At 37.4% G+C, this 72,089-nt stretch overlaps 2 long non-coding RNA genes across 2 annotated transcripts in view; both read right to left on the reverse strand.

Moving 5' to 3' along the window:
- Nucleotides 1-25,396: 25,396 nt before the first annotated feature.
- On the reverse strand, nucleotides 25,397-49,757 carry LOC311617072. Its single transcript, XR_014794049.1, has 3 exons — nucleotides 49,581-49,757; nucleotides 29,854-30,032; nucleotides 25,397-25,934 (listed from the first exon to the last, which is right to left on the reverse strand). It is a non-coding gene; the product is annotated as an uncharacterized lncRNA (long non-coding RNA).
- A 17,122-nt stretch (nucleotides 49,758-66,879) lies between these two features.
- LOC311617050 overlaps nucleotides 66,880-72,089 on the reverse strand; it is a 5,581-nt gene continuing 371 nt past the window's right edge. Inside the window, exons 1-3 of the long non-coding RNA XR_014794041.1 lie at nucleotides 69,408-72,089; nucleotides 67,683-69,311; nucleotides 66,880-67,440 (exon numbers count right to left, since the gene is read on the reverse strand). The exon at nucleotides 69,408-72,089 is cut by the window's right edge and continues 371 nt beyond it. This is a non-coding gene — a long non-coding RNA (uncharacterized lncRNA). The remainder of the gene's footprint in view (nucleotides 67,441-67,682; nucleotides 69,312-69,407) is intronic.

Genomic DNA, 72,089 nt, shown 5'->3' on the forward strand with positions numbered 1-72,089 from the left:
GACATCTACCTATGCAGGTACAAATTGAATACTTTTAAAACTAGATGCATTTATCTCCCCAAATCAGTGCTACCCCTAATTTAGAAACCTCAAACACACCCTTGACTCTTTCCACTCTACACTGCTAACCAAGCATGAAGTCAATCTGACTCAGTGAGATCTCGAAGAGTCACCAGTCCAACCATTGTCTCTAAATGGTCCCTCATTTGGAAAATACCCAGGTCACTTCCCCGCCTAAAACCCCAATGGCTCCCATGGCCTTCACAGCATGAAGGGTAGTCCTCTGCAACCTCTCTCACCTCCTCTCTCCAAGATATATTTCACTCACGGGTTGATCCAGTTTTCGTGGGGCCTGAGGCACCTCTAATTTGGAGAGATCACACTCTCTGAGACAAAGGATCCAAAGTAAATATAAAAGTAAACATTAATTTTGAAAGAAGAAAGAAGTCACAGCAAATGTTAAAACCTGAAAATATAGGTCGTTTTCTTTGAACTTTTCTTTAGGCAATGAAGCAAAAGTGGATTTTTATTTTTTTATTTTTTTTACACAGAGATGATTCCAGATTGCAACCTAGCCTCTACTTCCCATCCAAAGCTTCCATCCCTCCCAGCGACCCCCAGAGCTCACCAGAGACTGACAGCTCAAAGTAGAAAACCCAAGAGCTGAAGCTCACTAGCTTCCAGGCAAATTCTGCTCTACTTTGCATGTGAAGATCCAACAAGCCAAACCGTATTCCAACCACACTCCATGGAGTTTGCTGCCTCTTTGCCTTTGCTCAGCCATGGAATGTGCTTGTCCGTTCTGTGCTCTGCTCTGTACTGCACTGCCTTCCCCTCTCAGCTTCCACTCACCCACCTTGCTTAGATAAGTTCCAGGTGTTGTTCAACATCCAGTGCAAGAGTTACCTGGTTCACTCCCGCTGCACGACTCCTTTTCTCGGGGCTCTCTTCACTCCCAGGGCAGCTCTCCCCTAACATCCGCAAGGCCAAGGGCAACCATACAAGTGGAAGCCCACCTGCGATATACCCAAATACTTAGGAGTTATAAATCAAGCCGAAACTGGTTTGGCTCAGTGGATAGAGCGTCGGTCTGCGGACTGAAGGGCCCCAGGTTCAATTCCAGTCAAGGGCATGTACCTTGGTTGCAGGCACATCCCCGGTAGGGGGTGTGCAGGAGGCAGCTGGTCAATGTTTCTCTTTCATCGATTATTCTAGTTCTCTATCCGTCTCTCTTCCTTTCTGTGGAAAATCAATAAAATATATATTTTTTAAAAAATTATAAATCAAGCTGACAAATTGTGAAATAAATTATATGCTCTTCTTAATGTATATTCTCTTTTAGAATTATCGAACTCCTTGTCGCTCTGAGCCAGAAGTTGGCTGCACTGGGAGAGCTGACGCCAGCCCCACGCATCAACTTCTCTTCTTAACCAACTCCCTCCGAGGCTTCCCTCCACCCGGCAATAGCTCCAGTCCTTTCTGAGCTCCATCAGTGAGCCCTGCAAACAGCTCCCCCACGGTCATGCCTTCGGCTGAGGTGTGCGCACACCTGTGGTGCAGTTCGGGGAACAGACTCGGGAAAGAGGACGGTGCCCAGAACTCCAGGTCCAGGGCATAATCTGGAAGGGGCGGCAAACTCCGTATGATCCGCTTGGCTCTCCATACTTCCCACCCACGGAAGAAGCAAGTCAGAGGAGAGACCGGAGTGGGGCTTTCTAATGTACAGAGGCCAGGAAGGAGCCCCGTTGTCTGGGCCTAAGGGTCATGCTGTGCACATGAGTGACAGGGAGGTCACCCCATTCGACTGTAAGGTCTTTACAAGCAATGACTGCTTCTTACTGACAGCAAACCATAAATGCCTGAAAACAAACGAGTGAATAAAAAAAGCATAACTCTGGACCTGGAAAGCCTACGGAATCATAACTCCTGGGAAGCTTCTATCCCACTAACTAGCACACCAGCTCCCTGTTGCTCTCAAGATTCTGCCCACCCAGGAAAAGCAGCTTTTCCCATCTAGAGACAAGGCTTCTTTAGATGCAGGTCACTGTGACGCGAATGAAAAACACAGTGATTTAAAAGATCTAGACGGTAGCTAGGAACATGCTTTTTTACAAGTCTGCCAATGATGCTGATGTACTATGACCAGGGATTTAAAATTACAAACTCTGTTAAAGTGACACTAAGAAGCATCTTCAAAATGAAGTCTCTTAGCAGAGAAACACAATTGCCTGGTAGCAGATTACTCTTCCCTGGTTCGGAGGTCAGAGAGTGACTTGGCCTGATACAGAGTTGGAAGAGAGAAGGGTGGGGGGGGATAAAAACCAGTAAAGACAGAGGACACGATAAGCTAAACTACTTTTTTAAATAGTTTGCACGGTACCTACCACACTAGGTGACACGATGGGACCCCTCGATCTGTGGCCAATTCCAATGGGAAAATGCCTTTCCAAAGGCTCCCAGCCCCAGTCACAGTTGGCCCTGTTTCTCTTCTGGGCAAAGACAAACAGAAACCATGCCGCGAGGAATTTCTGTCACACACAGCTGCAATTTCTGCTATCGCACTTCCAAAAAGCAGAGGAGGGTTTTCAAAAACATGTTATTGTTATGAAAGGATTTTGTTGCCAGAGAAGGCATTAATCAAAGTATCACTGAAAGGACCTTACTACCAGCAGTGTGTAGATGGGCTGAGTTCTGGGTGAAGTCTGACGCCTCCTTCATTAAGTTAAGGGAGTGAGTTGCAACAACTGTATGAGACAATAGAAGCAAAAGGAACAGGGAATCAAAAGCCTTTTTTTTTTTTTTTTTTTTTGTAATACAATCTTAGAATCTTGGAAACTTGATTAACTTTCTTTGCTGTAATTTTCTCAACTCTAAATGTAATTAATAATAAAAGTTTCTGCTTCACAGGGCTGTTCATTGAAGTTTGACTATGCCAGGGTACCATCACCCCAATTTCCACCATGGATGTTTGGTCCACGTAAATCCCTTCACTTATTTATCTAAAACACAATAGTCACGTGACTAGCACAGCACACAAAACTAATATGCACCAAAAGCAGCCATTGTCAACTTGACTTTCTAGTAAATGGTCAACTAGGTTTCCAGGTATTGGAGTCAATGTTCCTCATACAACATATACTTATTTTAGTCATGATGTATTTCTTATTTTAAGTCTTACTTTGATTGTCTGCACAACTCTAAATTTCTCACATTAAATTGAATACATTTATCAGAGGTTCATATGTCAGGTCTCTTCAAATAATTGACATAAATTATCACATTTAATTGTACTTACCAAAAGCAATTTGAATAAATGCTTATTCAAATTGGACTGAATTTGTGTTCTTTTATTTGCTTCACAATTTTAGCATTGTTTACTAGGCTCCAATTAAATCTAGAATGATACTATTCTTTTGAATTTAGATTTTGCATGAAGAATATTAAATCCATTAGCTTGAATAAAAATCCATTACCTGAATTTTCCTGTTCTTTTAAGATAAATCTCACACCAAAAACTAAAAGGGTCAGACACGGGAAATGTCACACAATAGTATTTTCAAAAATTGCCTGAAATTTTCTGACAGCTGTCCTCACACATAAAAGCAAGGTTTATAATGCCAATGTCGCTATTAAGGACAATGAGGATTAATTAATGGCCTCAATGAATTTAGCATCAGAGCCCTTGATTAACTTTTTTTAATTCTTATATATATCCTTATTCACATGACATATAGTCTCCTCATTTTCTTCAGACTCCATACCTGGAAGTGCCTTCCTTTCTGTATATGTGTTATAAAATGCACCTAAACCTAGAACTTACTGAGGAGGATAATAAACTAAAATCTAGAGGCACAGTCTGGCTCTTAGATTTACCACTAACCCCAAGTGAATCATTGAACCCTATCTGAGAATATTTTAAAATATATTAAAAATTACAATCATCCACACTTGTAAAACAACATTTTGCATTTTGTAGTATTTTAAAAATTAACACCTCTAATTTGGCAAATAAAAAATGATTAAAGCAGTGAGAATTTCTGCCCATGTTTCAAGAAAGACATCAAGTCACTCCTAACAGGACACACAGCCTTTGATTTATGTCTTCTACCCCATTTCTTAGATTCCTGGGTGGTTAAATCTTTACTTCCGTGAGAAAAGTCTATTTTGTAGCTTTCACCTCCACGGTAGTCAGGCTTGGTGATATTTCTCAGAAAGGTGGTATCAAACTGTTGGAAACCATTATATTAAATAATGCTTTTATACCTTCAAATTATTTAGACAATCAGTACAAATATGAGGTATTATCAATTCTTATCTTCTTGAGACAGCCCCTGTGGGTGAAAATAAGAGGAGAGATATTTTTTACTCCAATCTCCTCACAGGTTAGAGTCACTGCAGCTGTAACTGTCTCATAATTCCCTCCACTTGTAATAATGTAAAAGTGTCAAGAACAAAGGCTAAGGCGAGCGGCTCCTTTGATGTGCATAACTGTGTCTGTTAAAGGGCTATACTTTGTGCTCTTTCAAGCAAGAGGTTGTTTTTTGTTTGTTTGTTTTTTCCTTTTTTGTGTGTGTGTTGTTGAGGCATCCAAATATATTTCTGTAAGCAACATAGAGTACAGTATTTCTGTGAAATTGGTCAAGAAATCTTGACTACAGAGTTCTGGAAATGTTGGGTTAAAGTGTCGTGGTCCATTGGTCAGCATGCCATAGGGTCACACCATAGTAAGTGTGATAATGTGGTAAAAGCAGCATTGCTCTTGAGCCCATTACCCCACTTACTGTTGTGTGACCCTTATTTCTGTACTTTCTTAGCTCACATCCATATTTCTTCCTCCATGAAATGAGAAGACTGGCCTGCAATATATTTAAAACTAAAATCCAGTGATTGATTCTTTCTGGGGGAAAAAATAATAAGTTGATATCTGGGTTTTATTAGCTCTACTGGTTAGCCCTCATTTGCTTGAAATCTCATCTTACAACACACAGCCTCTGGTTTCAAGTTTTCACAAGATGTATGTTATGCTTAATGTCAGCCATCCAACTTAAACTTGTAAATTAATCTAGCATTTCTCTGAACAGGTGAGAAACCAAACAGATATTCAAGTAATGTAGAAATTAACTGCTTTTGTCTAGACTATGGTGCTATGCTGGTGGCACAGAATATGAAAGAATTTTTGTAGTACATAAAAGGAATTTATAAAGAAAGAATAAAAATCACACTTCAATAATTCTTAACTTTTATTTTACAAAGTGTTTATTATTGATATAGAGTTCTCACTTACATAGTTCTGATTTTTAAAATACTGCATATTTCAAAGTATTGAATTATAATTTACTTCTAAATTTTAAAACCAATTCTTTCTAAAAATAAATAAATAAATAAATAAAAACAATTCTTTCATTATTCTATTAGCAAATACAGACAGATGCATGTTATTTTGAGTACCAAATATGTCATGCTGGAGATTCAAGAAAAATAGTATCTTTGCCTCTACACAGTTTCTTAAACAAAGCCACAAGTTGCAAGAATTAAGTTGAGTAATAACTGCATCTCCTCCCATTTAATATAAATGATCTTTAAATACACACATCAAAAGAATATCCAATTCTAAAAGAAGCTGACAACACATGATGAAATGATAGTATTGTGACATGAAGCTATAGTTATGGAACTTTAACTTTTACACTTTCATGTACTTCAGTATAACATTGTATTAATTACATGGATGAAAATAAATGGACTTCATATGGTTGTTTTGTTGAGACTAGTAATTTTTTTAAGTTCTAAAATAAAATGTTAAAGCTATCGCTTCTGTTTTGTTCCCATTCATTTATGTGGGGGTTTGGGTGGGGGGTGTTTTTTTTTTTAAGATTTGGTAATGTGAACCTTACCATAGCCCTTCATTTAACGTTTTGAAAAACTCTGGATTCTTTCTTTATCAGCAAATAAAGATAAGAATAGCATGCTAAAAATGCCAATTTTGCTTCTTGTCTTGAAAGATAATAATGTGCTTTCCAAAGCAAATTTTCTTTCCTAAACCCAAAGACTCTGTAATATCTACCTTAATAATCTTTTCATCTTGAACAGCATGATTCTTTGAAAATATTAATTACTGAACCATTCAGGATATCATTTTGAAATTATGTTAGACCACTTGGAACACTTAAGCAAATTCAAAATGTTGTACAAAGAGAAATCAATATTATTAGAGGGCTATTGACCAAGAAAGATTTCTCAGAAACACTGCTATTCTAGGCATAAGTGCATACAACAAGCTCAAATGCCAATTAGGTACTGAAAACAACAAGCTTTATTTGGTTGGAGAAACCTGTTATTAGTCATAGGGCCTATGAGTGGAAGAATTTTAAGATGCGTAAATCATGATATTTAAAAATAAATGCAGCTACCTATAATAAGTTTATTCTAATAAGTTTTTTGGTACTCTTAATTGATGCAATTCTTGTAGCAAATAGCTATGTAATGGAAAGAGATTAAAAATGAGTAACATGTTTATTTTAAAACCAAACCACTTCTATTGATGTAATACGAATAACAAATCTTAAATCATAGAAGCGCTGTCTTATAAATAACATAAGGTTTTTGACTTTTCATTTAGGCTTTAGAACCCTAACCACATTGTCTCACTTATTTGTAATCCATCAACCCAGGTGACAAATAGTCTTCTATATTTACCCCCTCAGAATATACAAGAAGCATACTGTATTAGCAGCTGAAACTACAAACGCTGCTGTCAATCAAACAATCTGGCAGAGTACCATATTTCTTGTCACCAAGAGGCTTAAAGCAAAGAATCTGTGCCTAATTCTTTTAAACCTTATAGGTCAAAAGGTTTTAAAATTATTTTTGACACCATTTCTTTGCTTTGTCAACAGGCTTGAGTACTTTTTAGCTTGTAAAGGATATCAAAAACGACTCATTCTAATGTCACAAATTTATGGGTTTTAAGACATCACTTTTCACAGTAACATAATTCTGCAGCCAGATTAGATGATTGCTATGCCTCAGAAAAAGATGTTGGTGTGATTTTGAAAACTGTTCTATAATAAAAGCTTGGCTTCATAGTCCCTAGAACTGGGCCAATGGCTAGTGGGCCTTCAAATGGGGTTTGGCTACAAGAAACATTATGGCCCTGGGGTAGGGAGTCCTTACTCCATTAAGTGAATAACAGCTTTCACAGGTATTATCAATTCTCTGTGGCCTGTACTAAATCTTGAGGAAAACATTTTAGTTGTTCCTTTGAATTAACTCCTCAAAGTCCAAGTCACAAGACTTCATACACCTTCTGACAAAAAATACAGTCATCCTCTCCTTGCATAGGGAGCAGTTGAATTTCCATCTTTCCTCCCTTGACCTTTGGCTTTTCAGGACTCTGGCCACTTCAGTGCACCTTCTGGTCTTTTCTAAAGCCTTCCACATCTTTATTCACATTTCAAATGTCTCCTCCTTTCAATCCTATGAGCCGGAATACGTAAACGGAGTACCTCTCAGCCAGGTACACTTCTGTCTGTCTGATTCTTGACACCCTCGTGAATTTATTTTTCTGCTGAGCATTTTCTTTTGCTCAGAATAGCTCAGAAAGAAGTCTTATCATTCTATTGGCATGCTACTCTTAGGGAGCAAGTCTAATCTTCTTACTCTAATATCAATAAGCCATCTTCATGATGACATACCTTCCCCCTGATGCACACTCTCTGCAACCTCAGTGACTCCACTCACTTCTTAGAAGTCTGTCTTTTCATGAAGCTCTTCTTGACACATTGAAAGGCAATGACAAGCTCTTTCTGGCCTCACCCTGACTAAACATGAAATGTTTTTCACGGTCTCTCAGTTACCACCCAAGAGTGACACGCAATGCTATTATGTAGGATTTTATTTCATTTTTCATGGTGTCCATATGTCTTTATATATGTCCTTCTACTGCAGGGTGTGTGCTCTTTGTGTCAGTCTGTGGGGATGTGGTTGGTAAGTAACTATAGAGTTCTCAAAGTTATACATGAAGCAGCAATGCTTCCCATGCGATAACTGCACAATGAACATGTGAGTGATGATGTTGATGATACTAGAACTATAATTCTTCAAATTACACCTAGCTTTTCCTACCTATTAGGATGCCTGAGGTACCATCCAGTTAATAAAAAAGAAGTAATTCAGAAAATAGTTTTTAATATTCACTCATGTGCATAAACATGAGAAAGGGGAATTAAGTATATATAGTTATACTATAATTAAAATATATATATATATCACAATAAATATGAACTAAAAAATTACACAATTAAACTTCCTCTCTATATAGGAGGAATCATCTTATAGATGTCTTCAAATTCTCTCTCTTGGCCCAAGCTTTCAACACTTAGATAAACAATCACTATTATAGTAGTGGTTGCTTTACAATGAATGTTTCATTTAAAAAAATGCCAACTTTAATAAAAATTGAATCTATTGCATAAAATTTAATCGATTGCATAATACAAGATTCCCAAAAATCTTGTATTTTTTTATGTGTAGGTGACAGTGGTATATACTAAGCCATAGCTTAGGTTTGTAGTTATTGTGAATGTGTTGTAAAGCAAAGGATTTTGTGCTTTTTAAAATTCACTATATTATATCCAAATGGCATTTTGCAAGCTACACATTTATAAAATTGGGCTGTAATTGCTATTGTAAATGAATAAGTTATAAACATTTTGTTCTGAAATGCTTTTCTATTAGACTAACTCTCCAATGTGTTTATTTTCCATCTGAGAAATTAAATTATAATTACCAATATGTAACTATCAATACAATGACATAGCATACTGTGGGGTGGTAAATCTTAGCTGAGTTTTCCAATAAGCTATTTTTAATAATTTTGTTTCTACAATTTTATTTCAACAGCCTGAAATCTTAAGTGATTTTTGTTTCCCAGGCATTTGTCTCATTTCCTTTCCTTATTTTTTTAAGGAAAAAAAAGCACTCTATGCCTAAAAAACTTAAAGTAAGCTCTCTTCCACAATATCTGGTAAAATTCTGATTTCCACACATGCAAATACAGTTGACCCTTGAATAGCACTTGAATATATGCAGGTTTGTTTCTTTTTCCCCCCAAGAAACATACTGTGCAGTTGGTTCTCCATACCTGGCATTTCACATCCAGGGAGGGATTCCAAAGTATTTTCAACCCGCATTGGGAATGCATGGAGGCAGAAGGCCATTTGTATGCACTGTTATATACCATTTTTCCATAAAGAACTTGATCATTTATGAATTTCATATTCACAGAGGAGGGTGGAGGCTGGAACCAACTCCCAGCAGATACCAAGGGACATTATCGTTAAGTTTCTGGGATTCTGGATCCCCATCCCCTTATTCAAAGTTCAACTGCAATTTTACTACACACCCTCTGTCACATTACTTAAAACTAAGCAAAGCAGGGTCTTTACAGAGAAGGTCTATAGACACGTTACACAAAGACAGAAGGCCATTGTCTTACAAAAATTAATCTGCTTTTAAGAAATTTCCTGAGTAGAAATGTTTCACATGTAATGTACAGACTGCTTAATCGATTGCATAATACAAGATTCCCAAAAATCTTGTGGTGTTTTTTTTTATGTGTAGGTGACAGTGGTATACACCAAGCCATAGCTTAGGTTTGTAGTTATTGTGAATGTGTTGTAAAGCTTAGGTTGTAAAGCTTAATGATATGCATATTTGTACTAAAAACTTTTTTCAACCTACATTTAGAACAATTCTGTGGAAGGTTAAGTTGACCCTTCTTTGCCCTTGGGGGGTGTTTCATGTCTGGGGGATTTCATGTCCAGTGACATTTTGATACAGTTTTAATGTGAATCTTTAGAACACATGTGTCAAACACAAGGCCCGCGGGCCAAATCCAGCCAGCCAGGCCTTGCAATGTGGCCCGCACCGCGCTGTCATCACTGCACTCCTCTGTCAGTTTATGACATTGTCAGTTTATGACTGTTCAGTAAACCATTCGGCCCGCGATTTAGGCTGGATTTTAGATTTTGGCCCCTTCTCTGATTGAGTTCGACACCCCTACTTTAGAAGGTCATGCCTTCTACTATTTTGTACCCTAAAAAGAAGAATATTTTGATGAGGTTCTATGGTGCAATTTGCCCTTTTACATGGAAATATCAAATCAAACCAATATAAACCAGTAGAACTTAGTGACCTGATAAGGTTGGACTGTGTTGGCAACTTTCCCCTTTCCCACATGACATTCAACCTCCATGTGACCTGCTTTAAATAGTAACAGGAGAAAAGAAATTAAAAGGGGTGCAAAAACAGATAAAAAACTACCATGACCAGAATATTCAGAGAAAGGGGGAGGAGGGATGAGAGAGAGGAGCATATGATTCATAGACATGGACTTGGCTTTCAAGACATTATTTATATTACAGATGCAGGATTTCCCTTTTTTTAAATTATAATATTGCATTTGTATCTTTCACAATAAAGTAACTAAGATTATTGTTCATTTGGAAAAAAAATTCTCATTATGCCTTGGGCATAGAGAAAACTCAATAAAAATGGAGTTTGTTAAAAGAAAATGAGCACATAATTGTGAAATAGTAAGTTAATAAATTAAATTAAATAACTTATCATGTTAAATTAGCCAGAAATATGTATACACTATCAAGCCAATTCTCATGAAAAGGCATGTCCATTTCCCTACACAGCAAATGCATGATTCATTTTATTATCTCGGTACATTTGTGTGATGAAGTCTCATTACAGAGTCTGAGAAATCCAATACTCCACTTATAAAACATCCAGAAGAGAAACTTGGTAAAGTAATGTGTTTCTTTAATAATTATTTTTATTTCTCCAGCTTTATTTTACTTCACTATCATCTAGGTGTAGGCTGACCCAAGGCCAAACACAAAAGTTTCTTCTAAAAACCAGAAATGCCAACTCTCACTATTCCAGAGTACCTCGTTATGGTTGCTTCAATGCACACTTTGCTGAATAGGCCGTCTCAGCCTATGGCTGACGAATGGTGTTCTGCAGTGAGAGTCAGTTTCCTTGCCATAGATTACACTGTGCTGATTCTGTTTTGCTTTTGGTCAAATGCCAAAGCAATACATCTAGCAACAAGAAAGCAGCACCGCTAATTAAAACAACATATTCAATCCCAACATATGCAAAAGGAAATAAATATTTAAATAAACATGATCTGATAAAGACTGTCATGATTAAAACTATACAAAACAAAATGAAGGCCTAAGAATAAAGAATTCCCTCTCCCCATCTTAACTGGGATGAAGAAATACTCAAAATGGAATATTTAAAGATAGATAGAATAATAAATATGAAATAACAAAGTAGATAACATTTTAAGTGATTCATCTTATAAAATAATTTTTGTCTTAAAATAGGTCTCACTGACATATTCTGTAAAATATATTTCCTATAAAATTTAAAGTACAACTTTTAATTTTAATTATACTGAATAATGTTTTAATTAAATTATTAGAGCATACATTTATAAAGTCCTATATTAACTTACTCCACAAATATTTATTGTGTAACTACTAAGTGCCAGACACTGTGCTATGGGATGTAGTTGAAAGGATGAATAATGCAGACATCTCCTTCTTTTAATAGACCTGATAGTTCAATGAAAGCTGATGGTGCACTGAGGACAACAGAAAGACAACAAACAAATAAAGAAAGAAGACAAATACCACATATGATTGAAGAAAGTTAACTGTGCTTGAGGCAGATGCTGTTTGAAGAAACCTGCTTTAGATAGGGGGATCAGGGAAGTCTTCCTAAAGAGGTGACACCAAAACTGAGCCTGAAAGATGAGAGGGCATGGTCACGCAAAGAATGAAGAGAGAGATGCAGTCAGAGGGACTAATAGACACATAGGTTCTGGAAAAGAACTTAAAGTGGCCTAGGACCTACAAAAACATCAAGGGTGATAAATATGAGGAAAATAATCTGATGTGAGCCTGGAGAAGGAAAAGGAGTTGGATGTATAGACTCTGGAAGGAGATGGGACCAGGATGGTATAGTAGAAGAAAGAACCAGTAGATGATTTAAAAATATATTTTAAAGACAGTATAGGATAGGACTGTACTGTTAAAACTCTAGAGAACTTGGAGACTAAGACCCAGAAAGCTTAAATGCATTAGACAACCATGTGAATAATGACAATGCTGGCACAAAATCCCCCATAACCCAAATCAGAGACCTACATGTCTTGTATTATACCAGTTGTTATAGTTTCTCACATCATGTTCCATATTTACAATATGTTGATCGCAATACCATTCTGAGAATTTAATCAAGGTACACTTATATATGTAAGTGGATTGAGTATAAAATTCTAATCTTAATAAATCATAAACTTTTCCTTATCTAAGTACTCAGTGATAGCTGAATTTTTATTAAAGTTTTTTAGTCACAGGTAATATTTGACAGTACAAGTGTATAACTCATTTTTCTCAACAAGATTTTGATGGGTGGGACTACTAGTTTTCCACCTAAAATTCCTTTTCTTCTTCATCTGTGATGCATAACTGCCCAGATAGATATTTCCCAGGCTCTCTTGCAGTTTATAGGCACATGCTAAGTTCTCACTGATAAAATTAAAGAGACACTTTTGGAACTGGATTGATTGCCCTCCATACTCTTATTCCTCTTGCCATCAGCCTAAACTGTGAGAAACTGGTGACCCAGTGGAGACCATGCAGATAATGACGGTGCCCTTGGAACTGTCAGGAAAATGACTCTGAGAGCTGAGTCTTCAAATGAACATAAGAAGCATAGCTTCCCTGCCATGTTGGAACTCTTTCTTTTTAAAAAATATATTTTATTGATTTTGTACAGAGAAGAAGGGAGAGAGATAGAGAGTTAGAAACATCAATGAGAGTCATCGATCAGCTGTCTCTTACACACCCCCTACTGGGGATGTGCCCGCAACCACCGTACATGCCCTTGCTCGGAATCGAACCCAGGACCTTTCAGTCCGCAGGCCAACGCTCTATCCACTGAGCCAAACCAGTCCCGGCAGAACTCTTATATGAGAAGTAAAATTCCTTGTTATTAAGCCACTATTTTATAGTATCTCTGGATTTCAGCAGCCTGGCTTTATCCTAAACAATAAATAGTCATAAATATCTACCTGTCAATACAATTATATTTTCCATGTTGGAAGCAATCCTGAACCTTAATAAGGGGGGATACAAAGAATCTCAACTGAATAGTTCACTGGCTTTCTATCTAAGTAATATTTTGAGATTTGTTAGAAGTGGAGGGTAATTTTTATACAGTCATTCCTTGCTCCAGCCCCAGGCACATACTGAAACATTAGGATCCATTGTTCTATGTGGCTTACATAGACAAAGGAGGTGGTTTTCAAATGGTACACCATAATCTTCCACCACTACCCCACCCAGGTATTTCCACCACTCACAGATATGAAGGCACAACTGAGGAATCTATTAAGGTAATGTCCATGATAAAGATCATTAAGCTGTGTAGGTGGGATATGGGGTTCATTGCACATAAGTTACTGTGACAAAGGTATAGACGAGCTTTTCAGTTCAGTGACTGAGCCATGACTCGTGAGTATATGAGTGGGATCAGTATCGCAAATAATTATACAACCATATGGTGCTGAAGGTGACCAAGTCATCAATGCCATAATTTTGAATAGATTTCAATCTCTTCAAGGCTAACAAAAACTCTACTATTCAAAAGTATTTCATAGAGATAATAATTCAGAACGATTGATTATGGGTATCAATACCTGATTTAATCAGTCAGTATAGTAAGGTCATATGGTCACTTTTGCAGCACATAACAACTCTGGTTGAATTTCTCAAAAGTGGGAATTGGAGGCAATTAGTAATCCATGCACTATCCCATAGTAGTAGAGGTAGTAGTACAGTAGTCACAATCATAATAATGATATAGCAAACATTTATTGAACACTTATCTAGTTCCAGGTACTGTGCCAAATGCTTTATATACATTAATTCAATCTGTACACAACTTTACCATTATCCCCATTTCACAACTGAAGACATTAGGTGGAGAAACTAGTACTCAGACAAACAACATAATTTGAAAGCCTCACTTTCAACAATTATATAAAACTGTGACCTTTATTGAGCCGAGCCCACTCATACTCATTTGTGTGTTTCCACAGCATCTAGCATATAATTACTTGCATACAGTAACAAATACATACATGTATTTAATTAAAATAGTATGACCAGGTTTTCTACAGTTCAGTCTCACTACTGGAGCAATTCAAAACAATTTGCAAGGTGTAAGTGTCAGCATGGCAAAACTTCAGTACAGCATTCCAGAGATAGTTGTAGATTAGCATCTTGTTTGCTAATTTTGTCAACGGGGTCGGCTTAAGTTGTAAAAAATAAGAATGTAAAGAGCATGAGAGCCTGGCAGGTGCTATTAAAGCTAACATCTCCGCTCTTCTCGATACATTTTAGTTTCAGCTCAGAGAAATAAGACTTCCAACTTCTCTCCACGTGGATAATCACCGAAGAAGATGTTTCTGGCCTCTCTGTCTCTGAACCACACTGAACTATTCATTTCTGTATTCCAAAGGATGAGTTGCTAATCCAATTGACAAGAGCCTTCTATTCACTGGGCTCTTTCACAAATAGGCAGGGTTGCTGTGCCTCAAGAGCAGGAACCCAGCTTTTTTAAGTTCCTGCACACTCAGGATCTTCCCCATTGTCTCCCTTCCTGAGCTCCAACATGGGGCTACCTTGTCCCTCACATCTCTGTGAGTAAGAAGAGCTAATGTTGTGGCACACCTTGGTCTCTCTGGTTTGCTAAGATGAACATGTGGCTTCACCTTCAATCCTTCTCATACAAGTGGTTCAATACCTGGTTTCAGAATCTGTCTTAAAGGTTGTAAGAGCTCTACAAGCAAACCTGAATGCATGGATCCCAAGGTCAAGGCAAGAAATCCCAAATTCAGTATTTCAAGAGAATCCAGGATTGTGAGGTAGAGAATACTTAAATATATACTTAAAAGTAGTGAGGTTTTTTAACATTTGATTCTTTATATATGAGCCCCATGCGTCAGACTTTGGACAGAGACAAGCAAGTACCACCCCAAATCTACAACTTCTATAATCATTAGGGAATAAGGTTTATAAAGTTTATCCAGATGAAAATACAGAAAAATTTCTGTAATCCATTACTCTATTGATTTCAGCCATTGTATCATCCTCAAAATGAATCCACATCATACTGTTTATTTTGGTTGAAATTTCAATTACAAATAAGATGCCTAGTTTAGGTAAACTAATATGGATAATTTTGCCACAAACTAAAAAGTAGAATTAAACAAAATCAGTTCTCTTCATAGGTCAAATGTATAAAAGTGGGATATTGAAAAATAGAGAGATGAAGATTACATTTTCATTTTTTCTAATCCTTAACAAGCTCTCTAAATTGCAACATGGCTAAATACAACAATGCAGCAGGGGGAAGTGATGTTATGGTATGTTTTCTGTTGCTTCCAGAAAACAAATATAAGTTTAAAATAAAAATTCCAAAAAAATTACCAACTTTCATACCATATGTCATTTATTAAAGATATACTAGGGGATATGTGGATATTCAGTTTTAGACTTTCAAGTATGCTTTGCGTTAAAAATGTGTTTGATAAATATTTGCTGAATATTGAAGAAATAAACATCTGATGGTTTTATTCTTAAACTTAATGCTGCATTAAATATTGCTGTCTACAGCTATATGGTGGGATTCTTTTTCACTAAATCTTATCATTGCCTACTTATACAATACTATTACTTACATTTCCAACAACAATAGATGTGTTAATTCCTCTTCAAGCTTGCTCTGACAAAAAATTTTGTTAAAGCAAAGTAAGAAAAATTTGATTAAAAATTTTAAACTCTTATATGCTAACAGCCACAATAACAAAGTTAAAAGTTAACCACAGAACTAAAGGAAGCTATTTGCATTTCTTACAACAAAGAATTAATATTTTACATTTCAGAGAAACAATTCAAATAAAGTACAGGTGTAACATGGAAATATGTAATTCATAGAATATATACATATACCAAAAAACATTTTAAAAAGTCAGTCAACTTCACTAATAGTTTTAAAATACTAATTAAAATCATAATAACTTTTTCACCTATCAGAATGAAGAAGAAAAAAGAAGTTGCTAGAACCCATTAGTGAAAAGTATAGGAATTTTGACTCTTATGTACATAGTTTCACTGAAAATATAAATTGGTGCTTTTTGTTGCAGAACAATGAAAAATTTAAATGTGCAATGGTCCACAATCCAGCAATCTCATTTTTTAAAAACCCCTACTGAAATAATAACATGAAATAGATATAAAAGGGGGTCAGAGAAGGACTTTTTTAATAGTGAAACAAGTCGGGGGAAAGCACTTAAAGTTCTAGCATGGAGAGGAGTTAAATAAATGAGAGGACAACAATATAATGGAATAATATTGGAGAGTCACAAATATAAATGCTTCCTATCAGTAAAAGATATGATAACGAAGAGTTGAGTGCAATTCATAAGAAGCAGGAAGTCTGTAACAAAAATAAATTCAAATTCAATTTTTTTCAAACTCATGATGTGACCCAAACCGAACAAAATTCACCTGCAGGTTATTTTCCCCCACAGATGTCCAGACTTCTACATCTAAAATAGAATTAAATGAACTGACCAGAAAGATAGCCAACAATCTTTGTTTAAAGGGGAAAAGTGTAAGTTGCCAGGCCAATGAACAGCATGATCACCTGCTTGGTAGATATGCACACACAGGAATGTCACTCATAGAAAAAAACTGAAAAACATAGGCTAACAGTGGGCCACTTCTGTGTGTAGAATTAGTGAAGCAGAAGAAGGGGACAAGAATGGCTTTCACTTACAAATTTATTTTGTTTCCTAAATTGTGTAATCCTAGGTAGTTTTTTATTTTTGTGGCTTTAGTACTTTTAGACAAATTTTAAACAAAATCATAATTAATCTATAGAAATTCACAAATAAAATTTCAGAAAAAATAATAAAATTCTGTTTAGGATTAAAGAGATAAATCATTTATTCCTTAAGTGTTGAAAACTTTGGTTATTTATAATTTGGGACATACTTTTTATAATTAGTCCATTACCAACCAAGTATTTTTTTCCAAGGAGAAACTGTAGAAATTGAAACATGAAATTAGCATATATATTTAAACACCAAATAAAGATATCAGATTCAGAGAGGGAGAGAAAGAGGGAATAATTAATAGGAAAGTTTTGGCAATATTTTTCAATATTTAAGAAAAGTTAACTCAATATATTCATCAAAGCTAAAATCTCTTTAGTTAGGTGACCAATTTATAGAGTAGGATAGTGTCAAAGAAATCTGAATATACAAATGAGAAACACTATTAAGTTCTGTTTCTGTCTTCTCTATCCCACTTTAACTTTGGGTAGATAATTTTAAGTGACATTCGGATGTTAAAGAAAAGACGACATTGACAAGGCATTTCAAATTTGAAAGTAAAATTTTTTTTATCATATTACAGCTTTTAGCACATTAGAGGTGTGTGTTTAGAATTCATTGTTTGTAATTCTTACTGTGTGTGTACATGTGTGGACTTTATTTGGTACATCATACTATTCCATCACTTTTTACAGGTAGCTTGAGTTTGAGGAAACTATTACTATAAATAAATATAGGATGTTTTCTCAAGGGGATAAAAGGCAGAATTCATTTTGTTCTAAGAACTCTCAAATCGTTGGTCCAAGCCATGTGTTACCTACTTGTTTGATTATGTTCAGCCCCATCAAGAAGGAGGCTGAGTCACCTAAATGACTCAGCCTTAACATAGTGTCCTCAAGATTCACCCATATTCACCCAGGCTCAAAAGTAGTACTAGCGAGCATCTTTCATGTGACAACTAGAGCACATAAGGATATAATCTCCTTAATTAATCTTCTAACTGACATTAAAACACTTAGTTTTTACAGCTTAGTGGTTTAGGTTAAGGGAACCTAACAATTAAGTATTAAAGTATAATAAAAGGCAAATATGCAAATTGTCCCCTCGACTGAGAGTTTGGGAGTTCAGCCAGGGGGTGGGGCCAGCCAACCACCCACATCCCCTCCCCCTCAGCCAGTCTTGCCCCTGATCACCCCCGACCCTAGTGCATGAATTTGAACACCAAGCCTTTAGCTGAAACATAAAATATAAGCCCAGTAATTTTATGTAAAACTCTTTATGAGCCCTAGTAGTTTTGGCTCCATGGATAGAGACAGCCTGTGGACTGAAGGGTCCTAGGTTTGTTACCCGTCAAGGGCACATGCCCGGGTTGCAGGCTCAATCCCCAGTAGGGGGCATGCAGGAGGCAGCCAATCAATGATTCTCTCTCATCATTGATGTTTTTCTATCTATCTCTCCCTCTCCCTTCCTCTCTGAAATCAATAAATATATATATATTAAAAGAAAAGCAATGAGTTTGAGAACTCACTTAAAAAAAAACAAAACTCTTTAAGGAAACTTCTTATTCAGAAAAATAAATCTCAGAAGTTTTATACATTACAGGAAAAAACTGTGCATAGGAGATGCGGGGATGCTAAGATCTACCTCTGGGACAGTCACTGCAGACCCTTTGGGTACAGAAATAGTCTGGCCTCACCCAGAACTCAGTAAATGAAGGTTGATTTACTGACATCAATAAATAAGTTAACACTACAGAGTATTACCGGTAGAGACTCTCTTACTTTTTGTTATTTAGAGATTTCTCAAGCATGCTTAAGCGTGAAAAAGAAATGAAGTTATTTTTCCTCTGTAGCTGTGCCTTAGGTTTTGGTCCCATGATATTCCCCCAGATAAAGGTAAGATCTGTGAGTGCCTTGTGTGGGGCCTGGATGAGGTTGGTTGATCTATTTGGAAATGTCTTTTGTGTGAAGTGTATCCCTGGGCATGTGGAGGTATTATTGATTTGAGAAAATGCTAAGTAACTATTTACTATCTGAAAAATTTAAAGTTCTGAAAGTTTAAGGTCTCTTGCCAAAAAGAGGTTTTAAAGCTATCACCTTAATTTTAATGGAGAAAGGGAATGACAAGCCCTTCCCACCCAGAACAGGTAATCCAATTCCAACCAGCAGCTATGTTTAAACAATGTGTCCATTTACACTTGAATGGCTACACCTTTTGATAGCCTAAGGGCAAAGTTTACACGTAAATAAGTTTGCTCTCAACTCCCAGGGCAGAAAAAAAAAAAAAAAAAAAAAAAAGGTTTAAAATTATTAGATTTTAAAATTTATTCTTAGAAGTGTAAAGTTTATTAATTAAAAAAAAAAAACAACAAAAAAAAAAAGGAGATTGAAAAACCTGATGAACAATAATAGCTGTTCATTGTAGTAGAGTCGGTGATATGGGAGGGGAGTGGACTGACTGTTGGGGGGGGGGGGCGTGGGAGGGGAAGGGGGGGGAAGGGAGGGAGGAAGAGACGGAACATAAACTGCGCACCTATTGAAAAGGACAATGGTGGGTGGGGAGGGGGCGGAGGGTGGGGTGGGAACCTGGTGGAGGGGGGAGGAAATGAGGAACCTTTGTAATAATATGAACAATAAAGATTGATTTAAAAAAAAAAAAAAAGTAAGCTTGCACCCTCCTCTGAAATTTCAATTCTGCATTTCTATTTCATCTCACTCAGTACAGTTTATGTACATTTAAACACACATGATACTCTCCTGCTCAGAACCCTAAGGTATTCCAATCACCCCACTCCCACCCCGTTAGCCCACAGAGGAGAAGCCCAAGTCCCTGGTTCAAGCTCTGACTTCATCTTAAATATGCTCCTCCGGCTCCTCTTTCCTTGGTTATTCATCAAAAAACCCAGGCCTTTGCTCTAACTCTGTTATTCTGCAGAATTTATGTATAGAGTTACCCCTAAAAAGTCTCTGTTTTAAGAAGAGGCACCCCAATAGCAGTATAACTTGGGCATTTGATGCCACTTCTATATCAACAGAGGAAACCAAATCTGATTGATGCCTTCTCTGTGGATGTTAGAGCAGCTGAACAATTCTCAACAAATTGTGTTGATTCTGTAACACTACTTTAATAAGAGTAGCAAGCACTGCTTTAATTAGCAAGCCTAGTCACAGAAGAAAAAACAAATCAATTTTGTACATTTTATTTTTTTTCAATTGTGGTAAACTACATATAACACAAAATTCACCATCTTAATCATTTTTAAGTGTGCACTTCAGTGGCATGAAGTACATTCACATTTTTGTACAGCCATCACACCATCAACACCGTCCACATCCAGACCTTTTTCATCTTCCCAAATTGATTCCCAAATTGAAGGTTTGTACTAAAAAAAAAATGATAATTCCTCATTCTACTGTCCGTTTCTGTGACTTTGACTACTTTAGATACCTCATGTAAGTAAAATTATACAGTAATTGTCCTTTTGTGATTGACCTATTTCACTTACCATAGTGTCCTTAAGATTCACCCATATTGTAGCACGTGTCAGAATTTTCTTCCTCTATAAGGCTGAATAATATTTTTATGTGTATATATCCCATTTTGTTGTCCTTCAACAGATAGACATACGTGTTTTGGCTATTGGGAATAATGCTGTTATGAATGTACAGAAATCCCTTCAAGACCTTGATTTCAACCTTTTTGGTAGATATATATTGATAGAAGTGGACTTACTGAGGCATATGGTAATCCTGCTTTTACTTTTTTTAGGAACTCCCATGCTGTTTTCCACTGAGACTACATCTTTTTTATTTTATTTTACTTTTTGGTTAATCCTCACCTGAGGATATTTTTTTTCCCGTTGATTTTTAGAGAAAGTGGAAGGAAGGAAGGAGGAGAAATAGAAAAAGAAAGAGGGAGAGAGAGAGAGAGAGAGAGAGAGAGAGAGAGAGAGAGAGACATCAATGTGAGAGAGACACATCAATTGTTTGCCTCTGGAACAACTGACTCAGCTGGGGCTGGGGATCAAACCTGTAACCCTTGTACATGCCCTTGATTGGGAATTGAACCTATGACCCTTCAGTGTGTGGGCCAACACTCTAACCATTGAACCGCATGAGTCAGGGTGAGACTATGCCATTTTGTATTCCCACCAACAGTGCAAGGGGTTCCAATTTCTCCACAACCTCGCCAACATCTGCTATGGTCTGTTTGTATTATAGTAGGCGTCCTAATGGGTTTGAGGTGCTGATAACAAATAAATTTTTATAGCATAAAAATATTTGCAAATTGTTAGTTTTTGCTATTACCTAACTCTTCAAGTTGGCCATGTTTCAGCAAACATCAGAACATAATTTATGTTTTATAAAGATTAGATATTTCAGACCTTAGCCTGATATCCAAAAATAATTAGAAAAAAAATGTCTGGAGAAAAATGCCAAGTAAAAGAAAAATGGGAAGGATGATGAAAAAATAAACTTAGAAATCTTCCAGTGGTTTGAGACTGATGAAAAATTTAGTCAAAATTCTAAAGCTTTTAAATCATCTTTTGATGGGCAACAGGCGAAAATTTAGCAACATGTTTTCTTTTATATTTTTATTCTCAGTGACTTGTGTACTACTCAATTGTAATAATTTGAATGTTGCTGCCATTTTGAGGGTTATTTAAATATTTTAGTAGGTGGTTATTTTCCTTTAAACATGTTGCATACTTGAGAGTGATCGTATTACATTCTAGGACCAGCTTTTTTTGTTTTTCCCCAAGAGTAATAGTCAATAATTGTATAATACTACTCAATAGAAAAACAGGATTCCCTTAAGAGAATTTTTTCCGTTAGCTTTGCAGGAACACACTTATTCCAGTGAGAACAGAACACCTGAGCTGACATCCACTCAGAGAACTAATAACTTGCCAAATCCTACTTATCAGCGTGTATCCTTTTCTCAATTAATTCAAGATTCCCAGTTTGTTTACTTTCATCTCCAAAATAGCAACAGCCTCCTTTAATATTTCAGACAGTCTGGCATTTAAGTAACTGATTGGTGAATGTTCAATTGCACTCAGAAGGCAACAGCCTGTCTCATCATCCGTAATTCATTAGCATATAATGAAAATGCCATGCCAATCAAATTAAAGTTGCATGTGATAAGAGCTCTTTATTATTGATCGAAATTCTTTTTCTCAGCAACTGTTGGAACTGCATTCGGTCAAGATTGGTTCTCTGCCCACACCTGAGTTGCTTTTCTCCCTTCTCCCTTCTCTCACACGTCACGTTCTTATTCGGCGTCTGAGCAGCAATGAGCACCAGCTCTCCACCAACCTTGCCTTCAGCTGTTATGGTTCTGTTTTCTTCCTCTTCATCTCTCTGCATTATTCATCGCTGGGCTACAGCAAAATATTGGAATGAGTAGCACATGGCAACAGAAAGAAGAGACACCCCTTCACAGAATTTGTGTTGTATATGTTTAAATGCTTTCAGCTTTAAAAATCTGCCATGCCAAAATTAAAGCTATCACGTATATTCTAACCACCGCATACCATATGGCACGATGCCACTACATGGAGGATAATCACCAAAAATCCATATCCATGTTTTCAGGAAGGCATAAAAATATGATTTATATACATTTTTGTTGTGCTTTTTTAAACAAGGGGTAAGTAACAAAATAAAACATGTCACATTTTGTTTATCCTCTTAGGCCTCACAGCCGAATATGTCTTAAGTCTGCAAACATTTAAGATTTTTAACTTCAACATTTCACCACAGAAGACATCTGAAGGTTATCCTCTTCCCTCCACTCTAATAAATTCTATAACTCAGTGCTTGATCAAAGCCTTTCTCTCCTAGCGCTCACAATGTAAAGAAAGAAAATTTTAAATTGAAGTCATTTAGAATTCCTCAGTAGTTAAAATGTTTTTTCATAGACACAATCAAACCTTCTTTAAAGTTGCAATTAATTCTTCGTTAGGGGAAAAAAAAAATTCCATATGGAATGAAATTCTTTGGAAATCATGTGTTTGCATTCCTGCTGTATGATTATTCTTACCACACCAGAAACTTCTTAATTAATTGCACTCTTCATGGCTACACGAAAACAGATGTAAATAAGTGCTTTTTATAACCATTAACTTTCACAACGGGCTTCCTCGCAGGAACCGGAGGGGCGAATTGCTGAAAGGCAGCTGTGGGTACGGACCGCTGAAGGCAGGCTCACACACAGTGGCTCCTCTTCATTTGCATAGGCAGTTCCTTCTAAACCCAACAAGTGGACAGGAAGACATTTCCAAATGCAAAGGCTCAAGAGTTGCCTGTATTTAAAGACAAATTGCATTACTGTGTTGAGTTCTGAATGGTGATTACATAATTAGGGCTGAGAGTTGGAGGGAAACCCACCCCTGTACTGGCTTGGTTTTATTTTTTAATTTTTTTTTAATTTAGCAAGAAAGCAAGACTACTGAGAGTTTGAACCAATGAAAAAATGCAGCAGTGAGAGAAACTAGAGTGGTAAGAACTAATAAGAGCAAAACACAGGACAAGGCCTTGCACGGAGTCCTAGAGAGTCCACCTGGCCTCATGCCAAGCCTTACTGATCTGAGGGATGGAGTTGGTTAAGGAGGGACCATGCCGTGTCTTCTAGGAGCCCCAGCATGGTGGAAAGGAAGGAAGCGAGCCCATCTGCACACACTCTAATAGCAGAGTATTAATGTCAAGTAGCTTGTTAACATGTTTTTTGAGGCTTCTTGGGGAAAAAATAGCAAAAATGTTACAACTACACAAATGTGAGTCTATCATGTCCAACATTTTATAATAGATATGATATGCCTCTTTGCATCATGTTTTTCATCATAAATGTACTCCTCCCTCCCCCCGTTTTATTGAAGTTAATTAACAAATCAAATTATAAGATATTAAAGATATTTAATATATGTATTATTACATATATTAATATATGTTAAAAGGAAGCCCTGTTGAGTAGATTGACATATCCATCCCTTCACATATTCACGTAGTTCCTTTTCTTAGTGAGAACATTTGCATTCTACTCTCTTGGCAAATGTCAACTACATAATGCAAGGGAATCAACTATGCAGAGTGGGGCAAAAGTAGGTTTGCCATTGTGAGTACTCCAAACAATTTGTTTTTGTATTATTATTTATTAATTATTGCATTTATTTCCCATCAAACAACTGTAAGCCTACTTTTGCTCCACCCTGCAGTCAACATGTTATATATTTGATCCTCAAACTTTTAGTTTTGAAGTTACCTTTAAGTTAGCAGCTTACACTTCTGTCTGAGTGAATTGGAAAAGGAGACCTCCCATTAAGCCAGGGAGAACATCAGAAAGCAAGAAGGAAATCTGCTAGTGACAAACTTGAAGCCTGTGCTTTTTCGGTAAGTGCAGGTAACTTTTACTCCATAGATTTTCTCATGGAACACAAAAGAACACCAAGGTGCAACCTGCACATACAAATGAAAGCTACGAAATGGAGCTTAATCTATGAGAATTAGGCCCTGTGCTATTTTTAAAAATCCGTCCATGATTCTCTCACAGGCTTTAATTAGTTTGTGCTTTTGCAGAAGAGAGTGCTCTATCATGATCTCACATGAGCTATCTGATTATGGTTTCTGAGGCCTGTTCATTGTTGCAATCAAAAAATAATAACAGCTACCAATTATTAAGTGTCATGTATTTAACACTATGTACTTTACATAACCATCCCTAATTCCCAAAACAATTCTGTAATCTGGGTATTATCTCCATTTTTCACAAATGAAACCTGGGGCTAAGAGAGGCTAAGTAACATGTCCCAAGTCACAGAGCTGCTGAGTGGAGAGCCAGAATCCAAATTCAGAGCTGCCTGACCACAAAGGCCAAGCTCGTTGATGAGACACCTCCATCCGATCTGCTAGATAACAAGAGCAAGCCCAGGATGTCTCTGGGGTACCATAGTCTCTGAGCATCTCTCTTCACATCTCCATTTTGCAAGGTCTCTGTTTTTTCCTTAAGGAAAAATGAAGGACAGCCTTTTCCTTTATAATCACCCATGAAATAAGTTTAATTTGGCTTTGTAGGATTTACAACTCTAATCTAAGGGAGGGACCAATGTCCAAATACAAATGTGGAAATAATTATTGAGACCTATTATATATGCGGAGATTTTGACCAATCACACGGAGTGAAGGTTCCATCTGTCTCTGTGACTGAAGCCATCCCACCCCATGTTCATGTAGGTCTTCCTAGTTTCCAATCATAACTCCAGGTTCTAAGACATATTGCTGTATGTGCACCCCCTCCGATCGTCCCCCCCCCCCCCAACACACACACACACACACACACACACACTTAAGTTTATCTCTCTTGGTCTTTTTACTTCTAAATGCATGACACTGAAAGATTTAGCATGTTAGTGGTGCTCAATAACTATTTATTATCATTAATTAGCTGAATGCCTCCAGAAAGCCTAATGAAAAGGAAAAAGGGGGTTTGGTTTAAGAAAACATATGATTAGGCCTCCCTGCTGACATCCTCTTTTTGATTACAGAACTTGCCTTTGGACTCAACTGAGAAACAGCATTCTCATAGCTACGTTTCCTTTATCCGAACTGATCTCGTGTGTAAAAGAGAACAGCTGTTAAAAGAAATTAGTATAAATTAAAATTAAACTGGAGTTTGCCCACATTGTATCAAAATCAAACCAAGCAGCTTAATCTTTGAAAGGTCCTCCTTGGGGGGTTTCTTCTTCCTTTATTGTTTAGGCAGGCACTTCTCCTCAGACCTTTTAGTTCATCCTCTCCAACTGACTCAGGAAAGTGAGGGCGGTTAAGAGCCGGGCTGGTGTCCTGGGATTTGTATGGAGAAGATTCCCTTTCACTACTTGATAGCCTCAGGGCTGAGACGGCTGTAACACACCACTCATCACCAACAGTGTCAGGAGTTGTATCAGCATCTTCAAAAAGAAAGTCATTTTCAGTTAAAAATAGCCATATTCTAAGCTTACCTATGCTCCCTGCACACTTTTTAAAGTCCAAGTGAAAATATTTCTTGAACCTGTGTTTGACATGCTCAGTAATTCCTAGGAGGCATAAAACACCTTTGTTTTATTTCAAGGCTCTCTGGCTGTGGTCAAAACCAGAAAGGTCTTAAAATTTGGCTTGGCTAGCATCCCAAAATGTTATTCTAACCCCCGACAGATCTTTCACCAGGAGAATATGAATCAAGCCGCATTCACCTTAGTACAGTAGCTATTTGATTTGCTTAAAAATCATAGTGTTCCCGTTTATGTAATAAAGTACAGTAGAAGAAAAACACTGATTCTTGGAGCGACTGTAATTAATGTAAGGAGAGTTTTCTGGTACAAATGTTATGTGATGCTGCGGCCTCTTCTACATCTAATAGTGTCGGGGGGGTGGGTAGGGAAAGTCAAAATACTTCTGATTTGTTCTTTAGGCAATAAAAATTATATATAGGGCCTCTGAGAATTGACTTGATTTCCAAAGATCTAAAGAGCAGGGGAAGAAGTGATGATGGCCTTTTGTTTATAGAAGCAAACTTCCAGTACTAAGTGACTGTCTGGGGGGTAGAACGAAGTATGGTTTTAATTCTGCCCTGAATCAAGCTCTGAATAAAGTGGTGGAGCTCGCTGCTAACACACAGTCTTTCTCTCAGACAGTCTGCTGAGTCCGGACCAGAGCACTTGGACTTTAGATTTGGAAACAAGCTGGTCAAGATGAAATGCATCAAATATTTCATATAATTTTTAAAAAATGATCATGATCTATCTGGAAGAAATAATCTAGGATAATTGTTTTCTAATTTTTTCCCCCCATTTTCTTGATCTTGCACACCTTATTTCAAAGAAATGTGTGCCATGACTGCAATTTTGCACATGAAACCCAAAGGCCCTCTCATCTTTATACGATTTGTATGTTTTATTAACGTAAAAAAGAAATTCGAGTTTTGGAAACTTCCAATTGATTTGTAAGAAATAGAGTATTAGTTGGAAACTATAATACATGTAAATTCTATTTTAATTACCCCACTGGCAGACCTCAGCAAACAAACCATGCAATCTCCATTACCCGATGACTTTAAGAGTGAGCATTTTTGAGTGGATTTGGATCAAGTTGTTAATGAGAGCTAGAGCGGTGGCTTATTTCACTGGATTTTCACTTCCTGAGACAAGGAATCAAGTACTGAATAAATCAAGTGCAAACGGCTTTGTCTCAGCCTCCGACGATCAACATCAGAAAGTGCCTGTCTTTAGCCCGATCAGCAGGCCTCGGCAAGGCAGCCTCGCCGCCCGGAATCGAAGAGGCACCTGGCCAGTGCCCAGCCTCTCACGTTGTATCTCTTAGGAAGGGCAGACTCTGATGATCTTTGCCATTGCTCTCGGCTCTTCTTACGGTTTACAAATTGTAGGGCAGGCACCACTGTGACACAGACAGGCAGTTTCTGTCTTCCTGACATGTATAATTCAAGAAGCCTCAGAGGAACCTGAGCCGGTTTGGCTCAGTGGATAGAACATCGGCCTGTAGACCAAAGAGTCCCAGGTTCGATTCAGGTCAAAGGCAAATACCTTGGTTGCAGGCTTCTCCCCAGCCAGGGCCCTGGTTGAGGCTCATGCAGGAGGCAACCAATCAATATGTTTCTCTCACATCGATGTTTCTCTGTCTTTCCCTCTCTCTTCCACTCTCCTTAAAAATCAAAGGAAAAAATATCCTCGGGTAAGGATTAACAACAGCCACAAAAGAAGCCTAAGAGGAAATATGTGACCTCTCCCTAACCCACCTAAGGAAGAGGGATGAGACAACTCGCCATACAAGCCCACCACAGTAAAATGCAGTCATGAAATTTAACTTGCTCAAGTTCTTCCTCAAAGTGAGCTCAAGTTCAGAATAAATCATGACTATCGTTTAAGAACAATAGAATGTGAAAGTGAAAAAGAAAGCCTGGCACCTGCCTGGCTTTCATCCACTTGATGTCACTACTACATTGGAGCATGCTTGTTAAAGATAAATGAAGGGAAATGATTGAACTTGCCAAGGGCTCAGCGCCTGGCACATAATAAGCACTCAATAAATGTTGGCTCTTCGGTCTTAGCTGTAAGATAGTCACATGCAGAATGATCTGTGTGAGTTAATCAAATGTAGGGTATACACATTTTTCAATGTATGTAAAATTAAATTATAGTACAACTGGGCCAAATTGAGAGCCTCCCAGAGCAGCAATTTTCAACTAGTGTGCCATAAGGATTTTTAAAACATGCAATACCTGACTCTTAAGTCAGGGGCACTGATCTCTTTTCCCTTAGATCAGGGGTCTTCAAACTACAGCCCTCGGGCCACATGCAGCCCCCACGGGAGTCTGATCCTGCCCGCCACGTTTTTTGGGCAGTGAGCGCAGCCAAGGTGTTACAGTAGGAATTAGTAGTTCATATAGTCCGGCCCTCCAGCTCTCTGAGGGACCGTGATCTGGCCCCCACTTTAAAAAGTTTGAGGACCCCTGCCTTAGATTGTAAATAAAAAAATAAAAATAAATAATAACAGCAACACAATAATAGTCATTTTGAATGAGTCAAAATTACAGTATATCTATTTTTTGTCAAAAAAAATATTTTTGACATGCTGCAGAATTTTTGTAATTAGTTGACATGTGCCATGAAATGGAAAAGGTTTAAAATTGCTGTCCTAAATATATGTGAAGTCCTGAAAATATCTCTACAGCATAACGGGGACTTGTTAGGACTTTATAAGAAAGGATTAGGACCATTTGTTTATTTTTCAGAAGATTACTCTACGGGGACCTACGGGGAGATGTGAGGCTTGTTGTCTTGGGTTGGTCCTCCCCAAATTTGGGGATTATTTAATGCAAATCATCTCGGATTTTAAACTGGCGATTCCGGCCTATTGCCTTAACTAAAACAAGATAGCCCCCTACCTTCGCTGAGAGGTCTCAGAACCCCTGAAGTCTGGCAGCCTCCACTAAGCCAGCTGCTGTTTGCAGGATTCAGATGATCTGGGACTTCCCAGGTGTCAGAAGCAAACAATAGATCACAGCTGGCATTAATTGGCAGCACCCTGGTTGGCAGTCTCAGCAGAGAGAGGCCAAACACTGAACAGGCCACAGAGAGAGGACGCCCCTCACTCGGCTAATATTAATTGAAATGTCTTCGTGGAATGCTGTTTTGCACATTGCAATGAAAACAGTTTGTTTTTAGGCTTTAAACATCCCTCTGCTGTGTTTGCAATCTGAACACTACAGCATGTGTTAAAACATAAGATCCAGGGAGGCAAACTGACTATAAACAGAGTAGTTTAGGGGCTGGGGGTGGGGAAGCAGGGTCTCTCTTTTGCAATGTTCAAGCTCAGGGAAACGCACAGAAGTGATAACACAGCACAAGCAGGGGAAAAGGAAGAAATATTTCAACTTCAGAGGATTTTTTCACTGTGTTTGTTGGTAAGAACCTTACGGAGGGAACATTATCTAAATCCATGAGTTTTCCCTTTGATGCTACCCTCTTAAAAATCCTAGGAGGCTATGCTAAATATTACCCTGGTTTTCTAGGGCAATCGTCTCAATCCATCTAGTTAAAAGATACCTAGGAATGTGGTCTGTGACCAATAGCAGAGATTAGCATGCTAATGTTGTAAGGGCAGCATTGTGAAATAAGCCGGAGATATCCCTGGAATCAGACTGAGCACACCAGGCCAGCCCCCGTGTATCACTCAGGATTACACACAGACGGCTAGGAATACAGAACAATCGCTCCACATTTCTTTGTGCTGGTGTCATCTCCCCTTCGTATCTGGGAACAATACCCATATCTCGTCCCCGGCTACTGACATTTGTCATAAACTCCAATTGACCTTCTGCCAGAGGAGCTTCGGGATGATTCTCTTTTTTATCTTTCACAGTCTTCAGCATGGAATGATTCATTCCGGAAGTATCCGGGGCCCCGTGTGTGCTCCATGATGTGAACAAGAAACAGGCAAATCAGTCCCTGCCCGAGGAATCCGAAGATAGGTTCGTGACACATGTCGACAATCTGGAAGACAATGACAGCTCTCTGGTGCAACCTGAACAGGTCAGGGCTGACGAGCGAAAAAACAAGCCAAAGACATCCACACGGTCAGTTTTCTCATCAAAGGCTTTAGGCTTTAGGGGAACATAAATTTGGAAATGTGCTCTGAAGAAAATGTGGGTTTTAGATGAAAAAACATATTTCAGATTTTTTTAAAGCAGAAGAAAAATAAAACAGATAAATAAGAAAGCCTTAAGGAGGAACACAAAATATGTCAACTGGAATCAAGTGTACTCCCAGCTCTTTATATCACAGAAAAAAATGAGGAAGTCATGGTTATACTGGTTCATCATCCAGATATTAGAACACCCCAGGTTTTATAGATAAAAACATTCACGTAAAACAGTTAAGCAAGTCTCCAAAAATTAGGACTCCAGCCAGTGTCGTAACAATAGAACTGAACAAAGGCCCTCCCTGGAGTAGTATTCACTCAGTCCTGGTCCTACAAGAGGTAGTCAAATGTGTGGAAACATTCTCTAATTCTTCTTTGACACTCAGAAACCATTACTTCTCAGCAGCCACAAGCATCTTCAGTCCACGTTAAGGCACCTCGGCAACTCACTTCATTTCCTCCCTCCTGTTTTTCTCCCACTGTCCCCTGCCCACTCATATTCAAAAGACGGAGGGACAAACCCTTTCAGAACTTCTTTTTTTCCTATCTCAAAGCACTCCTACTTCTAACTGGCCACGTGAACATAACCCTTGGACTCGGTTTGCACAGCTCTAATACCTGAGAGTCAGTGTCCTGTGAGAAACAAATGTTCGGCAGCTGAAAACATTTTGCTCAATTTCCATGGACAGAGTGCCATGCAAAGATTGAAAACCCTAACCTTAAAAAGACAAGCGAGTGCCTTCAATACATACACTTAACTGGATGTAGGAATGCAAGTTATATCTTATGTTTTAAAAGTTCCATTGAAATTGAAGTTCCAAGACACAAGTGAAACTTTGTCCACTCTTAATCCCAGGAAAAACAATGTTATTTAAGGCAACCCATTGTCCAGCCAATCGCTCCCCTGTGATAATCTTCCCCACCTACTGAGTATCACAGGGATGAGGGAATTCGAGATGAGTTTATTATTATACTTTCTAACCTTCAAACTGTGAACTAAGCAAACACGAGAGTGGGTGTTTAAAAATTAAGTGTGTTAATACAAATCATACTAATAAGTTTCAATGCAAGCTCTGGGAGATCCATTTACTCCTATAAATGGTTGGGTACTTTCATCACAGTTATTATAGTAAGTATCTAGTGGTAGAAATAAACTCACACATCACTCTCTAGTAATGTGCTTAAAATGTACTGATTCAGTTGGGATTCAAAAACAAAGGACTCATTCAATACATGTGGAAAAGGCTTTGAGAACTTTTGAAGAAAGGATAGACATGCAGAGAGTCCTCATTTTTATAGGTGACTTGTTCTAGATTTACCATATTTTTCGGACCATAAGACGCACTTTTTTCCCCCCAGAAGTGGGGGGAAAAAGTCCCTGCGTCTTATGGTCCAAATATAGCCTACACATATACTGTAAAAAAAAAGTTTTTTTACTTGCCTGGCTCTGTGTGGTGTCTGTGTGCTTGCCCGGCTCTAAAATGGTTCTAAATGCTGCTGTTTACTTTATAGGGTTGATTACATGTGTTTATGACTGTGATGTTGGGTTTTAATGCACATAAAATATTTTAGGACACTATTTGTTTCAGAATCTTTTTTTCTTCATTTCCCTTCTCTAAAAACTGGTGCGTCTTATGGTCCGGTGCATTTTATGGTCCGAAAAATACGGTAATTACTGCAATGGAGAATTGCAAGACTTTTTTTTTATTATTATTCTGTTTGCACCTACATGAACTTGGGCAAGTTCTTAAGCATTCAGAGAGCATTACAACCTCATAAACAAAAAGGTGTGAAAACCAGAGCAAAAATTAGACCTTCAAGTCAATCTGAGATATATGCTTAGGATTATATCAGATGAAGGCAAGCTCTTGCCAAACAAAGATAAGAAATACTATAGAGTTTAAAAGGCAGAGACAATCTCAGAGCTTATTGAGTCCCACCTGCTCATTTCAAGTCCAGAATCTGGGAGGAATACATAAGATGTCCAAGGCCAATCAGCCAACAGCATCATGGGAACCTGGGAACCAGGAAACTGAAGCAACACGTACACGCACTCACGCACGCATATAAATTAAAATGTTTAGAAGAAAGATTTATTCATGTATGGATAATGTTTGTACAACGAGAAAGTTAGGGGCAAAACAATAGAAAAACTGTTTTCTCTCTTGATGTCTCTTAAAGAAATATGTTACTGCAAAAGTGATTCCAGTCCCAAGGCAAACAAAACAAGACTGTTCCCACTGGTGTGTGGGTCTCCTGCTTCCACCCTAGCTATGGAGAAACAGAAGAAAGCAATGAAGGAGGAACCAAGAAAGAAAAAAGAAAATTATTACTACTATTGAGGTAACCCAGTCCAGGGGCAAAATTACATAAAGAGGATTTTATTGTATTACTAGAGGACTGGTGCATGAAATTTGTGCAGCGGGGGGGGAGGAGGGTTCCTCTCAGCCCAGCCTGCATCCTCTCCAATCTGGGACCCCTCAGGGGATATCCAACTACCTCCAGTCAGACATCCTCTCACAATCTGGGACCACTGCCTCCCAACTGCTCACTTGTCTGCCTGTCTGACCGCCACAACTGCCCCCCTGACCCCCACCAGCCTGGTCGCCCCTCACTGCCCCTCCCTGCTGGCCTGGCCACCCCCAACTGCCCCCCTGTGGTCACCCCATGCAGCCTGCCACTCGGTCATTTGGTCGCCCCTCACTAACCCCCCTGCCAGCCTGTTCAGTCATCCATTCGTTTGCAATGGTAACAATTAATATATATATAGCTATTTTAAAATAAAGAATAACTATACTTGTTGCAATCATTGTGTTGCTGCTATAATTTATATGCCAAACTCTCCTTCAAAATTAATATTATTAATGTTTTTAGCTCTTAGTGAAGAAATGATTCTGAGCGGCCTAAAGTTCTATATTTATTTGGAATTATTGACACTCTTCTATCAGTCCACCATGCCTGCAAATCTCTCCTGTTCTTAAGCCATCTCTTTGTCCTTTCTGACTCGATCACCTTCTTCACATTTCCCTAACTAGCCCATAAAGAAGTGACATAGACTGGCAGTCTCTGCTTCTCCTTTAATCTTCCATGTACAGGGTCTCTTTCAGGTCTATTGAATCTGTTTCACGAATGCCAACAGATCTCCAGATCCAAAGGCCTCCTTTCAATTCTCATCTGCCTGGCATCCAACCACCTTCTTCTGGGAACTCAGCTTTTCATGGCTCCCTTGAAGTCACTTAATCCCAATCTTTATGAACAGTTCCCAACCTTTTACTGGGTCCTCCACCTCCACCACTGGCCCCCCACTCAGTCAATAAGAATTTCATCTCCTCTCCAGGTTTCATTTATACTGGTGCTTCTGCAGCGAGCCTGATGTTGCTGCCAGGAGACATTCAGCAATATGTGGAGGCATTTTGGGTTGTCACAACTGCAGGGCATGCCGACCATTGGCACCTAGTGGGTGGAGGACAGAAATGGCTCTAAAATTCCTAGAGTATACATCCTACAGGACAGCCTTCCAAAACAAGAAATTTTATCCAGCCCAAAATGTCAAGAGAGAAAGAATAAGAAGCCTTGATCTATACTATGTGTAGACTGATGACTTTTATATAATTATCTATCATCTACATCCCTCAACTAAATTTCATTGCTATTTATAGTGCATCTCCCCATATGTGTCCAGTAATCATCATTATTTACCTCTAAACCTCCTCTTTGCATAGTCTCTGTCCCAGGTAAAGGCCTTGTCAAGCTGAAGTTGGAAAGCTTGGCATCATTTTCTACTCCCTCTCCATCGCCCACACAACTTATGTGTAACTGTGTTCTGTTTTATTTTATAATCCAATAACCCATGGGTGATCTGGTTGACTCCAGTCTCACCCCATTCCACTCCATTCTTTACACAACAGCAGCCACCCTTCTGCAACCAGAGTTTTATCCATTCTCTTTTACTTAAAAATTGTCAGTGTCTCTCACCGCCTAGCGGAGGAATTCTCAACCTGGATCTCAGGCTTGTGGAGAGGAAACACAATGGGAATAGAAGGGATTTCCGCACACCACCTAAAATTACATCTAAAGGTCAGCGTGCAGTGCATTTTTGGGAAAGAATATTAACAACTTTCAGTAGACTTCCTATGGCAGTGATTTCTCAAACTTGAGCCCACGTCAAAATCTCCTAGAAAGCATGTTGAAACAGATTGCTAGGTCCCAGGTCAGTGCTGACTTTAGCAGGTCTAGATGTACATCTGATCCTGAGAGCACACTTGGAAGAGAAGACTTTATAAAAATAGGGAGGCCCCCCTCATTCCCACAGGTTCTATTGGGGCTGGCCTGGGCTTCCAGATTCTTTTTAATCTCCCTAGGTGATTCTAAAGGCTACAAAGTTTGCAAACCAGTGCTCTGAGGGATTCACAAGCCAAACTAGGTAAAGAACCTAAGGGATAGGGCAAACCATGCTTGCACAGAGCCTCCTCCTCTGGCCTCCACCTCCCCTTCAGGTCCCTACACCACCACACTCCTCAGTGGCCTATTCCTCTCTCTCTCCTTCCATCGCTTCACACAGCACTCTAAAGAGCTCACCACACCAATAAGAATGCCCTGCATGCACTGTGAACCTTCCTGCCACTAGCCATATACTTCCCTCTGCCAGGAATGCTCTTCCCCAAACAATCTGCCTGGAAAATTCTACTCCTTCAAAATTAGCTAAGGTGTTACCTGCTCTGGCTCTCTCAGTTCCAAACCCAAGCCCAAACAGCAGCCAGGCAGAATTATCCCTCTCCATGTGATGTTCCCATAGCCCATTATGCATACCACTCTTTTGGCATAGTGTAAAAGCCCATCGTTTACACTGCTGTCTCTCACTGGGTTGTGATCTCCCACAAGGCTGGGAAGATCTGGTACCTCTTGCAGTCCCTGGCACAGCCCAAGTAGTCAATATGAGGTACTAGTTCTTTCATTCATCCAGCAGGCAAAGGGAAGTTACCTTGGTCTAAAACCAAGCTCGCGAGCCACATGCAGCTCTTTGGCCCCTTGAGTGTGGCTCTTCCACAAAATACCAAGGCCTGGGCAAGTCTATTTTGAAGAAGTGGCATTAGAAGAAGTTTAAGTTTAAAAAATTTGGCTCTCAAAAACATTTTCAATCGTTGTACTGTTGATATTTGGCTCTGTTGACTAATGAGTTTGCCAACCACTGGTCTAAACCCTTCCTAATTTTTTTTTCCCTGTTTTAAAATTGTTCTACATTTTAAATGGCAAACAAAACTGTAGACAGTGAAAATTCTTTGAATGAGCAGGAGTCTTCTGAATGGTTATGAAAATCAGAAAGGGCATCATGCCTGTAAGACAGACCTCAACAGCTTTAGGTGCTTAACTCTAAAAACTGAAAATTTAATTTAGCATGTTCAAATACTTGAAGTTCTCACTGGTAAACCTGCAAATAACTACTTAAAAACGTGGGTGTGGTGGGAGAAATGACTATAAAAATGTCAACTTGGGAGAGCACTGATCTGTTTCTCTGCATCTAATTGCTGCCCTGTGTAACACAATGGGCATTCTCACAGCGAGATTCAGAGGATGTGAATCGGACCCAGGTGTGTGCCCCCAGCCTCCTCAGCCTGGTTTTCAATAAACATTTTTTTTTTTACTTCTCTTCCCTGCCCTTCATAATAGCACAGATAAATGTTACATTTTACACACTAATCCCTCAAGAAAACATATTATACAGAATAAAGCAAGTCTATTATTTTGTGGTTTTAAAGAGGATGGATTAGAAATAACATTGATCGTAATTTCAAATTTCTACAAAAAGCTAGCAAATCTAATTGCTATCTTTTTTTGTTTTGTTTTGTTTTGTTTTTTTTAGTGGCTATCATTTTTGTATCAGAATTTGGGAATGTGGGTCAGCCAAGAAGCATTTTTAAAGGGTAACAGAGAACTAAGTGACTTTGATGGAATATGATACCTTCTGTAGTCACTTTGAGATAATCATAGCTGAAAGCAGCAAAATTACTTAGAATTTTAGAGTGAAGCTGCTGTTACTTTTCATTCTAAATTGATTACAAAAATTTTGTCATTTTTCCTGACATTTTAAGTGTAATTATCTTGAATAATATGAGTTTTGAAAACTAACTAGATATATTACAGAAGATTTAAAAATATGTAATTCAGCAATCCATTTATTTTTCTATTTTTACAAATAAAATATACAGTTATTACTCAGAATTCCACAAAAGTACCAACACTACACATTCTGCCTTCTCATTTCCTGAATTTCTTAACTGAATTATAGGAGTTAAGCAATTCTCATTTGACCAAGTTGGATGTTTTTAAGCTTTTTCTTTCTAGGTATAAAAATCTAGGGATCCATTTTTCACTTCCCTTTTGCACTTCTTCACCTCCTTAAATAATACTGCTTTTACTTATTCACTCCATTTATTAAAGATAAATGGGACACAAAGAATCAAATTAAAAGTTTTCATGGGCACTGTGTGTGTGTGTGTGTGTGTGTGTGTGTGTGTGTGTCTGTGTGTGCGCACATGTGTGTTCCTGCTATCTGGGAAAACTTTGTGAATTGTACGTTTATAATACCACAGTCTGATTACAGGTAACTGGTGTCATAATTTTTTTTTTAATATATATTTTATTGATTTTTTACAGAGAGGAAGGGAGAGAGCGAGCTAGAAACGTCGATGAGAGAGAAACATCGACCAGCTGCCTCTTGCACACCCCCTACTGGGGATGTGCCCGCAACCAATGTACATGCCCTTGACCGGAATCGAACCCAGGACCTTTCAGTCCACAGACCAACGCTCTACCACTGAGCCAAACCAGTTTCGGCTGGTGTCATAATTTTGATACTGGTTCCCAATGCTCTTTTTTTGAAGAACATAAATGAATCTGCAGTTAGAATGAATCTTCTCTTGCTGACAGTTTTCCTGAATTGCAAAGGTTTCTTGGATAGATTTAAGACTTGTGGTTGAAACATCATCAATCAGACTTTAAAATAAGCACCAGAATATAATAGTTTTTTCCCTCCATGTCCCCATCTCTTCCTACCCCAAGGTACAAGAGCAATAAATTTAATTATTTAATTTATCAAATTAAATTACCTCACTGGAAACTTGCTGTGACACTGTCCTTAGGCACTCTGTCTACCAAGACACCACATAGAGGTAAAAAGTTTTTAAGTGAAGTTCTTTCCTGGTATTTATATTAAATAAATTTATTTGCACAAGGTCCAAAATGGACTCATCTTACCCTGAATTCCTAGCAAGAGTAATTTAATTCTGTAGTGAGGATTCCATGTCCCAGCAGAACTCACAGTCTGTGAGTGGGTGGTCAATAAATATGTTCTTTCAAGTTAAAAATAAGATCTCATCAGGAAGAGTGTTTTGACTATGTTGCTTATCTGTGATAGCTCTGACGATAAAAAAAAAATCCTCCTCTGAGATTCCATTTGAATACTAAATAAAACCCCTCAGGAGCAATTTAGCAGTTGTAAGTATTCCCTAAACTCTCAGTGGAATATTATGCTAATATATTGCCATTGGGAAATCTAAAAGGAATACTACTTTTAATGACTGAGATATTTTCAAACAGCCAAAACTTACCAATTTCATAGTGCAGAATGGTTATAAATGAAAAATTTTGATGAACTGCAAAATAATTTTAATTATGTTTATTCAGTTTCATGGTCCTCATTTATTCTTACAAAGTATTTTGATAACCAGTGAAATGTTGCCTCATATGAAGTTCATTACTACCAGAATCTACAATCTTCAAAATATGAAAGATTAGTCTGATTAAGACAGCCCTTTAATTGCTTTCTCCCAATAAAAAAATTAGACTATCAGAGACCATGATGTTCTAAATGTTGGGAAAGTTCCAGAGTATTCCAAAATTAAGGGAGAGGATTGTTTGCATTCAGAGAAAACTAACTCTAATTTAATAGAAATTTAAACCCAGATGTTAACATTTTTATACACAATTTCTTGGCAAAGGGGGAATATATCATGCAAATGAAATATAGAGGGGCTTTTCTATTAGGTCGTAAAGAGATTTTCTCTGAACCAGGTGTTAGTTATGAATTTATAATTCTTTGGGAGGCTAGACGTGATGGCAACAGCTAATAATGAAGCTTACTCAGCGTATATATAACACCCACCAACTGGCTTGTCCATCAAATTCAGCACACTTCCTATGTGGACAATTTCTATATTGGTAGCTATGAAACTCTTAAAATTGCTTTGTTGAACCTGGAAATGCCATAAATTTTTATTTGTATAATTATTTATTTATTTAAATATATTTTATTGATTTTTTTTGCCGAGAGAAAAGGAGAGAGATAAAGTTAGAAACATCGATGAGAGAGAAACATCAATCAGTTGCCTCCTGCACACCCCCTATTGAGGATGTGTCTGCAACCAAGTACATGCCCTTGACCGGAATTGACCCTGGAACCCTTCAGTTCGCAGGCTGACGCTCTATCCACTAAGCCAAACTGGTTTTCAGCTAATCATTTATTTTTAAGACTTGATAACTAATTTTCTCTATAGTATGAAATCCAATAGTAACATAGAGAAATTATATTTGGATATATTTATTTATTAACTAATGTGCTTTCTCTTCAGTGATTCTTTTTTTCTTCTTGTTCTTTCTTTATTGATTAAGGTATTACATATGTGTCCTTATCTCCCCATTTTCCACTCCCCTCGCCCTCCTCACCCCCACTCATGCCCTCACCCCCCTGGAGTCTGTGTCCATTGGTTAGGCTTATATGCATGCATACAAGTCCTTTGGTTGATTTCTCCCCCTGATCCCCACCTTCCCCTACCTTCCCTCTGAGGTTTGATTCTCTGTCTCTGGGTCTGTTGCTGTTCATCAGTTTATGTTGTCCATTATATTTCACAAATGAATGAGATCATGTGATATTTATCTTTCTCTAACTGACTTATTTCACTTAGCATAATGCTCTCCAGTTCCATCCATGCTGTTGCAAATGGTAAAAGTTCCTTCTTTTTTAAAAGCAGCATAGTATTCCATTGTGTAGATGTACCACCATTTTTTTAATCCATTTCTCTGCTGATGGGCACTTAGGCTGTTTCCAAATATTAGCTATTGTAAATTGTGCTGCTATGAACATGGGGGTACATATATCCTTTCTGATTGGTGTTTCTAGTTTCTTGGGATATATTCCTAGAAGTGGGATCACTGGATCAAATGGGAGTTCTATTTTTAGTTTTCTGAGGAAACTCCATACTGTTCTCCACAGAGGCTGCACCAGTCAGTATTCCCACCAGCAGTGCACGAGGGTTCCTTTTTTCTGCATCCTTACCAGCACTTGTCCTTTGTTGGTTTGTTGATGACAGCCATTCTGACAGGTGGAGATAGTACCTCATTGTTGTTTTGATTTGCATCTCTCTGCTGATTAGTAACTTTGAGCATGTTTTCATGTTTCTTGACCTTCCTTATGTCTATCCTCTTTCAAAAAATTATCTATTAAGTCAATTGCCCATTTTTTGATTAAGTTGTTTATCTTCCTTTTGTTAAATTGTATGAGTTCCCTGTAAATGTTGGAGAATAAACCATCATCAGGGATAATATTGGCAAATATGTTCTCCCTTGCAGTGGGCTTTCTTGTTTTGTGGAAGGTTTCTTTTGCTGTGCAGAATGATACTGTACATAGAAAACACTAAAGACTCCATCAAAAAATTATTACACTTAATAAATAAATTTGGCAATGTAGCAGGATACAAAATCAATGCCAAGAAATCTATGGCATTTTTATATACCAAAAGTGAGCTTACAGAAAGAGAGATTAAGCTGAAACCGGTTTGGTTCAGTGGTAGAGCATCAGTCTGCGGACTGAAAGGTCCCAGCTTCGATTCCGGTCAGGGGCATGTACATTGGTTGCAGGCACATCCCCAGTAGGGGGTGTGCAAGAAGCAGCTGGTCAATGTTTCTCTCTCATCAACGTTTCTAGCTCTCTATCTCTCTCCCTTCCTCTCTGTAAAAAATCAATAAAATATATTTTTTTAAAAAAGAAAAAAGAGAGATTAAAAAAGCAATTCCATTTACCATTGTGCCAAAAAAAAATTAAGTTACCTAGGAATAAACTTGACTAAGGAGGTAAAAGACCCATACTCAGAAAACTACAGGACACTGAAAAATTAGATAAGGGAAGACATAAACAGATGAATGAACATACCATGTTCATGGATTGGTAAAATCAACATCATTAAAATGTCCATACTACCCAAAGCAATCTACTGGTTCAATGCAATCCCCATTAAAATACCAATGGCTTACTTCACAAACCTAGAATGAACTCTCCAAAAATTCACCTGGAATAAAAAAATAAAAATAAAAATAAATCCCCAAATAGGTGCAGCAATCCTGAAAAGGAAGAACAAAGTAGGATGGATCTCAATACCAGATATCAAGCTGTATTATAAAGCCATTGTTCTCAAAACTTCCTGGTACTGGCACAAGAACAGACTTATAGACCAATGGAATAGAATAGAGAACCCAGAAATCGACCCAAACCACTATGCTCAATTAATATTGGACAAAGGAGGCAAGAGCATACAATGGAGTCAAGACAGTCTCTTCAATAAATGGTGTTGGGAAAATTGGACAGATACATGCAAAAAAATGAAATTAGATCACCAACTTACACCATACACAAAAATAAACTCAAAATGGATAAAGGACTTCAACGTAAGAAAGGAAAGCATAAAAATCTTAGAGGAATCCACAGGTAGTAAAATCTCAAACATAGGCTGAAGCAATATCTTCACCGATATAGCTCCTAGGGCAATGGAAACTAAAGAGAAAATAAACAAATGGGACAACATCAAAATAAAAAGCTTCTGCACAACAGTGATTCCTTCTTAATCTGTGTCCCTTCCCTACTCAAAGACTTTAAGATATCCATTGCCTTAGGGCAGGGTTGTTACTTTGTTAAGTACAACAAAGGAGTCAAATCCTTTGACTTTGGTGTTTCAAAAATTCCAAGCATAGGACAAAAAGATCTAGATTGATAACTACTTACTGTCAGAACCAGTTCTTCTGATCCACCCATCCCAGACTAGATGGAATGAGAGAAGGATCCTGCCAGAGGAAACAAGGGTGTTTGAGCTGCTCTGGATATCTGAACAAAAAGAAGGTTGATCATGCTCAAACCTTCAGAATGTCTTAGTGCAAGCATGTCAAACTCGCCATGCAGCTCCCAAGGAATATTTTTGTGGCCTAGCCAATATAACAGTATGTAAGAAACATTTTATAAAAATTTTGTAACTTAATTTTTACAATATCCTGTTATACAGGGTAATTATTAATAATGAACTACAACATTCACTAATGACTGATCACTATTTTCATGTTGCAAACATTTCCCTTGCATGCCTTATACACAGGCACACCATTTCTCTCCACTAATTCTAGTAGTGAATACGTTAGCAGCCAATTGCCACGTCATTAGTCTTGGACTGATTTGTTTGGTGTGCACAACAGAAAATATTTTGCTTTCAGGGAATAAGAAAAAATAGGTTTATTTGTGTTGTACTTATTAATTTGTGCAGTTATTCAGTGTCTAGCTGGTTAATGTTCAAGAAAAAAATATTAATTTTTATTAAAATGTTCTATTTTATGTTAATGATTATTCATTTATTTCAGCCCTTTGTATTCAACATGTCTCTATAGAAATAAACCTATGTTTCTATAAAAATTGAAGCTTTTGTGTTTTTGTTTTTGTTTTTGTGGCCCACCTAAACTTGTTTATTTGGCCCATTTAGCCTTTGAGTTTGACATGCTTGTTTTAGTGGCTCTGAGAAGGATGGAATTGTATAGGTGTAGCCAGGAAGCCAGAGAGTCTCACAGAGTATTCCTGGGCCCCAGTTTGGCACAAAGGATATCAGAATAAAGATGGTTGCACAGAAGTCCTGAACAAAAAGGGGTGTGAGGTAACTACAAAAAGTTCCCCATGGTCCCACCAAGAGAGGCTCAGGAGAGCGAGCAGAGAAATCTGACCTGCTCAAGAAGAAAGGGTCAAAAGTAACCGAGAAAATGGAAGCTGAGACGATCAGAGAAAATGAAGATCATTCAGGTTTGCAAAATGATCTAAAAATCATCAACCAGAAACCTGATAAAACCTAAGTGTCTGGGGGAATGCCATCAGGAAGACATGACAGCCACCATGACCTGGCATCATGGAAGCCCCTAGTGAGTAGGTTAAACCTGGATGCAGGTAGAGATCCTAGTTGGAGTAGTCTGGCTCAGATAAAGCACTGTGACCCTGCAGTATTAGCCCTGTACTAAAGATGAAGAAAGAACATTTTCGCCCAATTTAGTTAATATCAGATTTTAAAATCTGACTCCATATACTCTGCTATAATAGAATAATGAGTCACTTCCATGTTATTCAATAAATAATGTGGTGACAACTGCCTCATCATGTTGAAAAGAAAATGATGCTTTATGTCAAAATAAATTCCAGATGGATCAAAGATTTTGAATTCCAAAATGAAACCATTAAGAGAAAACATAGGGAAATATTTCTTTAATTTTGTAATGTGAAAGGCTTTCCTAAACATGACACAAAATTTAAAAACTGTTAAGGAAAATGCCAAAAAACTATGAACAAAGTTAACAGACCAATGGCAGAAAGAAAGAAAAAGCTTTACATCACATTTTGATATTAAAAGAGCCAATTTTCTAATTTACATAATGTTTGTTTAAATTAGCAAGAAAATGTTTTTTAAAACTAATGGGAAAATGAGCAAGTTATGAAAATAAGTAGCTCACAGATATAGAAACAAAATGGCCAGTAGTCTGCAAAAAATTCTTAATCTGACTCATAATTAAAGAAATGCAGATTACTATAAATTTTCATCTATCAGATTTACAAAAATTTTTAAGTTTAATACCCTATGTTAATGCAACTATGAAGAGACAAGTTATGAGGAATTCTGATACTTTTTTATTATTATTGATTTCAGAGAGAGGAAGGGAGAGGGAAAAAGGGTTAGAGACTTCAGTGTTGAAAGAAAATCATCTATCAGCTGCCTCCTGCACGCCCCCTAGTGGGGTTTGTGCCCAAAGCCCGGGCATGCGCCCTGACTGGGAATCAAACCGTGACCTCCTGATCCATGGGTCAATGCTCAACCACTGAGGCACACAGGCCAAGCAGAATTCTTACACTTTTTAATATTTTTATTGATTTCAGAGAGGAAGGATGAGAGAGAGAGAGAGACAGAAACATCAATGATGAGAAATAATCATTGACCGGCTGCCTCCTGCACACCCCCCCCACTGGGGATCAAGCCTGCAGCCTAGGCATGTGCCCCTGACTGGAATTGAACCTGGGACCTCTCAGTCCGCAGGCAGAAGTCCTATCCATTGAGCCAACCAGCTAGGGCAGAATTCTTACACTTTTAATGAGAGTTTTAAATGGTATATTTTTTAGTGAAATTTACTAGTAATAATCAAAATCAATAATGCATAAACATTTTTTTACTTGGCAGTCCCACTATTAGGAATTAACTACTGAAAAAGTAATGCTCCCACTGATTAGAATGTTTTTCACATAATTATGTATAGTAAGAATGAGTAGTAGAATAATCCAAAAACTTATTAATGCGGGTGGTAAAATATATTGTGATCTCCTCATAAAATAGGATATTATGCAATCATTTTTTTAAACTACATTTTTTAAAATATATTTTTATTGATTTTAGAGAGTAAGAGAGAGATGGAAACATCAATGATGAGAGAAAATCATTGATCCACTGCCTTTTGCATACCCCACACTGGGGATCAAACCCACAACGCAGGCATGTACCCTGGCCGGGAATTGAACTGTGACCTCCTGGTTCATAGGTTGAAGCTCAAACACTGAGCCGTGCTCAATGGCTAAAACAGTACATTTTTATGGATGCAAACAAAGGACTCTAAGCCATTTGATTAAGCAAAAAATAACAAGTTACATGTGTTTATAATAAAAATCTCATTCATGAAGACTTTGAAAATATATACACACACACATATATATATATATATATATATATATATATATATATATATATATACACACACATACATGCACATATATAATATTTGAGAGGTGCAATTATATTTTTATACCAAAAAAAAAAAAAAAAAAAACAAGCATAGGAAAGCTGAATGATTACCTTTGAAGAGATTGCTGAGGACATAAGTGGTGGCCTGGAAAAGGGAGAGTGAGGTTTTGTTCTCATAACTTTCTGTACTCTTTGTGCATACTATACTTTTATGAATTTTTACTTTTAAAAATGACCTTTTTTAAAAATCAAAGACATGGGAAGTTGTGTAGTTTTCCTTGGTTTAAAATTAAAAACCACACTTCCGTAAGTAAAATGTGCCTCCGGAGACCAGGACAGCTGCAGCCGCCAGCAAGGAGAGAATTTTGTTAGGCTTAGCCTATTTCTAAATCACTGGTTTTGTTATTACAAATAGCTGATGTCATTTTTATATCCCAAATCCCATAAACCCTAACTCACACTAACTCAAAACCTAAGTACAAGTCAGTGGTCTGCAGGTGCTTACGACTCACAATTAGCCCCTAATTAAATCAATTACTAAAAAAGTGTCAGTGTACATTTCTAAGTTTTTTTCCTAATGTTTTGGCAAAAGGAATATGGAGAATCAAGACAACTGAAGACCTGTTCCCTGCTTTTAGGCAGGCACATCTCTCTTCCCTGTTCTCTCCCCAATGTCACGGACTAACTCCCACCAGCCCTGCTGTCACAGCTTCAATGACACATTCTCACAGAGGGATGCCCTCACCGCTTATCTAAGAGTGCCTCCCACCCACGCCCTCCTTATTCTCTGCCTTGGCTGCCTGTTGATTTACTTCTTGGCTTTTATGATGAATTGCAGTTATTTTTATTTGACTGTGATATTGGTTTTTGTCTCTCTTCCTCGTTGGAATGTATGCTCCATGAGAGCAGGGCCAAACTTGACTTGTCTAATGCAGTTAGTATAATCCTAGCACATAAGTAAAAATAAATGTGTGTTATAGAAATAAAAAATATGATAGCTGTGTGTGAGAGACTAATATTCACAATAGCTTGCCTTGTTAAGTGTTTACATAAGAGTGTGCAGTATTCTAAGTATATGTTATATTCATGCCATACTTAAAACAATGATATAATTTCCATTATTGCTCCTATTTTACAGATAAGAAAACAGATATAAAAAAGGTAAAGTAACTTGACCAAAGTCACAACCAGCTAATAAGGGAAAAGTTTTTTATATATATAGTGTAGCAGCTCTATGTATTAAGTATATACATACATATAATTCACAGTTATATATGAAGTATATGATTGAAATTATAATTTTTAGCTACAGAAAGAAATGTGTACTCTTTCCCAACAAAACATTGAAAAAAAAGATTTAAAGAAAATTAAAATACTCAATTCTATTTCTCTTTGACATAGAAGGAAGAAACTCATTTCTCATCAATAATGAGAGAGGACTTCCTTCTGCTTTCATCTTCTGGAAAAGTACATCAGTTCTTTACAGAAATTCTGCAAGTAGTTTCACAGGCCCCTGTGCACATTTTTGTATAACTATAGAGGATTCCAGTAGAGCCAAAAGCAGCCAGTGGCCCATTCTATTGTATGCAGAATATATTAATAATTGTCACTTCACTATTTATATCTGGCATAAAGCTATTGGGTCGGCAGCTAAGTAATTGCGGATTTTTTAAAGAAAATCAAAGACAATTTTTTCATGGAACTAAATAACTTTATTCTTTAATGTATTGCCCATTTTGATCAATGACCTTTTGCCATCTTTCAGGCAGCATCATAATCCCACGTTCAAAAAACTTCTGTTTTTTATTAGCAAAAAACTGAATCAGGTACGATTTGACATCATCATCATTATTGAAATTTTTACCATTCAAGGAGTTTTGTAAAGATCGAAACAAAAAGTAATCAGATGGTGCAAGGTCAGGACTATATGGTGGATGTGGCAAAACATCCCAACCAAGCTCCATTAATTTTTGCCAAGTGACCAAAGATGTGTGTGGCCTTGCATTGTCATGATGGAATACAACACCTTTTCAATTTGTCAATTCGGGCCACTTTTCTTCAACTGCATTGTTTAATTTCGTTAGTTGTTCAATGTAGACATCAGAATTGATCGTTCGGTTGGGTGGTAAGAGTTCAAAGTAGACAATTCCTTTGTAATCCCACCAAACTGATAACAAAACCTTCTTTTGATGAATATCAGCTTTTGATGTTGTTTGAGTTGGTTCACCTGGCCTGCTCCACGATCTTTTCCGCTTGATATTGTTGTAAACAACCCATTTTTCATCGCCAGTTATCAGTCGTTTTAAAAATGGATCATTTTCATTACGTTTCTTTAGCAAATCGCAGCTGCTAATGCGTTGCGTTAACTGTGATTCTTTCAGTTCGTGAGGAACCCATGTATCGAGTTTTTGAACATAGCCAAGTTGTTTTAAGTGATTTTCAATGCATGTATGTGATACATGAAGCTTCTCTGCAATCTCACGTGTTGTACTGTGACAGTCCGAATTGATTATTGCTTTGATTAGGGCGTCATCAACTTCAACTGGACGACCAGAGCGTCTTTCATCTTTGAGTGAAAAATTACCAGAACGAAATTTGGCAAACCAATTTTGACACTGCCGTTCTTTTAAGGCTTCGTCACCATAAACAGCACATAACTTTTTATGAGCTTGTGATGCGTTTTTCCCTTGCGGAAATAAAAAAGCAAAATATGACGAAAATGTTCCTTTTGATTTTCCATTTTTCAACGAACTCCAAACAAAAACTACAAAACAGATCAAAAAACTTTTTTTACTGATTAACAGCTGAGTAGCCAACTATCAAATACAAAATGTGTTTTACATTTGTACTACGTCTGCAAACCTAAAAATTCAACTGAAGCCATATATGTGTGAAACCCGCAATTACTTAGCTGCCGACCCAATATGTAGTGTCATCCTTATGAACAGCAGGAGCAACAAAAATAATTCTGATGTATAGTGCCTGATGTTTTAGAAGACCACATGAAATCTGATTCCCTTTACTTTATTGATCTATATATGTATAAAAGTCTAAGCGACCCAACAACCTCATGACAGATCTATCTGTTGCTATGACATGCACTGACCACCAGGGGACAGATACTCAATGCACAGGATCTGGCTCCCTCCTGTCTGGATTGGGCCTTCAGGGATCGAGCGGAAACTCGCCATCTGATATCCCCCAAGGGGTCCTGGATTGCAAGAGTGTGCAGGCCAGGCTGAGGGGCCCCATGGTGCATCGGGCTTCTAGGGTTATAATGAAAGAAGATGATATGGCCTGGCCATTGTGGCTCAGAGGTTGAGCTTTGACCTATAAACCGGGAGGTCACTGTTTGATTCCTGGTCAGGCACATTAAAAGGTTGCAGGCTTGATTCCCAGTAGGGTGCATGCAGGAGGCAGCTGATCAATGATTCTCTCTCATCATTGATGTTTCTATCTGTTCTCCCTCACCTTTCCTCTCTGAAAACAATAAAAATATATTTTAAAAAAGAAAATAGTATGGCCGAAACCGGTTTGGCTCAATGGATAGAGCGTCGGCTTGGGAACTGAAAGGTCCCGGGTTCGATTCCGGTCAAGGGCATGTACCTTGGTTGCGGGCATATCCCCAGTAGGGGGTGTGCAAGAGGCAGCTGATCGATGACTCTCTCTCATTGATGTTTCTAACTCTCTATCTCTCTCCCTTCTTCTCTGTACAAAATCAATAAAATATATTTAAAAAAAAAAAAAAAAAGAAAGAAAGAAAATAGTATGAATGATGTAGGACATTTCTTATGAAAGCTCAATGAGAATGAATTGAAACAAAAGGATTAACTCAAAAGAAATATTAATTTACTTGGACAAAAATATCCTGCAATTCATTGCTATATTCTTGTTCTTAAAGTAAGTCTTTCTTTTGTTTTCAATACACATGGATCAAGATTCTATAAATTGGCATGCAGCCTAAAACAGACAAACTAATTATAATAGGGCATATGTATTTCTTTCTCTTACCCACTGGCTTTATTCACACCAGTAAGAAAACCATGCTAGCAACCCCCACTTCTAAAAACAGTAGTTACTAACAGGACTCTCTGAAATCAGTTCTCCATTAAAGTGTGTTTATGGATTTGAAATAAACAAAGAAACAAACTTTAAGCAGAGCAAATAAAGTACTGTTAAAACTTTGTTGTTGTTGTTAATCCTCACCGGGAATATTTTTTCCATTGATTTTTAGAGTTAGTGGAAGGGAATGGGAGAGACAGAGAGAGAGAGAGAGAGAGAGAGAGAGAGAGAGAGAGAGAGACTGATTTATTGCCTCCCGCACATGCCCTCATCAGGGCCAGATCGAGCCTGCAACCCAGGTAGGTGCCCTTGACCAAAATCCAAATGGGTGACCCTTCAGTTCTCTAGCCAACACCCTAACCACTAAACAAACTGGCTAGGATTGTTAAAATGTTTTAATATTAATGAGTAGAACATCATTACCAAACAATCAAAATCACTTTGGAGTATTTTTTGTTTCAAGACACACATAATGTAATTACTAAAAATATGCAGCACACCAAAAAGCATATTTTTTGCCAACCTGACAAAAAAAATAGGTATACCGTAATTTTGATTCATTCACACCAGCTGGCTATCTATGTTGGCTGTTGTCATTTTTCATTTGACAATCTAAGGAAAAAGAGGTCAGTGTGCCTAACTAAATAGTTCAGTATTGCATACTTCAAAAATTATTGCAGCACACCAGTTGAAAATTGCTGCTTTTGACCAATGGTTCTCAACTGGGGACAATTTTTCCTGCAGAGGACATTGGGGTATATCTGAAAACATTTTTTATTTTTTATCATGAATTGGGGGAGGCATGCAGGGGCTGCTACTGGTATCTACTGGTAGAGGCTAAAGAGAGGACAAGTTGATAATTGATCCCATGGAGATGTCAAGTAGACTGTTGAATAGACATATGTAGAGCACATGATGGAAGTCAGGACTAGAGACATGAATTTAGGGATCTTCTGTTTATAGTTAAATTTATGGGACTGAAAGAGATTACCTCAAAGTGAGTGCATATAAGTAAAAGTTACATAAACTCTTATGTATTATGTAATACATAATAGGTTGGATTTTCATAGTACTTCCCAGCCAACTTGCTCATATACAGTGTGACTCTGAGAAGTGGACTCTAAGTCCCCTCCTCTCAAATCTGGGTGGGCTTGTGAGTCACAATGAAACTAACATAGTGGAAGTGACACTGTATGACTAAGAGTAGGTCAGAGAAGGAATACTTGCACTTGGATCTGTGAGCAATGACTCAAGTTCACCTACCTTGCCACTGCCATCGTGTGAGGAAGCAGGCTCTCCAGCTGATGATCTGTTTTTATTGGCCGGTAATGTGTAGAAGTCAAGCACTGTTGACAAGGGACAAGGGTGAATCTGGGTCCACGGTGATGGCCCTTGCGCTCTGCATCCAGATCTCAGCACTCTACATAGTGACCAGTCTCAGCATCTGGGAGAAAACCAAAGGAAACTCACTTCCCCTCAAATTACTTAGCTAGTAATTAGAAGGGGAAAAAAAAAAATCTTTAAAAATGACTAGTGTTACCTACCATTAGTAACCCTAGTATGGTTTCCCTTTGCTTAGTGATGGTAGGGACATAGTTGAATATGCAACTGGCACTGACTTGTCTTTTTGTCTGCCCACAACATTCTCCACTCTTCAAAAGAGAAAAATACATTTACCCTGACACATCTATGAGGAAAATACATTCATTGTCAATACTCTGGTTTTGGTCACCTACCTGTCACCCTCATTACTGCCACTTTATGAAATAAAGTAGGTGCAAAGGCATATGTATCGGCTTACATACATTTATTTCTATATCACCTAGACCTATTGTAGACTATCAGGCAGGGACCGGTTTGGCTCAGTGGATAGAGCATCCGCCTGTGGACTGAAAGGTCCCGGTTCGATTCCGGGCAAGTGCAGGTACCTTGGTTGCGGGCCCATCCCCAGTAGGGGGTGTGCAAGAGGCAGCTGATCAATGATTCTCTCTCATCGATGTTTCTAACTCTCTATCCCTCTCTCTTCCTCTCTGTGAAAAATCAATAAAAAATATATATATTTTTTTTAAATTATATTGTAGACAATCAGAATATACTTTGGATGCTCAGGAAATCATTATATCTTTAAAAATGCTTCAGATTATTTGATATTATAATTATTGTAAGCACATTCATATACAATGCTACTAGGATGAGATGAGAAATAAATTTCAAGGACCTGGAAGAGCAGGCTTGTCTATCTCATTACTGTTCTGCCATATATAACAATAAATTATGAATGTCCCACAGAAAAATTCCAAGGAGTACCTTGAGTAATATGTTTGCTGCCAGACCCTTGGAATGCAGTATTGTAGAGCTTCATATTATTACATATTTTGCTTTGTTTGTTCATTGTTTTGATTTGTGAAAATTAGTTATGAATTATTCTGTAAAATATAAGGTAAACAATTTTAATACTCTGTAACATTATGTCATTTATAAGATTACTGACTTCCAATGATGTGCATATACATGAGCATATAGGAAAACACTACCAGTATTCAAAGAAGATGTGTTTCTCTAGATATGGCTAAATACACATGTTAATTTGACCAAAAAAATAATAACATAAGTTTAAATTTTTTTCAGAGCATGATTTAATAATACAAAAGCATTTTATGTCACATATTCTTAACAGAAGTACAATTTGATTTTATTGTTGTATTTCTTCATGTGTAAAATCAAAGTATCAGTTCTTTAATCCTCCAAGACAATTTAATGCACAAATTAAATTTGGAGAATTTAGAGGGAAATAGTTTTTATCTTGACTTATCAAAATAATTGCTTTCATTTATCCAGATCCAATTCAGATCAATTTAAAAATATTAACTTACTGGCAATATATCACACACATAGTCACATTTATATTTATAACCATGGTCTCAGCTACAAAGTAGAAATCATAATTATAAGAACCTAGAAATCCTTATTTTTGTAAAATATGTTCTTTAATTTATTATTATTGTCAAATATCTCACATTTATACAATTAAATGTTTCAGTGTTTTAAACTCACTCACATTAGGTAAAATAGGTGTTATGTTTATTTTTCAGGTGATGACACTGAGGTTAAGGTAAAGGATCTTACCCTAGAATGTGTAACTAGTTTGGGGAAGTAACTGACCACAGGACTCACATACCCTGGTATCTTCATATTTTCTTTTCTTAAAAATATATTTGGATTGATTTCAGAGAGGAAAGGAGAAGGAGAGAGATAAAAACACCAATGATGAGAGAGAATCATTGATCAGCTGCCTCCTGCACACCCTTCACTGGGGATTGAACTGGCAACCCATGCATGTGCCCTGACCAGGAATCAAACCATGACCTCGTCATTCACAGTCTGTACTCAACTCCTGAGCCATGCCAGATGGCTTTGTATTTTCTAATGAAAGTTGTCACTCGGCTGGGCCAGAAGGTAAGTCTTCACTTTAATCAGTTTAGTAATTACCAGTCACATTTTAATAAATATAAATAATTTTAAATGACCAAAAATTGAATCTATATGCATCTGAGAGCTTGAGAAGAAACTCTTAACTAGAGAACAATCTTCTACCTGGATACTGCTACAGAATGAGTCCAAATTGACCAGAAAAAGAAAATGTGCCTATGAGTTTTATTTCTACAGGGTCTTCAAGTCTCATTTCACAGAGCCTTGTGCTCGATGCAAATAGTATTTAACATCTACAGTAAAAACTTTTCCACATTTTTCAAAGGATGAAACTTGTGGAACCCTGAGAGAAAGCTAAGGATAGCCTTGTGATTTAGTCCCGTGTGATAGAGTCATCAGCGCACTGAAAATAGTGTCCGGGTCACACAAAAGATCCAGCTGAACAGTTAATGAGTGGTTATCATGGGCTCAGTGTCAACTGGGTGGGAAATGAAGAGAAAATCCCAAACGTAAATTTGTTTAACATTTGCCATCAGTGACCCAGAGAGATAGAGAGCTTATTTAAGTTTGCATCTGGATAAGAGAAAATATCCTTTCTGGCGGTAAAAATTTCAAAACTGAAGTGAAGGAGCACAACAGAATCAGAATTTAAATACTTTGATTAATTGGAAAAAGGTGATTGGAGAAAGAATCGAGATCAATAAAACTAAAAAGTAATATAGTGTCTTTGAGAAAATTAGATTATAAGAATACAGAAAGAAAAAATACGGGCAATTTGCTTGACTTTTTGCTGTCTGCTTCTGTAACCCCCAAGTTCACTCTGGGCACATACATCCACCACACACACACCCATACACACACACCCATACACACACACACGTACACACACAGTATACCAAACAGAAATAGGATTCCAGATAGAAAAAACTGTGATGTGTATCTAGTATTTCATGTAGAAACTTTCTTTCAGTGAGACTCAGAAGCTTCTAGTGAAAGCATATGTGTCCTTAAATGTTGTCTTGTCATTGTGTGTGTGTGTGTGTGTTTACCTATATGCTTTATGAAATCATATAGCCTCCTGGGTAAAACAAAAGTATGAGAGGTGGGGAGGACATTGTGTGTGGGTTTTGTTTTTTTTTCTTTTTAAAAAGACAAGTTGAAAATACTAAATGATTAGGCCAAGATTATGCAAGGAATAAGGTGCAAAACAATGTGTCAAAAATAAAATTTTAAAAAATTTTAATGCTATGTTTATTCTTTTCAACCAAACAATTCTGCCTTCCCCATTCAGCCTCATTCAAAGATGGATCTTTGAAAATACAGCACAATGTTTGAAAATAACAAACCTCATACCATGAAATAGAATAGATGATGGAGAAAACTAATCACATCATGCTGAAAACTTTCCTCGCGAAATTTGCAAATGCTAAAATGAAGAGTATTTCATTGCTGATTGGCCTCATTTCTTTCTCCTAAGAATTTACACAAAGATTTTAGATGAAATAGTCTTACAAGTTGCATGTGGAATAAATTGAGACTATGCCGATACCCTGCAGTTCAGATAGAAAGGGCAAACAATAACTTGGTATATTTTTTAAAAATCAATTTTTGCTTATGGGTGGGATTTTGCTATTTGAAGAGGGAGGGCAAAAGGACAATAGGATTTTTTTTTTAATCTCTATCTGTCATGAACTGGGACAAATGTAACCTCTCTGTTTGCTTCCCCCTTCAACACCAAGATAAAACTGTAAAATACATTTTAAGAAAACAACACATAATTGATTAAATCATTGTATTTAATAACTTGGAGGGGGAGAAATGTTTATATTTGTACATTGTTTCCATGGACCAGGCTAGTTAAAAATGTGCTCACTTCTTTTGAAGATAAGATACATAATCTGTGATAAAATACTTCTCTGGATTTTGACCTTTCAGATTTGCTCATTTTAAAACAGACTGTCTATAATGCTCTGTGCATGTGGGGGGGTGTCTGTGCATGTGTGTGAGATAAACATATATGTGAAAGACCCTTCGAAAAAATTCTGTTCTCTTTCATCTAATTAGTCAATCCCTGACTTCAAATTTTTGGTTATAAATCCATAATTTAATCTTTTTTTATTTTTTTCCAGAATTTAATATTAAAGAGGTTTGGCTTTTGTAGGAATTTCACTTGAGTTTTAATATTTTTTTCTATAGTTCCATAGGAGAAATTAAGTGGCTTAGGACAACTGAGATTAATGAAAATTTTTATTAATTTTCACTGATTATTCATGACAAATTATAAAGGAAGACAGCACTGATAATGTGGAAACACGAATATTGTCCTGAAGGTTTTTGGATTGTTTTATTGGAGGATTTTCAAAAGATATGTTCTAAATATTTTTGAGAAAGCATGAAATGCCATGTCAGGTCACATTAATTTATAATATTGCCACATATGCTAAAAACAACCTTCATTCTTGCCAAGAACAACCTTCCCTGAAGGTGAAATATATTTGCATATCCTTGATTATCCCAAGTTTTTAATCCATTTCTAGCTCTGAAAATAGCAACAATTTATGGTCAAAAGTTATGTTAAATTAAGAAAATAAAAGTGTACTTTTTATTTTTCCCCCTGGTTTCAAAATGAAAGCCCGTTCCCCCCATCATACCCTGTTTCCCCGAAAATAAGACAGTGTCTTATATTAATTTTCGCTCCCAAAGATGCGCTAGGTCTTATTTTCAGGGGATGTCTTATTTTTCCATGAAGACGAATACGGTACACATTTATTGTTAAATGAAAATAAAGGAAATTTATTACCTGTATACGGTACGGTAGTACGGTAGTTGTCAACAAAAACCAGACAAACTGTGAATCCTACAGTATCAAGAATTTACTCATTTATTCAATGACAATCATGTCATCATCTTCTGGAACATCATCATAACAATCTAATTCCTGAATTTCCTGGTGAATTTCTTGTGACTCCATTTCTTTCAGAATCAGTGGACCAAATCTCTCATGTTTAGCCTGGGGGGGGGGGCGTATTTTGGGGGGGTGCCTTATATTTCACTCAGAAGGAAACCTGTAAGTAGGTCTTATTTTCAGAGGATGTCTTATTTTCGGGGAAACACGGTATTTCCCAGGACTGCTGTAACATGGTGCCACAACTGGTGGCTGAAACAGCAGAAATGTATAGTTTCACAGTTCTGGAGGCTGGAAGCCTGAGACCAAGGTGTCAGCAGGATCGCTTCCCTCTGAGAGCTGTGAGGAAAGGTCCTGTTCCCAGCCTTGGCTTGTAGATGGCCAGCTTCTCTCCGTGCCTCTTCCCATGGCCTTTTGTCCTGTTTGTGTGTCTGTCTCCAAAGTTCCCCTTTTTAGAACAATACCACTCAGATTGGGTTAGGATCACCCTAAGAACCTCATTTTAACTGGATTACACATACAAAGACCCTCTCTCCTTGTAAAGTCACATTGAGGTGCTGGGAGTTAGGACTTCAACATGTGATTTTGTGGAAGGGACATACAACTTAAAGCATCACACCGTTGTAAAACTTTTCTTTGTGTAGGAAATGTTTCATGTAAATAAAGTATCTGAGTACAGAGGAAAAATTCAGACCATGACTCTGTGGGTGCCACCCACTTGGGATAGATGAAAGCTCTGGGTCTATGCTTAGGCAAGTCCAATATCCAATGAGATTCATTCAAGTTTTCCTAGAAGTTAGAAATTCATGATAAAAACCTGTATCAATTAAAACTCCGTTGCAAGGGACAGAAAGCCTAACCCAATTTGGCTTAAACAAACAAACCAAGAAAGTTAGTCATTCCCATAACTGAAAAGTCTAGGGACAAGACTGGAGGGTGTGTCTGAATTCGGGATTCAAGCAATGTCATCAAGGTAAAATTTTCCACCCTACCTGGGTTTTCTCAGTGGATAGAGCAAGCAAAATATATTTTTTTAAAAGATAAAATTTTCCTACATTTTAAAAATATTATTCAGATCAGCCATTATCTTATTGGCTTCAGCCTCTCAGATTTAAGTCCAGTAGGAAGAAACTTTCCAATAATCATCTTTGTGTCTTCCTGTCTCAGATTGGGTCCTGTGCTCATGCTGATCCTATTAACCAGGGAACGAGGTAGCTCTAACTCGAGGCTGAACTCACAAACCACCCATCTAGAATCAGTGCAGGAGAAACTTCCTGCTGAGTAGAGGAACAATGGAAGAGAAACTGATCACTAAATAAACATCAAAAGGTGTTACTAGAAGTGGGGGATGCCAAAATCAACAAATATCCACTACAGAGGCCTAAGTGACAAACCCGGAAGTAAGTGGGTCAACTTAGAGATAGTATCTTCTTATATAAGATTGGGTCAGTAAATATTAGCAATGAGATTTAAGAACCTATCAGAATTCTCACATGATGCTGACTTTATCTGTAAAATGAACATCAGCTAATCCTCTGATTTTGCATGCAAAAGCCCATTGTCAACTACACTTCTGCAGAAGATGCCCATTAACTGGAAATGATGGCTCTGGTTTATTGAGCTTGAATAGCCCAAGTGGCTCAAGAATGCAGAGAAGTACAGGCAACAGCCAACAGAGAATAAGCTTAAGTGAAACTAGGAAAGGTGTTTCTTTCCAAGAGGCCTTTTTTCCACCTCTCAAGCAATAAAGAATATCCAATACTATTCAATATATTCACTAAGTAGAAACCAACATTTTATTTTCCAATAGACTAAGAAAAAGGAAACTTTAAAAATAAATTTTAAAGGCCTAAATTACTATATCTGTCCATTTCCTCTCAGTTTATTAAGACATTGTCCCAATTAGTGGAAATGATATTTCTGGTCCACACTCATCTAAATGATGCAAACAAACTATGACAAATTATTGGTTGCAGGTTTTTCATTTTAACTCTTATTGTTTATATATTTATTGAATCATATTTAGAACCTAGGATCTGAAACATAATCAATACAATATATGTGTGAAGTAGTTTTTTGGTTAGAAATGAACTATTTCTGTTCTAGGAGATTTTGTGACAGTGTTCCTTGGTATTATATAATTTTCCACTTTGAAATCAAACTAGTAAATCCTCTAGACTCCTCTAGATCATTTCTCCACCTTTGAGTTTGTCTATCTTGTTGTTGTTGTTTTTTTTTTGTTTTGTTGTTTTTTGACAAAAGAGGAAAAGCTGTGAGCCTAAGAAGTTTAACCAATTTCATCCTTTTTAAACAAGAAGTGTTAGTCTGCATTATATATAAATTTACATCGCTAATTTTTTTTTTCTGTAATGGGAAAGGGTCTAGCTTTGTACTCCTTGCTTTCTCATCTTCTTCTCTTTATCTTTCAAAAACAAAAGAAAAGGAGAGAGGATCAGACCAACAAAAAAAAAACACTATGGACCTTATTTATATGGAATGGGTACTAATTATCAACTTCCCCATAATTCACAACAAAGAACCAGCTGAAAGTGGTTAGGACGTGTCGGAAATATTAAATGTGTTACTAATTATTTCCGTACCTCATCAACAACTCAGCATTTTTATTCTTGGTAATCATGACTCACCCTCTTCATTCATTTATCATTTCGATTGTTTTTTATTATAGGTATTGACATGGTTTCATGAGAAAAGTGACCCTAAAAAGGTCCTGGATGTCATTCAGAGACCCACCCTCCATCTACTTTGCTCCAAAGCCATATCCTGCCTGTTCTTAATCTGTCTTTTGATTTCAGTGGGACAACTGAAGAGTGAATAAATACTGTGTTGCTGAAAATTGAAGTCTGACTCTGAAAAGGATTTTTATAATGTATATTCTAAGAACTATGGTTTGAGTACTGTACTCTGAAACACTTTAAACATTGCATAAATGTCAGCAGTAGATATGCATTATCATATATATGTATAGGTTTTAATCCTAACATTTTTAATACTTATAAGGTCAGGACTTTTTTATTATATTGCTATAAGCCTTAATCTAAAAATAAATAAATCAAAGTGCCTAAACTATAGGGTGCATTCAATAAAAACTTATTAATTTGAATGCACCCTATGGTAAAGAAGCTGTCTCCAGATGTCATCCCATGGTGCCAGAAATGGTAGGGCACAGAGGACTTGTCTGTCTCCATCTTCTGGAGCATGAGAGCTGTGAAGATTGTATGAGATGAGGGGTTCCAGTGAGTGGAGAAGGTGAACACTGCTCACACCCTCCCATGACCACATCAAACTTACAACTACGGAAAATCAATCTGAAGACTAGCTGAGTGAAAGTCCTATAACTAAGGATGTAAAAAAGAAGCTGCAAGATAGTTCAGAGACTCAAAACGAACTAATCCCTCACCAATGCGCGGCAGTTGAGAACTGGGAGGTGTATGACTACAGAGGTCCTCCTGAGGAATGAGAGGGTCCAGCCCTCCACTGGGGCTGCCCAACTCCGGACTCCAGTTCTAAGAAAGAAATCTCCACAAAAGCTGGCTGTGAAAACCAGCATGTATTCCCACCAGATGAAAAGGTGGCTGCTAGAAAGGTGTCCTCTTAAAGGGCCTACTCACAGACATACTCACTAACTCACCCTAAACTCCAGCAAAGGGACAATGGGTCAGAAAGCACCAGAGACATAGGGGGATAACTAACTTTTGTGGCTTCTGGGGGAGGGCTATAGGGGACAGCTGCCATTTTTCCTGTGTTGAGTCCTCTCACACAGCCTACAGGCACAGGCAGGCACCAAATCTGATTCTGCTTTATTTTTTTTATTTTTTATTTTTTATTGATTATGGTCTCACATAATTGTCCTTATTCCCCCATTCCCATCCCAAACCCCTCCCTAGGTATGCTCTCTCCCCCCATCCCACCCCCCCCACCCCCGTTGTCCATGGCCACTGGCTAGGCCCATATGTATGTAGACAAGTCTTTTGGTTGATCTCTTCCCCTTACCCTCATTCTTACTTTCCCTCTGAGGTTTGAGAGTCTGATCGCTGATTCTCTTTCTCTGGGTCTGTTTATGTTTCCTCTAGATGTGTGAGATCATGTGATCCAAGAAATACCCTTGTAAAAACCTAAACTGCAACAAGCCATAATGGTTATGCTGAGAGGCAAATGAATCAGTTTATAGTGAGTTCCTTTCTGGGCCAACAGTTCTTTTGAGTCCCAATTTCAATACCAGATAGTTCCTTATGTGTACAGCCATGATATTTCAGATCTGGTTGGTGGACAAATGGCAGTAATGCAGGTCCACCTGTCTCTGGTTCTGCTTTAACCTGGTGAACACTACTCACCCTGGTGACTCCCGGAAACCCTGTCTCACCCAACTCACACACCACCCTTGGCTCTTTCAGGAGCTGTGCCTCACAGGCAGCCAGCCTTGGCCCACGCTAAAGACTTCCTTTAAAACTCTCCAATGCCTGTAGGCCCTAAGCAGATGGCAGCTGGCCTCAGCGTGCCCTGAGCCTATTGGTGAGCAGCCCAAGGACCAGCACTGCTGCCCGCTGACCTGGGGTTCCAGCGTGTCCTCTCTCACACACCTCTGGGCCCAACACAGGCAGCTACCAACTGTGAATTGGAGAACATCATGCTGAGTGAAATAAGCCAATCAATGAAAGAGAAACACCACATGACCTCACTCATTTATGGATAATAAAGAACATTATAAACTGATGAACCAACTGTGAATAGTTTTGATGCTCCTACCAGGTAGCCCCAAACCTGGCACAGGCAATAGCTGACATTGGCCTGCAATAGAGCCCTTCCAAAAGGTACGCTCAGTGGTCTGCTTCCGACCACAAATGACACACCCAAGGAATTGTCACAACAGGGGCCAGAGCCCCACTAGGACAAATGCCACTCCATGGAGTCAGCTCTCACACAGCAGCTCACACACTGTGGTCATGGCCAGTCCTCATACCTAGTCAGCCTTAGGGTCAACCGCACCCACTGACATGCCAATGGTAATCAAGCAAAAACTACCCACACGGAAGACACTCCTGGAGCACCCAGATCAAGTGACCAGGGAAACTGTGTCACTGGACCCCTCTGGACACCTACTACATAAGGCCAAATGATCCTAATCATGGTATTACCAGAAATAGGATCCCTCCTAACTTTTAAATTTGAATTTATTTATTGCCTTCCCTCAAACATTCATCCAAGTACAAAGCCTGGTAACTTTGCTCTACCATTTTCTCCCCCAGCCACAACCTAATTCAGGTGCTCAGTAGAGCATACCTAGATTATTGCCACAATCTTCTCACTAGTTTTTTTTTTTTAATCCATTTTATAGGTAAAGAATAAAGGTTTTTCCTCAAATATTAGTTTGCTTATGACTTGCATATAGATAACCAAACATTGAGGAATCAAGTTATTTGCTATCTCCAATCCCCCAAATCCAGTATGGAACATAATCATTTTCAAATATTAAAATTCCCTTACAGGCATTCTCATGTCTTTAATATTTTGCATTTTGTGTTGTTCATAGTATCCTTCATCAAAATTCATCAAATTTGATGTAACCTAATTTATCAATATTTGCCTTAAACTTTGTTCCTTTGAAGTTTTATTTAAATAATTATTTCTCATCTCTAGATCACAGATATTCTCCTATGCTTTCATCTGTTAACTACATATATAGATTTATCTTCCACACCTAGAGTTTACTTTTGAATATTTTGTTAGTAAGCAATCCAGTTTACTTTTTTGCCTATGGTAAACAAGATTTTCCAACAACTTCTAAAAACTTCACCCTTTTCCCCCTCAACTTGTGGTGTCTTTTTTATTGTAAATTAAGTATGTGCATATACATTCCAATCAAAATACCAAGTGTATTTTCCATGTACCAAGAAGACTCATTGTTTACAAATAAGTCAAATGTAAGAAAAATAATGAGTGTGTGTGTGTGTGGTGGGGGGGGGGGGGGGGCGTGATTCTTGCTTGTTTTATAAGATAATGAGAAATTGGCCCAAGAACAAAACAAAACAAAAAAACTAACAGAATGGAATAGCAAGCACAACTGGTATTTTGATTGGAATGTTATTTGTAGATTAATGTAAATATATAGATTAATTTAGGGAATATGCGGCCTTTTCACAATATTAAGTTATCCCAATCAGAAGCAAGCAATGTCTGTTTATAAAGATCATTATTTATGTTCTTTATTACAGTCTTAAATTTTTCCACATAATTGTGTTTTCCTTTTTTATATAGTAATTACAAATTTTACTGAATTTATTGGGATGACCTTAGTTTGCAAAACCATATAAATTGCAAGTGTACAACTCAACAAAACAGCATCTAAACACTGCATTGTGTGCCCATTACCCAAAGCCAACTCTCTTCCCATCCCTTTTAACACTTTTTACCCAGGTCCACCTACTCCTACCCCCATTTCCCTCAGGCTATCACTACATTGGTGTCTGTGTGTGTCTATGTGTCATATATATTTTCTTTTTCTTTTTGCTTAATCCCTTCATCTTCTTTCATCCAGTCCCCTAACTGCCTTCCCCTATGACAGCTGTTAGTCTTTTCCATGTATCCATGCTTCTGTTTCTATAGTGTTCATTAGATTCCATGTGTTCTTGATTAGCTAATTTTGGATTCCTTACAGGTCTTGTTGCTACTGTGAATTGTATTTTCTAGTTGATTACATGTTGTCATTCCAACATCATCTCATTCAGTGTTCTTAAGAAACAGACACTAACAGGTGCCTTAATTCCAATACAACTGATTTAAATACAGAATAGCTCAGCATAGAAATATGACAGATTAACAGATAAACAAGTTGCATTTGGATAAACTGGGAGATTTGGGTTTTAATTTTTTTAAAAACATATCAGCACGTCTGTAGTCTAAGGAGATGTAGCCATCGGGGAGAGGGAGCATAAAGACACCAAAATAGCATGTTGGAGTGTGGGGAGAAGAGAATGAAGGATTGACAATAGAAAGGAAATGAAGTAAATTCTTGGGAACAGGAGAAGAGATCTCTCATGGCTTCAGTTTACAGACATTTACTGAATGTTCTATACTCAACCCTGAAGAAGTGGGGATCAAGAAAACAGTTATAGCTCTAGCTGGTATGGCTGTGGATAGAGCATCGGCCTACAGACTGAAGGCCAATTTGGGTTCAATTCTGGTCAAGGGCACATGCCCAGGTTGCAGGCTCAATCCCCATTAGGGAGCATGCAGGAGGCAGATGATCGATGATTCTCTCTCATCATTGATGTTTCTATCTCTCTCTTCCTCTCCCTTTTTCTCTGAAATCAATAAAAATTTTGGAGTGAAAAAAAGAAGACAGTTACAGTCTGTTCTCATGGAACCTGGAAGATAATAAGAGATCAAGAAATTGAGCAAGTAAATATAAGAAAGTAAGCAGAGGTGCAATCTTAGAAAGAAGTAAGGACATGTCCTCCTCTCAGATGAGAAGGAGAAAGAGGGAAGTGTAAGACGTAATGAGATTCTGATGTACAAGGTGGCAGGGGTTTAGGGACATTATAGATCACAGCTTTTCATCATCCCAAGAACTAAAATATATCTCCTGTGAATAAAGGGAACCAAGTTATAATTGGTGCCATAAGGAAGACAAATTTTAAATTACCAGTCTACTGGCAAAATATGGGTCTGTCCCAGATCAAAGGAACAGTAGAAGCAGGAGAGTATGGTTCTAGGATTACCTGTTTCAATTATCTTGGATGCTTCTTAACTATGCTTCCTGCACAGGTCCTATCTGAGACCAACTAAAGCAGAATTCCCCAGGGTGGGCCAAGGAGCTACATTTTCATTAAGCTATGCAGGAAATTCCTACACAGTACGGTTTAGCACAATTGCATCATTGCTATGCCTCAAAAAAATGAATTAAATGTTTGTTGTTCTTATTATTATTAATTCTCACCTGAGGATATTTTCCCATTGATTTTTTTAGAGGAAGTGGAAGGGAGAGGGAGAGACAGAGAGAGAAACATTGATGTGAAAGAGACACATTAATTGATTGCCTCCTGCATGTGCCCCAACCAGGACTGGGATCAAGCCTGAAACCAAGGTATGTGCCCTTGACTGGGATCTAACTCCAGACCCTTCAGTCTGAGGGCCAATGTTCTATCACTGAGCCAAACCAGCTAGGACAAACGTTGATTCTTAAAGATTATATTTTCCTTCTTTCATTCCAACTTTTTTTCATTTATTATTGCAAGTTAGAAGGAATAAGAAGTTGATTCTTTCATCAGTGGCTGTGAATGGTTTCATATTTACAAAAGTACCTTTTGGGTTTTCGAGGGAAAAAATACCTATTTTAGAAAGCTTACAAATTGTATTCTAAAAATTAAGACTGGCAGCTCTACCAAATAGTATTATATATTGTTAAGTGTTAACAAATTTATAGTTTTCACATTCTAAATCTTTCTACACTCACATTATCTCAGCATCTACATTTAAGTGAGGCCTGAGAAATTGAATTTGGACTATACTAAAAAGCAACTGGCAGTTGAAGAATAAGTAAATGTGGGGAACAATCAAGAAAGGAAAGTTTGACAAGGAGTCCCTAAATAAAATACTTTCTTGAATTTCACAGACAGCATTAACTGCCAAAAAAAATAGAGAATATAGTAAAGATCTATAGAGAATATTCTCTTAGAAAACTATCCAGTGAATAATATCCACCTTTTCCTAAATGGTTTTATTTGTTACAAAAAGTAAATTGTCTGATATATATATATACATATCAGATATAGATATACAGATCTATTACTATTGAAACAAGTATTAAAACATTTATAAATATGTTCATGTTGAAATTGACTACTTGTTTAAGAAACTACTTATAACATGTGCCTAGGAAAACCAGAGTTCAGTATATGTTTAGAATATTAAAACATCTATTGATTAATTAAAACATATTTCTTGATAATAAAACAATATGTAAATGTCTTGTGCCAGTTATTAAAAATGAATGACATAGTTTTAAGTTATAATACTAGAATATAGTTTTCTATTGTTCTGCTCCATAGAAATACTTTTTGCAGTATGTCCTAGGAAAACTGTAAAAGAACATTTCTTAATTTTTATTTTTAATTTTATTTGATTTTTTCTATCACCATTTTTTCTCCCTATACCTCTCCTACCTCCACCTACCCCTTCTCCCTGCAATCACCTCACTGTTGTCCATGAGTGAGAAAACAATTCTTTTAGTGTATGTTATTTTTAAGAATTCTAGATTGGATGGTGATGATACACTTTAAATATGTAGAATATTCTAGAGAAATTATAATTGTGATTAAAGTTTAAAGTGCAATAATACAGCAAAAGAAAATATTTTGGTGAAATAACTTAATGAAACAAGATATTCCAAACATTTTCCTCTTTAAAAAAAAAAAAAAAAATTTAATACTAAAGTTTCTCAAAAGATAGATCACAGCCACAAAGGATTTTCCTCTCAAGCTGACTCTCTATAGATCATTTCATAAATAAAAAGCATAACATGTTTAAAAAAAAAAAGACATAGCAAGTTTAGTCATTTTATGTAAATCATTTCCATAAAATGAGTGACTGTTTCACATTAAATGTGTCTCCTGGTCAATTCATTCAAGCCACAATCAAACAGTAAAGACCATGTAGTTGCAAAATTAGCAATAACAGTTTATACTTAATGTTCCTCATTACATATCAGGCATTGTCTTAATTAATCCTTTATTCTGCACACAGCGGTGGGAGTGATTCTAATACAGCCCCAGTGGGATCCTGCCTCCGCTCTGTTCAGAGCCCCACAATTACCTCCCACCTCACGCAGCCCAACAGCCAGCATCCTCACTCTGGCCCACAAGGCCCTGCATGATCTGTGCACAGGTTTTCTCCTTTTTCCCAAGCTCTCCTACTCACAGGGGCACAGTGGCCTCCTGGCCATTCTTCCAGCGTGCCAGTCGCAATCTGCCTTGGGCACTTCACAGCTGCCACCCCCTTAGCCTAGGAACACTCACACCCAGATATCTGCATGGGTCATCCCCTCACCTCCTGCAGATCTTTATTCCTAAGTCACTGTCTCTGGAACACCTTCCCTGTCTGCCTTATCTAAATTTGCATAACTCCCCTCAGCACTTCCAATTCCCCCTGCCTGCCTCTTTCTCCTTAGCATCTTTTGCCAGCATCCTTCGTTCTTCTTGTTTATTTTCTGTCTCCCCACTCGAATATAAGTTCCACGAGGACAGAGATCTTGCCTGTTTTCTTCACTGCCATGGCCCTAGTGGAAAGTATACAGCATATAAAAGGCGCTCAATAAATGTTTATTGAAATAATGAAAGAAGGAATGAAATGTCATCACTTACTTCTGAAGCAAATAGGCTTGTGTAGTCATGGAGAAACTTAAAGTGTGGTAGTATTAAACATTAATAAAACGGGTTTGACGGAGATCTCCTACTTTATCTATTACTCTTCACCAAAGGGAGACCTGGGGGAGGGGAGGGGAAGTGATCTCTTTTCTAACCCTCAGTTCCTGATCCATTTCAGGTACTTAATAAATATAACCCGCATACTCTTTGGCCCAGTCTTTTAAATCCTCTGGCTTTGTGGCAAAGCTGCATCCCTGCTCTTCATTAATCCATAGCAATTTAGCATCCAGTCATTCTCAAAACTTGATTTGTATTCTCTGGTCAGACTGGAATATTCCCTGACATAAAAGCTATGAAGCTGGAAAGTACAAGAACTGTGACTGTGAGCATCCATCAACACAAAGATCAGCCTCCTCCTTGTGGCTCTAAGTCCTGGCAGTGGCTCAGGGTGGCACTGTTCCCTGAGAGCATCATGAATGCAGAGCGCTGGCTGTGGCAGCCCGCCCTCCACGAGCTCTGGTGCGCACCCGTGCGGACTCTGCTCACCTTCACAGCCACCTGTTCAGGCTCAGCTGCCTTCCGTGAACAGTGGTGGCCATGACTACAGAATTCCACTTCCCAGCTTGCCAATGATGATGGAAAGTTTGGGGCTACCAAGGAGTGGACTCTGAACAAGTACATATTAAATATTCTTTATAGAGTGTCCAGGGTGGTGTGCTGCCAGCGTTGTCACCACGCCGGTTGAGCATGGCACTGTGGAAAGTTCAAGGGCTTTGGGACTGGGCAGACCTGGGTTCAAATTCCAACTCTAGAGTTCTTTAAAAATAGCACATACTTACTAAAAACTCACGACATACCAGGTATTAAGCTAAGTGCTTTACATACATAAATCATTTGACATAATGATATGACCTGAGAACTATTATTCCCATTTTTACAGATAAGAAAATTGAGACTTAGTAATGTGCCCAAGCCACATAGCCAAAAAAAAAAAAAAAAAAGGCAAAGCAGGTACTTGAACCCTAATTATTCAAATACATACTCTTAGCCACTATTTTATACTAACTTTGTGAGTTGGAGAAAGGAAATTAACTTTATTAGCTCTCGAGACTTTAAATTTAAAAACATAAATAGCCAAGAACATAATACTGCACAGTAAATGTGTGTGTGTGTGGGGGGGGGGGGGACTGTATTAAATTTGATGATATTTGAAGAATTCTGGTTAGTAATGGGGTGTTAATGGAATTTTTATGTGTTTAAGGAAAACATTATTTTCAGAGATATATAGGAAAATACTCAAAGGTGAAATAATATTGTGTCTGAATGTGCTTCAAAATAATTCAATGGAGTCAAGTGGGATATAGATGAAACAAGATTATCATATATTTACTGAAGTTAAGTAATGAGTACACTGGGGATTTTACCATTCATTCTACTTTTTTTAGATCTGGAAATAACAAATGTAACACACACATATTAAAATAATGTGTGTGTGTGTGTGTGTGTGTGTGTGTGTGTGTGTGTACAGGGGGAAAAAAAGGCTTACCTTTATAGTCTCTATAAATGGGAAATAAACCATTTTGTTCTTCTGAACAAAACTAATCTCTAAATATATAGTATCTTCAATGAAAAGTTGTTACAGTATAAAACAATGATTTACCTGGTGCCACACTTAAAAAGTGAAACTCAAGCAATACCACTCACTATGTGGAAACTGCCCTCCAAACCACACCGAGTCCTCCAGCGTGCGTTCCAGAGTTACACGGTGACTGAATGAAGAAAGCCGGTGTTCTCTACTTCCCACGGAGAGCACTGGGCTCTGATAAACTGCAGGAAGCAGATTAGTTTTCTGGCCAATAATTTGTTTTAAGGGGATAAAATACTTGGGAATTTTTCCCTCAAAACATCTTTTAGGATCCTGAATTGGAAAAATATCAGAGAAGTACTAGATGAGTAATGACAATGAGAAAGTAAGTTTAGTCCATGCACTTTATGTTTCCTTATTTAAAAAAAAAAAAACACCTACTAGTAAAAGCACAAAATATGGGTTCTGTATTGTTGGATTTTCTTCTCAGAAATTAAATAATATTAGAGACCTAACATTTGTAGACAAGCTCACTTGGTGATTCCCTAGGGATGTGACTTATCTTCAATTCTAATATGAAAATATAGGCAGTAATTTGGTGATGGCATAATAAAATAAAATAAACCCTATTTTGAGAAAAAGAAAAAAGAATGTAAATCTGTACATGGAAAAGCAGGCACCAAGTAGGAACTTCAGAGTTGCCAGATCTGGAGATTCACAGTATAAACTTCAGGCTTAGCAGCAAGAATGGAAATATCCAGTCTATTCCCTTCAACGTTCTGGTGAGTCACACTCAGTGCAATTTTCATTCTCTTCAGTCAGCATCTTTTAAAAGAGATGAAACGTTCTTCAAAAGAAATTCATATCTCAAAAAAATATTATGAAGTTACAATTAAAACTAACGGCTAAGAGAAAAAGAATGTATAGTCTAGAGAAGCTATATTGCTTATTCTTTACTCTCCCACCACAATAATCACCAACCAAATCAGAAAATGGAAACTGTAGCACAACAGAAAGTGCTGACTGACAAACAGAAGCTCCGATTTTCAATCCCTGTTTTGCCTCACATCTGCATAAGTCAGTTAGCCAGTCTCAGCTCCAGTTTCCGCATCCACAAAATGTAATAATACTTCAGAGTTGGGAATATTAGGAATAAATCAAGCATACAGTTAAAGACCTAAATAAAACAAAAGAAAATCTAGAATTACTCTTCATATATAAGTTCAATGGAAAACAACATCAAAATGTGAGCCAAAGACATGCGTATTTTATTTAGCAATGGGACTGTGTGCTGTCCCAAATGGAGGCATATATGAAATGTTCAGCAGCAAAGATGATCTTTCTGAGGATCCTTATCCATGAAATAGAAGTTTCTTCATTACTTTGGGCAAAACTTGTTTTAATATTTGTACTACTCAGTCCTGCAGATTTTCCTCTGCATTTCTACTAACTCAAATTCTGATTTTCATGTGGGGATCTTCAGGCATTGATCATCTTTTCTTTGCTCAATAAACCAAACAGCAGTCACGTCTTCATGCGTTGAGAATTATATAGATTTGCTTTTTAAAATTACATTCAAAGAAAGCTTACTTCCAAGCATTGGTTTTCATGTTAGTTTAGTAATTTTCTTCCAGCCAAAGTTAAAGCCAGGTCCATGTTTTCTTCTCTATCACATTTTTTTTCTTGTCATTAGTAATTTAGTCTGGGGGGGAGGGGGGGATGATAGAGAGTAGGAAGAAAAAAGAGACAGAGAAAAACAATTGTAGTGTAAGAATGAAACATACATTTAAATGATAGAATGGTTAGAAGCAAAAATAAGTGATTTTTAAGATAACATTTTTTTACTAATCTTTATTATTAAGAAAAAATCCTGTGTTAAGTTAAATTTGAAAACCCATTCTGTCGGTTTCATAACTGCAAACATCTAATAAAAGTACAAACATTGTTCCTGTTCACATTTGGAACAAAAAAAAAACTCAGTATAAGTGAGAAATTTGGGACATCAAACTTATTATTATTTTAATTATTTCTTATTTTTTAATCTTACAACATAGCTAATATTTTATTAGCTTATATTTTCTTAAAACATAATTTAATAAGCACAGGCATGAATTTGTATACAGATGCTTTAAATGTGCAAATAGCACAGCTCCAGAATGTTTTTAGGCTTAAAAACTTTTCAATCTGCCCATTGGGTGATAGAATAAAACAATAAATCTTGACATCTAGATGAAAATTGAAAAACAGCATATTATTGATGTCTTCATTCAATACACCCCTCCCACTCAGAAAAGATGCTTTCAGAAATGTGTTTGGCAAACTTGATGTTCTTGTAGATCAAGATGCTTCAGAAGCATGACTTCTCTGAGGAAACACTAGATCTTGTAACAGAAATATCTTTAAATCTTTTAGATAGCCAGTCCATGGGGAAAGGTTTAAGAAAGGATCAAAGTGTGTCCTTTCAGCTTGAATTATTCCATTACAGCTGAATGTGACATAATTACAAAAGATGTTGGATGTGGAATCTCATCAGGATTATCTGACACTCATCTTTGTTGAAAAAGTCTCCCCAGCTGTTGCTCTGATCGCCCAAATGTGACAGGAGTACAGAGTACAAAAGTACTTGTAGTGGCCACTGCTTGGAGCGAGCTTAGCTTCCTTAGGCCATTTTGTGACTTTCTGCAAATATCCAGAGTCTGGAAAAACAGAAAACATTGTTCCTAATATAGTTCCATTTTCATCTCTAAAGCAGCTTAGAAAACAGCGAAAGGCAGCACCCGGGAGGGGCTTACCTTTTGGCACATTTGTGTTTGATGCGGCCAAACTCATTTCGCCGTGCGCACTTCAATCAGAAACGATCGTTTGCACTTCTGTGCAAGTCTGTGTATGCCCTTATTTGTTTGTACAATCTCATCTTGATTTATCACTCTCCTATCTCGATGCCTGTTAATGGCTTCGCTGGTAGAAATTTTTTCTTATTGGGGATGACTCAGAAAGAGCATTATGACCCTGAAAATGAAATAAACTGCATAGATATTTAATCTCTTACTAAGTTTTATTGGTCATCAGTAAATCACATTTAAAACTGTAAGTAAAAGGTGTGCTTTTTACAGGCCTTTGCCAAAATTTCTTTTTTAAGCATCACCAGAGAAGTCCCATTGTAAAATATAACATCAAACATAAAATGTTGAATAATTACTCATTCCAAAGGATTTGGGAGAAGCAAAAAAAAAAAAAAAATACTTTTCTTTCCTTCCTTGTCGTGGATTACATTTTCTTCATACATTATTAATGAAGTTAAACTACTAGTAACATGCCAAACGTGCTGCACAGGAGATTTGTGCCTAATCCAGCACAAAACAGGCCCAGTCACATAATGATAGAAAAAAGAACAAATGTCAACAGTTTCACACTGGGACTAGATTAAGCAGACCGTATTTACTGATTTCTTACACAGGGATTATCTCACTTTTAGTGCCATGAGAAGGAAGGCCACACTTCTCTTCTATTAACACAGAATTGCACCTGATGGGGGGAAGCAGGAACAGAAACACTTCGTCCCCACTCCCACTCAGCCCCATGGCCCTGGAGCCTTGATTTATTAAATATCGCAGACATGAGCCATTGTTTGGATAACAGGCTGCATGAAAATGTCTAATAGTGATATACACGTATTAATACCTTAGAGATCAAATATAATATCGCTTCTCATTGAACTCTGATTAGATCGTGCTTAAAATAACTGGTGTTTATTGTTTACCCTTCTACTTGCGAGGTTTAGAAAGCTCCATGGCTTAGACCAAGGCTGGATTCTTTTACAGGCAATATTAATGTTGAAAGAGTTTAAGGGGTTTTTTTTCCCCTTTAATCTCTGGAGGCTAAGGCGGGCAGCCCTTACGTAAGCAAGCTCCCATTGACTTCAGTGAGAGTTTAGCAGTTGCATAAATATCACTGGAGCTGGCTTCTTCCATGCTTCATTATTAGCCTTGTTCAAAGGGTACTTACGTATTCACCGCAAGTGTGGTTTTCAGACGTGTGATGTTCCGTGTAGCCAGGATCATGTCTATTATTCATGTCAAGGGTTCAAACTATTAAATTAGGCTATATAAGAAATTAAATAAACTTATTTATTTACACCTCAATATGCAGACATTCCTGTGACCTCAAAAATTGCAAATGCCATCCAGTCTACAATCGATCTCATTATATCAATGACAACAAAATATTCTAATGATTTTATATTAAATAACTTCCCAAATGTGCCTTTTAAAAAACTTGATTCTTATAAAATATTTTGAGGAACTTTAAGAGAAATTTTATCTTAAAAGGAATTTTATTTTGAGATATACTTCCATTTCACTCATAATCTATTTGTTAATTTACCTTTGCTCTTACTCTAACTATTTCGTACAGAGGTTAAGAAACCAATCATTCAGTCAGTGGATGAAACATTTAATCATTTAGGGATACTTGCTTATAGTGTATCAAACAACAGTTTGCCATCTTGTTAAAAGGCATTTCTGAAACAAATCGTTAGAGGATTCTGGCAATAAATTTAAAAAGTGACCAAATAACCTATCGTTCCTATATTGAAATATAAAATGACTTTTTTAGCTGACTATATCATTGTGCTAACAGATCAAAATTTATCTTCAATTCAATTTCTATGTAATCATATTAACTCTAATCTATTTTATTACCAGTGTCACAACCTAAATACTCTATCGCCTGAGTAGCAAATAGGTGTAGTTCATGAAAAAGAGACCCAAGAATATTGAATAGATAATAAGCCATCTATCATTCTATTAAAAGAGCAACTTTCAAATTTTATGTGAAGACTTATGTATAGAGTAAAATGAATTTGTGCCGTTTTATGTTATATTGGGTTCATCTCTCTGTATGTGTGCACTCTAACCAATGGTCCATCTTTATAAAGACTGAAGATGGACTCAGAGTCTCCATGTGCAAAGGGTTAATGCTAAGTGGGATTGACCAGTCCTTTCCACAAATGGACATTACTAAGAGCAAAGCTCAAAATATAAATATTAACAAGACATAAATATATAGAGACAGATATTCTTTAGTATACTACATTCCTTTATAATTCATAGGTAGACTTTACATCTTTTCTATTTCACAAGGCAAAATTTTCATTTATAGCCTGGCTACATGCTTCCCATATCATTGATGTCTTCAACTAGTGAGTGCTTAGGAAATATAAATTCCTTTTAACATTAGCCTAAATCAAATATAATTAAATGTAAATGTGTTGTCAAATTATATAGGTTAAGAAAAGATGGCTTTAAAGATGGAATGTAGTAGTTTTTTCTAAAAGTGGTGTTTGCATACTGATGATTCATAATTAACATTTTTTGGTACACATATTAACATTTTTTATTTTATTAACTATGCTCTTATTTTGTTTTAAATAGAAATATGCAAAAAAACATAAAATCCTTGATTTCTCAGATATT

This window comes from Pipistrellus hanaki, assembly GCF_964339955.1.
Source record: "Pipistrellus hanaki genome assembly, chromosome: 1".
Taxonomy (NCBI): Eukaryota; Metazoa; Chordata; class Mammalia; order Chiroptera; family Vespertilionidae; genus Pipistrellus; species Pipistrellus hanaki.